Source organism: Natrix helvetica (genome assembly GCF_964273705.1).
Source record: "Natrix helvetica genome assembly, chromosome: 7".
NCBI classification, from domain to species: Eukaryota; Metazoa; Chordata; class Lepidosauria; order Squamata; family Natricidae; genus Natrix; species Natrix helvetica.
Genome location: NC_138558.1, coordinates 66,739,079 through 66,802,266, shown reverse-complemented (window position 1 = coordinate 66,802,266; position 63,188 = coordinate 66,739,079). Strand labels below are relative to the sequence as shown.

The window sequence follows — 63,188 nt, the reverse complement described above, 5'->3', positions numbered from 1 at the left end:
CTGTAGGAAATTCATCCATATTTCTGCTGATTATCTTCTTCTTTCCTCCTAAGAGAGAGAGAGAGAGAGTGTGTGTGTGTGTTAGTTTAATTCCCGAGGAATTCCCATTTCTTTACTCCTAACAGTTGCAGATTCACCTTATAGTTGAAGAATTTTTCAATGTGATATTAGAAAATTGAAATAGCAATAGCACTTAGACTTATGTACTGCTTCATAGTGCTTTTACTCTCTAAGCAGTTTACAGAGTCAGCATAATGCCCCAACATTCTCGGTCTTCATTTTACCCACCTCGGAAGGATGGAAGGCTGAGTCAACCTTGAACTTGGTGAGATTTGAACTGCCGAACTGCAGCTAGCAGTCAGCTGAAGTAGCTTGCAGTACTGCACTCTAGCCACTGCGCCAACTCGGCTGTGAATCTTCTACCTGAATGTTTACCTCCAAGTCCAACCCCCTGTTCAAGCAGGAGACCCTATACCATCTCAGACAAATGGATGTCCAGTCTCTTCTTAAAAACCTCCAGTGCTGGAGCATCCACAACTTCTGGAGGCAAACCTGTTCCATTGATCAATTGTTCCCAAAGTCATGAAATGTATCTTTATAGTTCTAGGTTGGATCTCTCTTTGATGAGTTTCCACCTGTTTGTTTGTTTATTTGTTTATTGGATTTATATGCTGCCCTTCTCCCAAAGGACTCAGGGGGATTCATTCACGATTCATTCATTCATTCACGATAATGAACCAGAATGTATTCAGGTCAGGAGTTCTGACCATATATTTGCCAGAACTTTATCTTGGAATAATTTGGGGGAGTTTTTAATCTGCAGAACACAGTGGAGCAGCATTCTATCTCAAACATCAGTTGAGATATGTAATTGGAAAAAAAATCTGTTGAATAATCAATATGCATTCACATCGTTTTCTTGGTGAAAGGTAAAGGTTCCCCTTGCACACATGTGCTAGTCGTTCCCGACTTTAGAGGGCGGGGCTCAACTCCGTTTCAAAGCTGAAGAGCCAGCGCTGTCCGAAGACGTCTCCGTGGTCATGTGGCTGGCATGACTAAACACTGAAGACACACGGAACGCTGTTACCCTCCCACCAAAGGTGGTTCCTATTTTTATACTTGCATTTTTACATGCTTTTGAACTGCTAGATTGGCAGAAACTGGGACAAGTAATGGGAGCTCACTCCGTTATGCGGCGCTAGGGATTCAAACTGCCAACCTTTTTGATCAACAAGCTCAGCATCTTAAGTACTGAGCCACCACATCGCTATTTCTTGGTGAAACTACAATATAAATTGAAGATACCATGGTCATCGTCCAAGTTTCATTTTACTTCCCAGAAAAGCCACATATTCTCCATCTAGCTATCATACTAACATCATACTAACCAAACCAAAGCTTTCTTTGCTCCAACCTGATCAAACATTAAACAAGACCTCTTGATTTTCCCAGACGAAATCAATCAGATTTCACTTTTAATAGCACATTTTTAAAATTCATTTCTACAAACAGGAAAAAAAAATTGATAGAGGGAACACGAGAAGAATTCCAACCCATTCACACCAAAGGTGGGTTCCTTCAGCCAAACCAGTAGTAACTTGGCGGTCTAGGTTGCTGGAACCGGCAGTGACCCAGGCCTGCCATACCCCCAAACCAGTTCTCTTGGCGGCACCATAGGTGGTGCCATCTTGTTTTTGCCTTCTGCGCATGCGCAGAACATTTTTGTTGCACTGCGCATGCGCGCACAGCACAAATCAAGCATGCACGGGGTGCCCCTGAGTGAACTGGCAGGAGCGCCAGCCGGAACCTACCCCTGATTCACACTACCAGTGCTTTTCTCTTTAATGCAACCTCCCAACAGAAAGAAGAAAGAGGTAAGGAGCGGAGGATGGAAGGGAGAGAAAGAGAAGGAGAGAGGGTAGGAAGGGGAAGAGCAGGAGTAGGAGAAAGGTAAGGGAAGAAGGAAGGGGAAGGAAGGAAGTAGAGAAGGGAGGGAGGGAGAAAAGAAAGGGGTGTTACAAAAGGAGGAAGGGATGGTAAATAAAGCAATCCAAAATGTACATTATAACCCATCAAATGAAATAATAAATGTTTAAGAATGATAAATGTAAAGAAGAATAACAATTATGTGAATGTATACTTAAAATGGTAAGTAAGAGAATAAAAAATGAATAAAAAATTCTTTAGAAAAAAAAATGCAACCTCCCAACCTTGGTTTTTGAGTGAAGAAAATAGAAAATAGAACTCTCTGGGAAATCAACACAGTCCCCGTGTCACATTCCTTGTGGTCCTTAGCAAAAGAGCAGTAGATGTCAGGCTGAGAACAAGCTGAGTGATGTCAAAAGAGCCAAGGGCTTGGAACATTTCCTCTAGAAACACATTTCTCAAGAATTATATACCAACTGCCTTCTAAAAACTAGATAGATTTATGGATCTTTCTTTGTAAATCATGGGCAAGATGCAGAGAAGTTGTGTAAGGGCAGACATCTTAAATGTTGTCCTGGAAGCAGACATCTTAAATATTGTCCTGAGTTGCTGTTGCTTTGTCTGATAATACAGCATACTTATTTATTTTTCTTTGGTATTTTGCATTAGATCACTAATAACTGTTTGGTTACAGCATATCAAATTCACCATCCCTCTTTTGGCCTGCCTAAAAACAGAGGGGGGGGGGGGTTGAGAAAGTAGGCCTGCAGTTTTTAATCTGATAAAATAACAATAGTTTTTGTTCACTGCTGGCATTTCAGTCAAATGCTCATATTCACCCAGAGGTGCTTTATCAAAAGGCAACTGGATTTTGTTTTTCCTTGAAGACGTTTCGGTTCTCATCCAAGAAACTTCTTCAGTTCTGAAGAAGCTTCTGAGAACTGAAGAAACTCCTTGGATAAGAAGCGAAACATCTTCAAGGAAAAACAAAATCCAGTTGCCTTTTGATAAAGGACCTTTGAGACAACCATGAGCTGGATGATTGAGAATCTCCAAAAACATTGATTACTGTTAAGCTATAGAAAACCATAATTAAAAATTAAGTCATTTTCTCCTAATTATATAGTGCCTTTCCTGCATTATCTTTTACCGTATTTTTCAGAGCATAAGACACACTGGAGTATAAGATGCACCTTAGTTTTGGGGGAGGAAACTAGGGGGGAAGAAATTCTGCCTACCAGGTATTCATCTAGCTACTAGCATCCTTAGTTTGGTCAGTTTCAGTACATAAGTTTGCTGGTTTTGAGTGAGTGTGTGTGCGCACACTTTTTATCCCTTGGTTGGGGATAAAAAAACAGTTTCCAAAGCACAGCTGATCATTGGAGAGAGAAGCAATAAGAAAGCCAGGGGAAGCATGGAAGATCGCTTCACTCGCTAGCGCCTCATTAGGGCTGAAAAACAGCTTCTAAAGCACGGCTGATAGTCGGAGGGAGCAGCAATGAGAAAAACAGGGGAAGCATGGAAGATCGCTTCACTCGCTAGCACCTCGTTAGGGCTGAAAAAAGCTTCAGAAAAGCTACATTCAGAGTATAAGAGCATCCAAATTTTCAGCCTCTTTTTGGAGGGGGGAGTGCATCCTATACTCTGAAAAATATGGTAATTTTTTGGTGTTACTCACAGCAATTCCATCAAGCCCTTTTGGCATTATGCAAATCTATTTAAATATAATAAGCTAGATCAGCAAATCAAGTTGGTGCTGCAGTTTATATGCAGTAATAAGGAGCATATAAGAAATGTGCCCACCAGGCTACCGAGTGTTCCACCAGCCACGGGCCCAGGGTAGGGGTGGTGGGGTAGCGGTAATTATACGGGAGAATCTGGAACCGAGAGAGTTCACTGTGCCGCAGATATCCGGGTGTGAGTCTCTGGGCGTGAGATGGGGCCCAGGGAGGCAGCTGGGCCTGCTGATTGTATACTTGGCTCCTCGCTATACATCAGCGGCCCTGCCTGAACAACTCGAGCGGATTGCAGAGATGGCGGTTGAGACCCCCAAACTTCTAGTTATGGGGGATTTCAACCTGCCATCGATGGGAGAAGCATCTGAGGTGGTTCGGGAGTTCATGGCTTCCATGACAGCCATGGGCCTGACTCAATTAATTCAGGGCCCCACGCACGAGGGAGGCCACACACTGGATCTTGTTTTTGTCTCCGAACAGTGGATGAGGGATCTAGGAGTAGGGGATCTAGTCATTACGCCCCTGTCATGGTCGGATCACTCACTTCTCCGGCTCGATTTCCCGGGCGTTACCCCCCTCCGCGGGGAGGCGGAACCAGATTGTCCTAGATGGTTCCGCCCCAGGTGCCTGATGGAACTGGATCAGTTCCAGACGGAGCTTGGGCCACTTCCTGTAGACCTGACCCGCTCCCGGATGGAGGACCTGGTAGCCGCATGGAATAGTGCGGCCGCCGGGGCCTTAGACCGGGTTGTGCCTCTGCGGCCTCTCCGGTGGCAACGAACCGCCCTGGCTCCTTGGTTTAACGAGGAGCTAAGGGCGATGAAACGCCACAAGAGACTCCTAGAGAGCAGATGGAGATCCTCCCGTTCCGAATTTGACCGAACACAGGTAAGAACCTACTTAAGGACCTACCTTGTGGCATTAAGAGTGGCCAAACGCCGACATTGCGCCACTCTTATTGCATCCGCAGAGAACCACCCTGCCGCCCTGTTTCAGGTGACCCGCTCCCTCTTGTCACAGAGGCCGCGGGAAGCCCCTCTGCAGGGCAGGGCAGAGGAATTTGGGGAATATCTGCAGGATAAAATCGCTCAAATCCGGAGGGAATGGGTCCCCCTCAGTGTTCCAGAGGGGACGTCCAAGGTGAGTCTTGAGAGACCATTCTGGGAGGAGTTTGACTCTGTTGCCACCGAGGATTTGGACAGGCTGCGTGGGCGACTGCGAGCCACCACATGTTTATTAGACCCGTGTCCCTCCTGGCTTGTACTGGCATACTGGGAGGTCACACGAGGCTGGCTACTGGGACTAGTGAACGCTTCATTGAGTGAGGGGTTCCTGCCAGCCGTCTTGAAAGAGGCGGTTGTGAGGCCCTTGCTCAAGAAGCCTTCGCTGGACCCAACTGAGCTAGCTAATTATCGTCCCGTCTCTAACCTTCCCTTTTTAACGAAGGTTGTAGAGAGTGTGGTGGCTCAACAGTTCCCACGTCACCTGGAGGAATCTGATTATCTAGACCCGCGCCAATCCGGCTTCCGACCCGGGCACAGCACAGAGACGGCCTTGGTCGCGTTGGTGGATGAGCTCTGGAGGGCCAGAGATAGGGGTTGTTCCTCTATCCTGGTCCTATTAGATCTCTCAGCGGCTTTTGATACCATCGACCATGGTATCCTATTGCGCCGGCTGGAGGGGTTGGGGGTAGGGGGCACCGTGTTGCGGTGGTTCTGCTCCTACCTCTCTGACCGGACGCAATGTGTGTTGGCAGGGGAGCAGAGGTTGACCCTGAGGCCACTCACTTGTGGGGTGCCACAGGGGTCGGTCCTCTCGCCCCTCCTGTTCAACACATATATGAAGCCGCTGGGTGAGATCATCCGTGGTTTTGGGGTGGGATACCATCTGTACGCTGACGATACGCAGCTGTACATCTCCACCCCGAACCACCCCAACGAGGCCGTCGAAGTGATGTCCCGGTGTTTGGAAGCCGTACGGGTCTGGATGGGAGACAACAGACTCAGACTCAACCCCTCCAAGACGGAGTGGCTGTGGTTACCGGCCCCCCGGTTCAACCAGTGTATTCCATCGCTGGCCATCGGGGGCGAGCAGCTGGCCCCCGTGGAGCGGGCACGCAATTTGGGCGTCCTCCTAGATGCCCGGCTGTCTATGGATGACCATGTGGCAGCCGTGGCGAGGGGGGCGTTCCACCAGGTTCGCCTGGTGCGCCAATTGCGCCCCCTATTGGACCGGGATGCCCTTCGCACAGTCACTCACGCGCTGGTGACGTCCCGTCTGGACTACTGCAATGCTCTCTACATGGGGCTCCCCTTGAGATGCACCCAGAGACTACAGCTGGTCCAGAATGCGGCCGCGCGGGCAATTATGGGGAGAACGAGGTTCACCCATGTAACACCTCTCCTGCGCGAGCTGCACTGGCTCCCTGTGGTCTACCAGGTGCGCTTCAAGGTGTTAATCACCATCTTTAAAGCGCTCCATGGCACAGTTCCTGGTTATTTGCGGGATCGTATCCTGCCCCATACATCCCTGCGACCAATCCGCTCTCACAGAGAGGGACTCCTCCGGGTGCCGTCCACTAGGCAGTGCCAGAGGGCAGCGCCCAGGAGTAGGGCCTTCTCTGTGATGGGCCCAGCCCTCTGGAACGACCTCCCCCAGATATTAGGACAACGACTGATCTCTGCTCCTTCCGCACGAAACTCAAGACCCACCTGTTCCAACTAGCCGGCCTGGCTTAATTAGAACTCTCTAACACCCCTGGCAATTTTAAACTGTAATTTAAATCTTTTGGGTATTTTAACTGTTTTAATTGTTGTAATTTTACTGTTATTTATCTTAACTTCGTGGCTTTTATTTCTATTTGAATTGTTAAATGTTGATGTATTTACCTCCTCCATGCCACACGCCTATATATTTGATTGTACGTCGCCCCGAGTCCCTTCGCAGAGAGGGCGCGACTGATAAATCGAATACAAATAAATAAACAAATAAATAAAGTAAAAAAAAGAATCCATTCTACTTACTCAAAGAACTTAACAAATCAAAACCGCTATCAAAAAGTTTTTTTAAAATGGATCTCACATAACTTAATTTTCCCTAGAATTGGAAATTAAACAGAACCTATAGGAGATGACCAGGCTGAGGGAGGGGTCAAAGCAGTAGTGTAATTCATTTTTTTTTACTACCGGTGGTTGTTTAGGCAAGAAACTAAACAACCCTGTTCTGTTCAGTTTTGGGTCACTGCGTATGTCTAGTCCAGGTGTGTCAAACTCAATTTCATTAACGGACGCAGAGGTGGGTTCCTACTGGTTGGGACCAGTTTGGCCGAATAGGTAGTAACCTGGCCTGCCACGCCCCCAAACTGGTTCTCTTGTTTTTTTGCTTCTGCTCATGTACAGAAGCATTTTTTTAGTACTGTGCATGTGCATGTAGCATGCATCAAGTGCAGCACCGGCAGAAGCAGCAGCCAGACCCGCCCCTGGATGGATGCATCGGGATTGTGTTTGACCCAGTGGTGGGATTCAAATTTATTTACTACTGGTTCTGTGGGCGTGGCTTTATAGACATGGTGTGGCTTTATGGGCATGGCTTTGTGGGCATGGCAGGGGAAGCATACTGCAAAATCACCATTCTCTCCGCACCCCACTAATCTGCTTTCCACCTCCATTCTCCTGTTCAGGGCAACAAAAGAAGATTAGCTGGGAGGCTAGGAGGCAGCAGGGGTGGGGCCAGCCTATTTGCCACTTCTCCAAACTACTCAAAACTTCCGCTACTGGTTCTCCAGAACCTGTCAGAACTGGCTGAATACCACCTCTGGTCCACGGGTATCAAACTCGATTTCATTGACGGCCACATTAGGGTTGTGTTTGACCTCAGGAGGATGGGGTGGATGTGGCCAGGGTGGACGTGGCCAGCTCAATGTCACTTGTGTCAGGGGCACCTGTGGCAGCCTGAGTGCTCTGCCAGCGAAAACAGTCTCCCAAGCTTTTTGGCTGAGGCAGTTTTCTGCCGCCCTCTGCCAGCGAAAATGGAGCTTGGTAGGGCTGCGTGCGGCCCTCCTGAACTCCTTTTTTGATGGCAGAAGGATCACGGGTTGGTCCTTTGCCTTTTCCAAGGCGGCCCCGTGGGCCAGATCTAAGCACCCTGTGGGTCAGATTTGACACCCCTGGTCTAGTCTAACAAAGAGAAGGACTCGGGGTGACATGATAGCAATCTTCCAATATTTGAAGGGCTGAAGAGGGAGTTAATTTATTCTCCAAAGACCTGAGGGCAAGACAAGAAATAACGGATGGAACTTAATCAAGGAGAGATCCGGCCTAGAACTAAGGAGAAATTTCCTGTCAGCGAGAAGAATTAACCTGTCAGCCTCTGCTTCGCTTGCTTGCTATCGGCTGCCATAGATACGGGGAGGCATGGTATTTGGGAAGGGAATTATATGGTACTGGAAGAGTATGTAGAAGGGAGTTTTGTTCTCACCATCTTCTGCACATGCTGATGGCCGATGCTTGGTCTTGGTCAAGGCCAACCATCTAGCATAACAACCTGATGAGGCTTTCTTGCTTTCCTTTTCGCTGCTTTCAATTCATATCTAGTAAAAGTACTTTATCTCTATTGAGATGGAGTTGAGGTTTTCCTTTCTTGGATACTGAAGGAGGCATGCCTGACATAACCCATGGAACCCTAGAAGTTGTGGGTGCTCCATCCCTGAAGGTCTTCAAGAAGAGACTGAACCACCATTTGTCTGGAATGGTATAGGGCTGTGATGGCAAACCTATGGCATGTGTGCCAAAGGTGGCACGCAGAGCCCTCTCTGTGGGCACATGCGCCATTGCTCTTCTTGTTTCCAGCATGTGCATGCATGCCGGAGCACCAGAAATCTGAAGACCTGCATGTGCACCAGCCAGCTGGTCTTCAGTTTTCTGGGGCTCCAGCATGCACGAAGACCAGCTGGCTAGGGCGCATATGCAGAAACCCAAAGACCAGGGTATAGGTATAGGAGTGAGTTAGGCCTGAAGACCTCTAAGATTCCTTCCAACTCTGTTATTCTGTTCTCTTTAATATGGGACAAACCTTTTTGCATTCTGTCCTCTTCATGGCTGAGCTATAATTAGTAAGAAAAAAATGAAAAGCTTTGCTGTTCAAAGAATCTCAAAAGTTTCATTCCCAAATTGGAATCCTACTTCTTTTTTTTTTTTACTGCCCATTCAAGCTGTACCTTCTAATAAGCATTTAGCCTGGTGACAATTTCCTGCAACGCGTGCATATCTTGGAAATGATTCTGGATCCATTTGTTCAGTCAGCTCTCTTTTGTTTATTTAACATTTATTTTAAGATCCATGTTCCGCCAAGGCCCCCCGAGGTGGCTTACTGTCTGAAATATGGGAAGAATTGAATATGGCACAAAATAGAAGCCAGTCAGATTGATCGAAAGGCTTCTGAGGAACTTTCTAATTTGGATTTCTGCTTTTTCCTCGGGTCAAGGAAGACTTACAGACTGCAGTGGGAGAGGGAGGGAGGGAGGGAGGGAGGGAGGGAGGAAGCAAGCAAGCAAGCAAGCAAGCAAGCAAGCAAGCAAGCAAGCAAGCTGTTGTGGCCCACTAGCGGCCAGCAGAGCTGGTAGCAGATTCGGGCAGTGAGGAGCTTGGGAAGGAACATGGGCCAGTCCTGGAGTCTGGGGAAGGCTTTGTGTCGGAGGCAGAGAGGGGGCGAGAGCCATGTGCCAGTTATCAGCTGCCTTCAGAGTCAGACATCTGTGAGGCAGACAAACAGCTGAGGCCTGTTCCCAGTGTGTGCAGGCGCAGAGCTGCCAGACAAAGGGAACAACTAAAGAACAGGAGTCGACTTGAGAGTAAGGCCACAGGTGGACGATGAATGGCCCTTCCCAGAGGAAATAAAAGAAGAGCGAAAGGGGAGGGGAGTTTGCAGGAGACAATTAGTTCACTTAATTGGCTCAAGACTCTCCAAGACTTCTCAAGAATAAATTTCAACACGGACCATAATTGTATTCATCCCTGCTTTCAAGACAGTTCTGCTTTGTTTGATTCTCCTGCAAATGTCTGAGAAATACGGATGCTTTTAGAATATGGAAACAGCATGTTAGAGTGCAGTATTGCAGGCTACTTCACCTGACTGCTAGCTGCAGTTCGGCACATCAAATCTCACCAGGCTCAAAGTTGACTCAGCCTTTCATCCTTCCAAGGTGGGTAAAATGAGGATTATTAGGGGCATATAAGCTGATTCTTCTTAGAGAGGGCTGTAAAAGCACTGTGAAGCGGTATCTAAGTCAAAGTACTATTGTTATTACTATTATTTTCCCAGAGGCAGCAGGGCATTCCCTAAGTCAGGAGTGTCAAACTCGATTTCATTGAGGGCCGCATCCAGGTTGCGTTTGACCTGGGGGGGTGGGTCTTGGATCGCCAGCTTGACGTCACTCATGTTGGGGTCGTCTATGGCAGCCCAAGTGCTCTGCCAAGCAAAAATGCGCTCCCAAGTTCCATTTTCAGCTGCACAAGCCTCCTGCAACCCTCTGCCAGTGAAAACAGAGCTCGGGAGGGCTGTGTGCCGCCTTCCCAAGCTCCATTTTCACTGGCAGGGGCACCATGGACTGGTCCTTCACTCTTTCCAGGGTGACTCCTGGGTCAGATCTAAGCACCCCGAGAGCCAGATCTGACCTTGAGTTTGACATCCGGCCCTAAGTGAATCAGAGGTGACTTTTTTTTTCAGAGAAAAGGTTTTTTTTTGGTTTTTTTAACATACATATAATATAATCCAAAACATACCTATACATCTTAACAAAAAAAATTTGAGTATTCAATAGTATATCGATTCTTTTTGCCATTAAGCCTCTTCGATTTTTATTTGCTCTTCTGCTTTCCATACACCATATTGTAGTCTATTTCGTCTTCTGTAGCGATTATGTTTAAAGTTGCTAGCTGCATCACATTCTTGTTGAGCCGGCACAAAGCCTGCTCAACGTTTTGCTTTGCAACATTTCTATGCAACATTCTTCTGTAACATCTTTTTGTAACAAGTGAACAAGCTTGCCCAGTAACAAGTATACGTAACAAGTGAACAAAGCTTGCCCAGTAACAAGTATTTTAACCAATCATGCAATAACATGCTGTAAGACAGAAACCTTTTGTATGTTTTCAATAAATACCGTCTCAATCAGCCGGTCGAGGTCTTTTGATCTCGCTGAGCTGGTTGGTGCGTTGCAACACACCATGGAGTCCGTTCTTCCTTGGCAGTATCAGACCCGCCTAACCTAGGCGCACCCCAGCTGGGGTCCCATAGCCAAGCTCAGTCAGGCTCACCTCTGCAGGGGTTTCGATGTCTAGCTCCGGCTCACCTTTGCAAGGGTCCACACTCAAAGCAGACGAGGTCGCCGCGTGGCAGCCAGCCACACATTCACCCACAACTGGTGACCCCGACGTGCCGAATTGCCTTTCGGACGTCCCACGCCGAGTCCCGTGTCTACGTGTTCGGCGCCTTGATTCCCATCTTACGCACCTGACGGGCAAGCGCATCGTAAGTTATGGGCTCCTCACATTCAAAGTCTCATTCAGGTCATAGGGATGAACTTTCACTTTTAATCAAGAAGGCCAATAATTTGCAAAAAATTAATGGCACCACTGTCTATCCTCTTTCTAAATCTGATATTGATCAACTCCTTTTTTATGTCTATTAACACTGCCCGGGTTATCCCGACACTGGAACTCTCAAACGTTCCACATGGGAACGCCTCGGCTCTTACTTTCACTCTCCTCCTCGTGCTCCCTTTGGTGTTATGTCTTCTTGGCATGCCGTTATGGCAGCCCTCAATACTGTCTATCCCAAGGATTCATTTCCTTCTCCCACACACACCCCTTCTGTTTCTTCTTCTGAAAAACACTCTTTGTATGCTCCTGTAACTGTTGATTCTCCCCCTCCCTATCCCCCACCTACGGCTCCCGATTACCCTCCTCCTCCCCCTTCTCCTTCTTCTGCCCCTTGCCTCCCCTCTCCCTCCCAGGGCGGTCACGTTTCCTCCCTTCTCCGTTCCCGTTCCTTTTCCCTTGACTCCTCCGATCTCCCTGCCGCCTATCCTCTTACCTTTGTGCCGGGCGCCCCCGGCCCCCCTGTCCATTCCAACATTGAACTGCGTGTTTTAAAAGAATCTACGAGCATGTGCACTTCATCCTGCCTGAAACACGGTTGGATAATCGTGAGTATAGGTGGAAAACTCTCTCAGTATCTGGTCTCGCACCTAACGGAAATGAGAGAGTTAACCGCCTCCTGCCTTAAAATCTCTTCTAATGGCGGAAAAACACTTCCCCATTTGAAAAACAAGGAATTAATTGACCTTCTGTCTTAATCATGGCAAACTCACCAATAAACAAAAACAATTGGCTGATTTTAAAAATAATGGGAAAGTCCTGCCCGTGATATCAAAAAAGAATTTGATTTACCTTTTAAAATATATTTGGTAGATATGATTAAAGTGTGTCAGGACATAAGAATATCTTTTTATAAAACTAATTTGTTAGTAGCTGCTTTATTACAAGGCAGCAAACCTCAAGGAAAGTGTTATTTTAAAAGGGAGTGTAAAAATCCAAGGAGGGTCATGTCTGTAACATCTCGCCCTCTCTTTCATCAGGGATCAAAACCCTAGTACAAAATGATTTATGTGTCTATGGATTGTAAATTGCCTTGGAAAAAAGATACAACTCTCGCTTCCCCTTTCCTGACTTTTGCTTTTGCAATCCTCCCCCGCTGTGCATTCAATTTCCTTTGACTTACCGTTCTTTGCATCTATAATGATAGTGTGTAAAATTAATGTGATTTAATTAATTAATTGCTGGCCAGCAAAATGGATGTGCTTTCGCCTTGAGGCAGTCTGACACAGACAGTAGTCGTTAAGGGCCCTATTTCACTTTTGTGATTAAAACTACTGCCTGAGTTTTCACTGCTTTGGGGGTAAGCTAGTTCATTGACATAAATTTAATGACTGATTTATTGCAAAAGAAATGTAACTATAGGTGTGAATGAGTGTGTATGTAGTCAGTATTGGATGCTTGAAATGTAAGGTTTGTTGGCTGAAAAAGCAGAGCGTGTTGTGTTAAAAGAGGTGTTTTTGAAACATTTTTTCCTTTCCTCTCACCCCCCTCTTTGCCTCTGGTGAGAAGGCAGGAGGAGGGGGGCTGTGTTCTTTTCACCATTTTTTTTTCTCTCCTCTCCCTGCCAGCCTCAGAAAGGCGGGGTTAAGGGTGATATTTGATGCCTGCATTTGTAGTTTCAATGCAACGTTGCCTTCTATTTCAGAGTATACTCAAACTATCTTAATTGTTTGTTTTATTTTTGAAGCTGTGTTTTTTCTCTTTTATGTTTTTATGTTTGCGCGCACTTTGTATGCTTAACAGATGTCACGTCTGTTTGTTTAATTGTTTGTTGGTCTGTTATTTGTTTGTTTGTCTGTTTGCTTGTCGGCAGCACTGGTCGCTGTCCCCTTTAGAATTTTAACAGAGATGACCTAAAAAATACAAAATGCAGTCAGAAAGAATGAGTAACATTTTTGCTAGAATCCAGATCAGTTTCACACAGACATTTAGAGGGACGATCAGATATTGGAGCCAGAAAAAGGTTACTTTGTATATAGATGGGAAGAGAATGTGGTAAAAGGCATCTGACCTAAATTGGAAGTCAGGATGGACGTGGGAAAAAGATGTGCTTTGTTGAATGGAAGGTACTGGAGATGTTGCAGAAACAAAAGAGAGGAAAAAAGCAAGTCGCTAAGGACAGTTGAAGCTTGGCAGTTGATGAGGTCATTTTGGGACCAAATCAATGTGCATTTTGTACAGCAACTGGTCATTGCAAGAAAGGATTTCAGAAAGTGAAAGAAAGTTAGAGATATGTTTTTTCAGAGATATGTTTTTGAAGACGGAACATGAAGAGGACTTGTGTAAGTGAGGACTTGTGAACTCTGGCATATGGATGATTCAATACCTTTTCTTTGCCCCATGGAAATATTTCCATGGATATTTATTCAGTTTTTCACTTTCTAATTTGACCACTTATCAGAGGCATTTTCAACAAAAAACAAGTTTGCCTCTCCCTCTGGTATATTTTTACCAGACAAAACACCGATTCCTTTAATTACTTGGGGATATATATGGAGAATTTGCTTTTTACATGTTTAATCCCAAAACCTAAACTTTACATTTTAGAATGGTTACATCTAGCACATACACCTCGTAACTCACTTACACCCAGAGCAGCCCAAATGGCTTTGCTCATTGAAAAGGCACGAAGAAGAACCCGTGCCTTAATGGGAATGGATTTTGTTACGCTTTACCTCCCTTTCAAGTTATCTCAATGGGAACCTCTTTTTCAAAATTCTACTCTTCTCCAAGATGCACTCACGGAATGGCCTGGTCAAATTTCATGTCATCTGCCAGCTGACCCAAGGCTACAAGTTATTAAGACCATTCCGATACAATTTTCTACACCAATAACATCACAACCCATTAAAGATGCGTTAACCGTATTCACAGATGGGTCCAAAAATCATGGTGCATGTACTTGGAATACACAACAGATATGGCATAAGAAATTGACTAATACACAAACATCTGCGCAACAGGCTGAGCTGGCAGCTTTTATTCTAGCTTTGGAATTATTTTCTTCCGAACCTCTAAATATCATCACAGACAGTCTGTATGTTGCTCAATTAACTTTACACATTTTTGATGCCTATATCTCACCCTCTTTAACACCTTCCCTTTTGATGTTGTTTACACAATTGCAAACAGCACTACACGCAAGGACTAAACCTTTGTTTGTAGCACACATTCGTAGTCATCAGCATCTGCCTGGGTTCCTATCTGAAGGAAATCACATGGCAGACGAGGCCTGTAAAATGATGCCTCTAACTATTGTTTCACCTCAGCCTGCCCCATTGACAGCAGGTGAAAGTCACACCTTTTTTCATCAAAACAAAAAAGCCTTGATGAAGCAATTTGGCATATCAATGGCAGAAGCAACTGCCATTATTCAACAATGCCCCACGTGTAGTCTCCAAGCCAATAGTTTCCCGCAAGGAGTAAATCCAAGGGGTACTGAGGCTTGTGAAACTTGGCAAATGGATGTCACTCAGTATTCTCCCTTTGCCCCATGGAAATACCTTCACGTTTCTGTGGACACCTTTTCGGGTTTTATTATGGTAACCCCGCAAAGGGGTGAAAATACCAAACAAACAATTAATCACTGTATTCGATCTTTTGCAACATTGGGGTGTCCAAAAATTTTAAAAACTGATAATGGTCCTGCCTATACCTCCTCTGCTTTTGCTGAATTTTGTTATAGGTGGTCCATTATTCACAAATTTGGAATTCCTTTTAATTCAAAAGGACAAGCAATTGTAGAACGAGCAAATAAAACCTTGAAAATAGCTCTTGATCGGCATATGGGGTCAAAAGGGTTACACCCCCCCAATCTCCCGATGTTGCAAAACATTCTAAATACTTGTCTTTATACTATCAACTTTCTTAACCTTACTGGCACACCTGCCTCCTCTGCAGCCTCTCGTCACTTTTCTAAACCTCCTCTCCCTGCCTCCCGACCTCTTGTTTACTACAGGCAATTGCCGGATCCACAGTGGAAAGGTCCGGCACAATTGATCACTTGGGGAAAAGGCTACGCAGCGGTACAAATTGATGACAAGACTCTCTGGGTTCCTGCTCGTTGTGTTCGTCCGTATCACCGCATACCAGAAGAAGATCAAGATGACCCTGCCTTTTCTTCTCCCCCTGACATATCACTCCTTTTTCTCTAAACTCTTTCTCTCATTGTTATCTTATGCCTCTGCTCAATTTGTTGCTCACCCTCAGGTGATTTTTGCACCTCTTGACACTCATGTGACTTTTGTGTTCAAAGACACTCTTCTCACTGCTTGCCCCTATGCCTTGCAGCATCAGGGCCAATTTCTTTTCCCTTCTTTAAAACGTTTGATATTAATTCAATACTTATATCATGACTCTTGTCAAGTTCATCTTTCCTTACAAGTAACTCCTCAAACTATTGGCTCCTATTCGTGCATCAGATTTTTGTCCAATAACACCTATTTTAACCAAACTGTTTATCTCTACTCAACACCCTCTGTGGCTTATCCTCCATTATCTTCAATTTTTCTTTCTTGGATGACTCTTGTCCGCACCTCTCCTCACCCCTCTTCAAGAACTTTGCTTCGCCATTTTTCATGCTGTTTTCCAGAGCCATGCGAGGTGAATACTTGTATGAGGAAAGCCAAAGAAATTCCAGACTATGCACCAGGAGTAAGCGAGCCTCTCCCAGGAGCAAGGATTCGCCGAAATGCACCGGACTTTCCAAAACACAATTTCCTCATACAAACACACCAGGTACGCTACACCTTCATACAAGGAGTGCCATACGCTCCCACCTTGTCTTGTCGACAACGATCTCCTATCAAGAAAAAAGGTACTTTTTGGCGATGGTTTTTTAACAACACATGGCTTCCTGAAGATTCAGAACATTATTTAGAAACATTTCATTTCCGTACTACTCAATTGACTGTCAAAAACCCTAAGGTGGTAGATTTAGGACTATATCAGTGTGAAATTACCAAGATGGCTAAAGGACTTGCCACTTCTGCCAGATTGACTTTATTGTTGTTCCAGAAACAATCCTCTCATTCCCCACGAATTCGGTGTGCTGCATCACTTACGTCTAACAATCACAGTTGTAGTGATTGCATCACCACCACAATACACAGTGGCAAGGTCTCTAAGACATTGATATATCATACCATCAAACCTGAACATTGTCAAATTACTAGTCCATCAACTTGTAGAGTTAATAATACTGTTTATCACATGTGTACCCTTAACAACAAGATTCAATGTTACAACCCAAAAGAAGCAAAAACCATTACTACATATGTAATGTCCATTTACACCATTGAATGCGGTAGACAAGAATTACTCAACAAAACTGAGTTTAAATCCCTCAACACGCAAGTCCGCCTCAGTTTTGACGCTTGTTTAGCAATCAATCGCAACTGTTGGAAATCAACTTGTGGGACATTACAATGGGAAAGGAGTCTTATGCTCGAACGAAAATACATGTGCTACAATAACAAAGGGACTTGCTCCGACCGGGACACTTACAGCTTTTGTCCATATTGGTCCTGTGTCAGCATGTGGTCAGGGGATCCACCTGGTGGAAACCATAAATGCAAATTGGAAACGGGCATAGCCAACAGCAAGTGTCCAAGAAATTCGTGCAACCCAATTACCATAACCTGCACACCTACCAAAACATGGGAAGTAGAATATGGCTTGGCCATAGAAGCAAGTGGTAGAGACCCACACATTGCGTTACGCTGGACAGTAACCAAGCAAACTAAGCAACTGCGAACAACTAAAGGACTTTTTTGGTCATTTTATCAGGAAATTGAGAAATTGAATATCCCCGAAATACCGCAACATGTTACTAACACTTTTGTCCAACTAGCAGAGGACATTGCTAACACATTGAATGTTACTAATTGTTTTGTATGTGGGGGAACCAACATGGGGGGAAAATGGCCCTGGGAAGCCCAAGAACTGAATTATTCTAAAATATTGGAGATGGACAAGCTAGGTAATTTGTCATACACACAAGGGAAAGATGGGGACTGGATTCTTACAACAAATCTTGTGGGAAATGCTTGCTTCTCCAGACCTGTTGGTTCCAAATGTACAAAAGTAGGGAACTTAATTTGTACTGGGAAATGGGAAAATGGGATATGGTGGTCAGGAAAAAATAGCTCAGCTGGACAAGACGAAACTGCTTTGTTTAAAGTTATAAACATGAAAAAGTTCTTGACAAACCCAAACAATCAATCACTCACATGGTTAGCACCCGATGGGCTGTATTGGATATGTAGAAAAATGGCCTATGGACACCTCCCAGCTAATTGGTGCGGAACATGTGTCTTGGGCATTATTAGACCTGGGTTTTTTCTCCTCCCACTAAACACACGACAAGTCTTAGGGGTCCCCGTTTACGACGAAATAGGGAACCACCGCAGGAAGCGCAAGGACGTTGTTTCCTCAATAAGTAAAGTTGTCGTGGGAGGGAACCAAGGCACATGGGGAAATGATGAATGGCCAGCTGAACGTATCATACAAGTATACGGCCCTGCCACATGGGCCGAAGATGGTATGTATGGATACCGCACACCCATCTACTTATTAAACCGACTTATTCGTTTACAAGCTGTAGTAGAAATAATAACAAATGAGACTGTCAAAGGCTTGACACAATTAGCCAAAGAAAGTGTAAAATCTAGAACATATATAATGCAAAATAGACTTTCACTAGACTACTTGCTTGCTAAAGAAGGAGGAGTATGTGGAAAATTCAATTTAACTAATTGTTGTATTGAAATTGATGAAAGTGGTAAAGTAATTATAAATAAATAAATAAATAAATATTTATTTCTTAGCCGCACCCTCTCCCGAAGGACTCGGGGCGGCGTACAATGAAACATATGAAATAAATATGTGGACAAAACAAACATATAACAGAGACATATACCGAGACATACACAAGGAGGAGGTCGGCTGATGAATAAAAAACAATTAGAATACAGTGATTAAAAAACCCCTAAATAATTAAATATAATTAAAATACCCAATTAAAAACCCATCAGGAGCGATATGGTTAGATCAAAGTTGAGCCAGGCCAGCTACTTGGAATAGGTGGGTCTTAAGCTTAATACGAAAGGAGCGGAGGTCAGAGGTATTCCTAATATCTGGAGGGAGGTCATTCCACAGGGCTGGGCCCGCCACAGAGAAGGCTCTACTCCTAGGCGCCGCCCCCCGACACTGTCTAGTGGACGGCACCTGGAGGAGGCCCTCTCTGTGCGAGCGGATTGGTCGCAGGGATGTATGGGGCAGAATACGATCCCGCAAGTAACTAGGTCCTGAGCCATGGAGCGCTTTAAAGATTGTTATCAAAACCTTGAAACGCACCCGATAGACCACAGGAAGCCAGTGCAGCTCGCGCAGGAACGGTGTCACATGGGAGTACCTAGTACTCCCCGTAATTACCCGCGCGGCTGCGTTCTGGACCAACTGTAGCCTCCGGGTGCATTTCAAGGGAAGCCCCATGTAGAGAGCGTTACAGTAGTCCAAGCGAGACGTCACCAGCGCATGAGTGACTGTGCGTAAGGCGTCCCGGTCCAGTAGGGGGCGCAATTGGCGCACCAGGCGAACCTGGTGGAACGCCCCCCTTGCCACGGCTGTCACATGGTCATCCATGGACAGCCGGGCATCCAGGAGGACGCCCAAATTGCGCACCCGCTCCACGGGGGCAAGTTGAATGCCCCCAATGGCCAATGATGGAGTTAATTGGCTGAACCGGGGAGCTGGTACCCACAGCCACTCCGTCTTGGAGGGGTTGAGCTTGAGTCGGTTGTCATCCATCCAGATCCGTACGGCTTCCACACACCGGGACATCACTTCGATGGCCTCGTTGGGGTGGTTCGGGGTGGAAAAGTACAGCTGAGTATCATCAGCGTACAGGTGGTATCCCACCCCGAAACCACGGATGATCTCACCCAGCGGCTTCATATATGTGTTGAACAGGAGTGGCGAGAGGACCGACCCCTGTGGCACCCCACAAGTAAGGGGGCGTAGGGTCGACCTCTCTTCTCCTGCCAACACACGCTGCGTCCGGCCAGAAAGGTAGGAGCCGAACCACCGCAAAACGGTGCCCCGGACCCCCAACCCCTCCAGCCGGCGCAGCAGGATACCATGGTCGATGGTATCAAAAGCCGCCAAGAGGTCTAATAGGACCAGGATAGAGGAACAACCTCTATCTCTGGCCCTCCAGAGATCATCCACCAACGCGACCAAGGCCGTCTCCGTGCTGTGACCGGGGCGGAAGCCGGACTGGCGTGGGTCTAGATAATCATTTTCCTCCAGATGACGTGGAAACTGGTAGGCCACCACACTCTCTACAACCTTCGCCAAAAAGGGAAGGTTGGAGACAGGACGATAATTGGCCAGCTCCAAAGGGTCCAGGGAAGGCTTCTTGAGCAAGGGTCTCACCACCGCCTCTTTCAAGGCAGCCGGGAGAGACCCCTCGCTCAATGAAGCATTCACTAGGCCCAGGAGCCAGTCTCGTGTAACCTCCCAGGATGCCAGTACAAGCCAGGAGGGGCACGGGTCCAATAAACATGTGGTGGGTCGCAGTCGTCCACGCATTCTGTCCAAATCCTCGATGGCAACCAAGTCAAACTCCTCCCAGATCGATTCCTCAAGACTCGCCATGGACGTCTCCATTGGACCACTGACAGGGACCCAATCCCTCCGGATTTGAGCGATTTTATCCTGCAGATATTTACCAAATTCCTCTGCCCTGCCCTGTAGAGGGGCCTCCCGCGGCCTCTGAAACAAGAGGGAGCGGGACATCCAAAACAGGGCGGCAGGGCGGTTCTCCACGGATGCAATGAGAGTGGCACAATATTGGCGTTTGGCCACTCCCAATGCCACAAGGTACGTCCTTAAATGGGCTCGTGCCTGTGTTCGATCAAATTCGGAGCGAGAGGATCTCCAACGACTCTCTAGACGTCTCTTGCAGCATTTCATCACCCTTAGTTCCTCGGTAAACCAAGGGGCCAGGGTGGATCGTTGCTGCCGGAGAGGCCGCAAAGGCGCCACCCGGTTCAAGGCCCCGGTAGTCGCATTATTCCACGCGACCACCAGGTCCTCTACCCGGGGGCGGGTCAAGGTTACAGGAGGTGGCCCAAGCTCCGTCTGGAACCTATCAGGTTCCATCAGGCGCCTGGGGCGGAACCATCTGGTACTTTCCGGTTCCGCCTCCCCGCAGCGGGAGGTAGCACCAGGGAAGTCAAGACGAAGGAGTGAGTGATCTGACCATGACAGGGGAGTAATGGTTAAGTCCCCTCCTCCCAGATCACTCAGCCACTGGCCAGAGACAAAAACAAGGTCCAGAGTGTGTCCTCCCTCATGTGTCGGGCCCTGAATCATTTGAGTCAGGTCCATGGCTGTCATGGAAGCCATGAACTCCCGAACCCCCTCTGATGCTTCTCCCATCAATGGCAGGTTAAAATCCCCCATCACTAAAAGTTTGGGGGTCTCAACCGTCACCGATGCGATCAGCTCGAGGAGTTCGGGCAGGGCCGCTGATGTATAGCGAGGAGCCAGGTATACTATCAGCAGGCCCAACTGTCTCCCAGGGCCCCATTTCACAACAAGGGATTCACATCCGGACGTCTGTGGCACAGTAGACTCCCTCGGCTCTAAGTCCTCCCGAATAATTACTGCCACCCCACCGCCCCTTCCCTGGGCCCGGGGCTGGTGAAATGCTCGGTAGCCTGGTGGGCACATTTCCACGAGGGGAAGACCTCCCTCGTGGCCCAACCAGGTCTCCGTTATTCCTGCGAGGTCCGACTCCCCCTCTAAAATTAGATCGTGAATGAGGGGGGCCTTGTTAACAACGGACCTCGCATTGCATAACAACAGCCTCAGGCCTTGGGTCTGTAACTCTTGACCACCTAGAACGCGGGGGTTGGTACAAGCGACCGGGTGTAACCAGCAACCACGGTCTCCCAACCGACTGTAAGTTCTTAATCTGTCCTCGTATCTGCCCCTCCCTGCGACCGTTGGAATTAAAGAGCCCTGTATAGGAATGATATCCTCCCCCTCCTCCTCCCTTCCGCTCCTTCTGCTCACGACCACACCTGGAGGCCCGGCTCTCACATCGCTCCTGATCTGACCCACCCACCCCACAACCCCTGAGCCCCCACCCCTACAAATTTTTAAAAAACAACTAACTAAAAACCCCCTAAGTCTCCGCTTCCTCCACCTCTCGGGATTAATAAATCCGTCATCAAGGTGGGCCCTCGAAAGGGCGGAGGGCCACACCTGCGAGAGGGGGGACTCTCGCAGTAGGATCAGGTCTGACCTTAAATACATAGAGTGTTAAAAGAGTTCGTCGTCGGGGCTTAGGTTCTATGCTGAAGATGTCATAATCCAGTAAAAATTTGAAAAGCATGGTTGCAGCAAAACAGAATAGTCCAGTCATTAGTCTTAGATGGGGGGGGGGGTGATGGTGATAGGTTGGTTAGATGACAATCAAGAGGTGGGGGCGGTGGGTGGTAGGTGGCGGATGGCAAGGGGTAGTTGGACTGTAGTTGGAATAGGCAGGGGGCAGATGGTCAATCAGCAGTAAATCATATAGGGTAGGAAGAAGTCCTCTAGGGCTCACGCAGATGGAATCCGGGGCAGTTGTTAATAAATAGTCAGCAGGGGGGGGTAGGTGGGGTGCAGTCAGAGTGCACGATGATAAGGGCCTCCTGGCAATCCACCAACAAAGCTCCCCCCCCCCGGTCTCTATACAGCCTCCTGAATCGTAGTCCTATTCCTACCAGGTCCTCGGCTTTTAATCCTGCCTTGGCCTGCAGCTGCGAATTTGGCCCCCAAACCACCATTCCAGGCCCCAACGCCGCTCCCACCGGCCTCCCATCGGCCTCCAGCTTCCTTCTCGGCCTACCCATCCAGTCTTTGCCGGCCTCAAAGGTTCCGGCCGGTCTCCAATCCTCTCAAATTCGGCCAACATGGTTTTTAAGCCTTTTCAAACCTCCCACAGCTACCTTTCACAACAAGCTGCAAGCCAAGGGATTTGGCGTCTGGCGCTTCCAGCCTTCGCCACCTCAATCCACGGTCCCAGATGGTCCTAGGTCACCAGCCTAATTAAGGAAATTACTGACAAAATGATGAAAATTGCCCATGTTCCTGTACAAACATGGAATGGATTTGATTTTGGAGGTATGTTCGATGGTATTTTACCCAAATTCCCAGGTTTAAAAGCTGTTTTTATATTTGTTGCAATGATTGCTATGGGATGTATACTATTACCCTGCTTATTGCCTATTTTTGTATTCATGATTAAGCGTAGTTTGAATGCCATTGCTGAAGCAAAAACTACTGCACAAATTAATATGATGCTTGAGAATAATGCGTATATGTTGGTACCAACAGATGAAAGTAAGCAACCCTTGCTACATTTCTCCCCGGATAATGATTCGGAAGATGACGCTGAAAGAATGGTAGGTGCGGACACAGGAAGCCTGGGGTCGGAGGGCAACACACGACCTGAAATAGCACTCACCTCCATGGACGTAAAAGCTCCATGTTTTCAGCTTTAATAAAGTAAAAACAGAGGAGATGTAGCGATTATGTTTAAAGTTGCTAGCTGCATCACATTCTTGTTGAGCCGGCACAAAGCCTGCTCAACGTTTTGCTTTGCAACATTTCTATGCAACATTCTTCTGTAACATCTTTTTGTAACAAGTGAACAAGCTTGCCCAGTAACAAGTATACGTAACAAGTGAACAAAGCTTGCCCAGTAACAAGTATTTTAACCAATCATGCAATAACACGCTGTAAGACAGAAACCTTTTGTATGTTTTCAATAAATACCGTCTCAATCAGCCGGTCGAGGTCTTTTGATCTCGCTGAGCTGGTTGGTGCATTGCAACACACCATGGAGTCCGTTCTTCCTTGGCAGTATCAGACCCGCCTAACCTAGGCGCACCCCAGCTGGGGTCCCATAGCCGAGCTCAGTCAGGTTCACCTCTGCAGGGGTTTCGATGCCTAGCTCCGGCTCACCTTTGCAAGGGTCCACACTCAAAGCAGACGAGGTCGCCGCGTGGCAGCCAGCCACACATTCACCCACAGTCTTCAGCTCTCCTCCTCTCCTCTTTTCCTCCCTACCTTCTTCTTCCCTCTACCCTCTCTCTCTTCTCTACTTTCTCTTGCTCTCTCCCTCTCCTCTCCTCTCTTCCCACTCTCCTGCTCTTTCCCTCCCTTCTATTTCCGTCTCTCCCGTCCAATTGTTAGGAATGACATTGAATAGATTTTCTGCCCCTGTAAATTTCTGTTTATAAACTGGGCCCTCTCGTCTTGCCCTTTCTCCCCATAATCTATCAGGGTTAGGTGAATGGCAGAGCCAAGAATGTAAATACTCCACTGGCTCCATCAGATGTTTGGCAAGAACCTGGGAAACTGGCGTTTTGACACAGGGGAAAGTTGTAGAAACATTTACGGAAGATTTCAATCAGCATTGCAGGTCAGTTCAGTCCCATCTCTCATGCCTACTCAGAGGCTGTCCATGTGTTATAAAAATCTTCCTTTTCAGACTTGCAATAAATATTATCTCTCTAACTCTCTGGAGAGTTTTCAGCCTGCATCCTCGCTCCTATCAGCATGACATAGCACATTCAGAATGCAGAATAACAGAGTTGGAAGGGACCTTGGAGGTCATCTAGTCCAGCTCAAGCAGACCCTACACCATTTTGACAGATGGCAGTCCAGTCTCTTCTTGAAAGCTTCCAGTGATGAAGCTCCCACAATCTCTTGATTAGTTTTTCTCCATTGCTTCTTGTGTGGCCTTCTGGTGCTTTGGAGGAGGTTGACCTCCTCTTCTTTGTAGCAACCCCTCAACTATTAGAACACTGCTTTCATGTCACCTCTAGTCCTTCTTTTCACTAGAACAGACATATCCAATTCCTGAAATCCTTCTTTATATGTTTTAGCCCTCAGCCCTCTAATCGTCTTCATTGCTCTTCTCTGCATTCTTTCTAGAATCTCAATATCTTTTTTTCTATCTTAGTGACCAAAACTGGATCCAGTATTCCAAGTTTGGTCTTACCAAGGCAGTTTTCGGCGGTCCTAAATTTCATGTGATCTTGATTCTGTCCCTCTATTAATGCAGCTCAGGACTGTATTGCCTTCCTTCATTGTTATTTGACTTTTTAATCTTGCAGTAGGCACTCTACTGCATTTTGCTAATATTACTGAAAACTCTCTTATTAGGATTTAATCCGGATTCTCTAAAGCCAAGACATCTTTGATGAACAGGTGAAGAACAAAATCTTTGTATCTTATAGGGGCCATGGTGTCGCAGTGGTTAGAATGCAGTGTTTCAGGCTGACTTTGCCCACTGCCAGGAGTTCGATCCTCACCAGTTCAAGGTTGACTCAGCCTTCCATCCTTCCAAGTTGGATACAATGAGGACCCAGATTGTTGGGGGCAATAGGCTGACTCTGTAAACTGCTTAGAGAGGGTTGTAAAGCACTGTGAAGTGGTATATAAGTCTAGGAGCTACTACTAGTGCTAATAACCATTTTGTAAAGCAGGGGTCACCAACATTTTGGACCTCAGGGACCACTAAATTCATAATTTTAAATCCCGCGGACCACTAATATGATCTGCCTAATGACCAGGTGGGAGGGGGTGGCTAGGTGGTCATGTGACTGGGTGGGTGTGGCCAACTCAATGTCACCCACATCAAGGGGCGCCTCGCCAGCCTCTGTTTGCCCCTCCACTCCCAGCCACTCCCCTCCCCATCCGGGCTCCTTAGGGCCCCAACAGGAAGCAGTTGTTGGAGCTAAGCAGCCACCATGAGAAAGAGTTGGCAAAACAATTCAGTTCAAATTGGATCTGACCGAGAAGGAGGCTCGGCAGAAGTACCTCACTGAGGACTACAAGCATAGGCTTTCCAAGCAGAGGGAAGACCTGAGGGACTGCAAGGCTAAGTACCGGTGCCTGGAGGCTCAGTGGGCTGAGATGGTCAGCTAGTTCCAGGCCATGATTCAGTCCTACTGGAACGAGGCCCTCTGGCTCTTTGCCACCAGCGGCACTTCCCTCCAACCATTGCCCAAAGCCCCACGCCAGGAGGCTGAAGCAGATCCCAAGTTGGAACTTCTGCCCCCCTCTGTCCCATACAAAAAGACCCCAAGGGGGAGACTCTCTGCAGCAACACAAATGTTCATTGCACGTATCTGGTCCAGGAGTCGTAGTTTGAGGGAAACTGTCTAAATATAAAGGAAATATGACAAACGAGAAGGAATATAGCCTGTGTATCTTTCCAGTCCCGTTTATTCTCTGCATGATATAGTGCTCTATAAACAGAGGAGATTGTCCAGATTACTTTGCGCCATTCCCCTCCAAAATGCATTTTCTTAAGGGTAATGTAGACAAAGCGTTGCGGAGAAATCTGATAGCCTAATCTACAATATTCATCCTTAGTGAGACTGGAAACTTTTATTTTCGACAGCTGGCGGATAAGCCTCCTTGATGAAGTTATATGGAAATAATTTAGACTAATTTCATTTTTGTTTTATTCCTAATCATAGAAACATGCAAGCTTAGAACTAACAAGATGTCCAGGAAATGGATAAAAATGGGGGAAATAGCCAAATTTTGAATAAACAAGTTGGAAAGGACCTCGGAGGTCTTCTAGTCCAACCCCCTGCTCAAACAGGAGATCTTACACCACTCCAGACAAATGGCTGTTCTTCTTTGAAAATCTCCAATGATGGACCACCCACAACTTCTGGAAGCAAGTTGGGCCACTGATTAATTGTTCTGATTGTTACAAAATTTCTCCTTAGTTCCAGCTTGGATCACTTCTTTATAGGTTTACATTCATTGCTTTTTATCCTGCCCTCTAGTGCTATGGAGAATAGATTGACCCCCCCTCATCTCTGTGACACCTCCTCAAATATTGGAAGAGTGCTATCTTGTCACCCATAATCCTATCTTTGTCACTACCGAGAACACTCCCACCAAAACCGAGCTCGAGAGGGCTGCGGGTGGCCCTCCCGAGCTCCGTTTTCAGTGGCAAAGGCACCACGAGCCGGCCCTTCACTGTTTTCAAGGTGGCCTCACAGGCCAAATCTAAGCACCCCGAGGGCTGAATCCCACCCCCGGGCCTTGAGCTTGACACCCCTGCTTTAAGTCATTAAGCCAATGTTGTCCAAAGACGTTTCCACAGTCATGTGGCCAGCAAGACATCATGCTGCAGTGCAGAGTGTGTGGCAAAACACAAAGTGCCGTTACTTTCCCACTGAAATGGTACCTATTGATCTACTCGCATTTGTACGCTCTCAAACTGCTAGGTGGGCAGGAGCTGAGGCAAGTGATGGGAACTCACTCCATCACACAGTGCTCAGGTCTTAAACCTGGGCTGTCGGCTTTCCAGCTGACAAGCTTGGCGTCCTAACCACTGAGCCATCATTCCCCTTGCACCGAGTAAAGTGGAAGGAAGAAACTGATTGATAACTAGTGAATTCCAACCTCGATAAAACGCTCCAAGGGAGAAGTGAAGATAAGTAGCTTATGAAGAAGCCAAAATGGGATAGACTAACCAAGAGATGAGATCAATTTGCCAGATATGATTCTGGCCATCTGGTGTGATCAACTATGGAGGGCTTGTTCTATGGGACCTCATCTGAGATGCAGGGTATGGGAGCTGGGGGGTCACAGTTTCTGGGAAACACTTTGGCTGCACTGTTCTTCAGATGTACAGCTTTCCTGCAATTCCAGCAGGCCCAAAAACCAATTTTAAATTCAATTAACCTCTGGTCAATAGCAAGACCATTGGTTTAATTTAGAATTACAGCTGGGAATATTATATCTCTCCTCTTTTTAAAAAAGAAAAAAATTGTCCTGTAGTTTCCATGTTGAAGGCGCCAGACTCTGCCAAATATTTAAATCTGATATTTAAAATAAAAAATGGAAAGCAAACAAATGAAACGGTGCCTAACTTCTCTAATAATGGTTACAAATTACAACCACCATCAACCCTCTTCAGTACTGGAAAAACAGTATTGTGGTATTTAGAAACCAAATCTGCAGCAGAGGTGGCAAATCTCACTTTTTTCTCGGTTTATGATTTGTCTGTTTGTTTTTGCATTGCAAGAGAACTTTCTATAGTCAAGCCAAAACATCCAGCAACCGAAAAGACAAATATTTACCTCACTTTACCTTTAGGTGCCAATAAGATGGCACTTATATTTAAGAGGACCTGCATACTGCACGAGTCAAAAAGAGGGCGGTGAAGATATCTACAGACCCCTCACGTCCTGGACATAAATTGTTTCAAATATAAAGCACCACACTCCAGAACAACTAGACACAAGGACAGTTATTTCCCGAACGCCATCACTCTGCTAAACAAATAATTCCCTCAACACTGTCAAACTATTTACAAATTCTGCATTACACTTACTATTAATCTGCTCATCGTTCCTATCACCCCTCCCCTCCCACTTAATGACTGTATGACTGTAACTTGTTGCTTATATCCTTACAATTTATATTGATAGTTTCCTAGTATGATTTGATTGCTTATTTGTACCCTAGGACTATCATTAAGTGTTGAACCTTATGATTCGTGATGAATGTAACTTTTATGTACCCTGAGAGCATATGCACCAAAAACAAATTCCTTGTGTGTCCAATCACACTTGGCCAATAAAGCATTCTCTTCTATTCTATTCCCATTCTTTTTATTCTATATTCTATATTCTATTCTATTCTATTCTATTCTATTCTATTCCCATCCCATTCTATTCTATTCTATTCTATTCTGGCAATAAGGCATCTTAGCTTATGACCACAGCACACAGGAAGCAGAAAAGAGAAAAAAAGTTTTTCTTTTAAAAACCGTGAATGGATAAAGACAGCTTTAAACTACCTTAGCACTTGGGTTGGGATCAGAGGAAGACATCTATGAAGATTCTCAGTCATCCAGGTCATGGTTGTCCCAAAGGTGCTTTTTTCAAGAGGCAACTGGACTTTCTGGTTTTTCTCTGAAGACATTTCGTTTCTCATCCAAGAAGCTTCTTCAGCTCTACTGAATGCTCTTTCCCACCATCCAGTCAGAGCCTAAGAAGCTTCTTGGATGAGAAGCAAAACATCTCCAAAGAAAAAACAGAAAGTCCAGTTGCCTCTTGAAAAAAAACCACCTTTGGGACATCAGAGGAAGACATTACGAGAGCATATCACAGAAGCATGATTTCCAGGCCATATTTGTGCCCGGTTAGGGAGTTATGAGAATGAACCGTAACATTGCTATCTAAATGAAAATTTTGCTGTCACTTATGGGACAGTCTGGCCTGGACCAAATTACAGGTAGTCCTCGACTTACAACAGTTCATTTAGTGACCGTTCAAAGTTACTGTCAGGCCTGCAGCCATCTCTTCTTTTGGATCTTTGGCCTGCCACACTTTCTATTATTCTACTATGCATTTTCTATTGTGGGAAAATGCAAGGGGAGATTGCAAGGAGTTAGATGCTATGTAGCCATAGCAAAATTCTTTCAAGAAAGCCAAGATCATCCTTTGTCTTTGTACCTCTGCACCTGACCGGAATTGGATGGGTGGAACTGCCAGCACGACAGTGGGAGATTGGACCATGTGATGGACTTGTGGGTGTGGGGGCAAGATCTTGAACTTTCAACTGGGTGGGGAAAACCGGGAAGCTTTCATATTCGGGTTTTCCCAGATGTGCCAACATGACTCTCTTCATAAATTGGAACTTTGAGGAATCTTTTGCCTCGGACTCTGATTTACTTTTGGATGCTATTTGGAATGCTGACGGTTACAATGGCACTGAAAAATGTGATGCTACAACCATTACAACCAGCATCCCCAGTTGCTTGGCAACTGGCTCATATTTATGACAGGTTGCCATGTTCCAAGGTCATGCCATCCCCTTTTGTGACTTTCTGACAAGCAATGTCAATGGGGAAGCCAGATTCGTTTAACAACCAGGTTACTACAACACAACACAAGACAACACAATACAATACAATATCAGAGTTGGAAGGGACCTTGGAGGTCTTCTAGTCCAACCCCCTGCCCAGGGAGGAAACCCTACACCACTTCAGACGAATGGCTATTCAACATCTTCTTAAAAACTTCCAGTGTTGAGGCATTCACAACTTCTGGAGGCAAGCTGTTCCACTGATTAATTGTTCTAACGGTCAGGAAATTCTAAGCTGCCTCTCTTCTTGATTAGTTTCCACCCATTGCTTCTTGTTCTGCCCTCAGGTGCTTTGGAGAATAATTTGACTCCCTTGTCTTTGTGGCAGCCCCTGAGATATTGGAACACTGCTATCATGTCTCCCCTAGTCCTTCTTTTCATTAAACTAGACATACCCAGTTCCTGCAACCGTTCTTCATATGTTTTCGCCTCCAGTCCCCTAATCATCTTTGTTGCTCTTCTCTGCACTCTTTCTAGAGTCTCCACATCTTTTTTACATCGTGGCGACCAAAACTGAATGCAGTATTCCAAGTGTGGCCTTACCAAGGCATTATAAAGTGGCATTAACACTTCACGTGATCTTGATTCTATCCCTCTGTTTATGCAGCCTAGGACTGTGTTGGCTTTTTTTGGCAGCTGCTGCACACTGCTGGCTCATATTTAAATGGTTGTCCACTAGGATTCCAAGATCCCTTTCACAGTTACTGCTATTCAGCAAGGTACCACCTATACGTACCTGTACTAACTTATCAACCAGAGTGATTCACTTAACAACGGTGGCAAGAAAGGTCATAACATGTCTCACAACCACAGAAAATTTGGGCTCAACTGTAGATGTATAAACCATGGACCTTCTCAAGAAGTTCTCCTCACACCATCACTCACCATAGAATCCCTCAACCACTCAAGAGAAGGTAGGCTGCTGGTGCAAACTGCCTTGTTTGTTTTCCTTCTTCTTTCTCTTATCCAGCAGTGAGAAAGAGGAGTTGGGAGAAGACTATAGTTGGTTTGTCGCCCTGAATGATGGGGTAAACCTATCCCTAGTTCTCCAAGAAGACTAAATTAACAATTTGCTGATTGTTCCTATTGGGGGTCAGAAGTTAAGAAGAGCCATATTTGCTTAAAAGGAACTGAGACATCTAAGAAATTCCACGGCTGTAGGAAAATTTATGGTTTTTCCAGTTGCAATGTATTTGTTTCATTGGCTGTGAAAGTTGGACCATAAGGAAGGCTGAGTGCTAAAGAATGGAGGCCTTTGAACTATGGTGCTGGAGAAGACTCCTGCGAGTCCCTTGGACTGTAAGATGATCCAACCAGTTAGTCCTAGAGGAGATCAACCCTGACTGCTCTTTAGAAGGCCAGATCCTGAAGATGAAACTTAAATACTTTGGCCACCTAATGGGAAGGAAATACTCACTGGAGAAGAGCCTAATGCAGGAAAAGATTGAGGGCAAAAGAAGAAGGGGACGAAAGAAAATAATGTGGCTGGATGGAGTCACTAAAACAGTAAGCATGACCTTAAATGGACTCCGGGGGATGGTAGAGGACAGGAAGGCCTGGAGGAACAATGTCCATGGGGTTGTGATGGGTCATATACAACTTCGCAACTAACAACAAATTTTCGGACGCAACAGCACCAAATCAATTCCATGCAGTTTCCAATGGTGTATCTATAAAGTCACCAGGAAATCAAGAACAATTTGAAGGAAAAGATTTCCCTTTATCCACTAGTAACCGTGGGATGGATCTGCATTCAATACAAGCTCTTGTAAATTTAGATGGATGTAAAACAGAACAAGATAAAGGAGTTGTTATTCATATATAATACATTCTCACTTATTTTACACTTGGCTATTCTTGCCAAGCCGGTATGATTTATTACTTCAATGTGGCAAAGTTTCGTTGTATTATTCATAAAATTCAGTCCACTTTGATTACCTCAATGATCTATTTGTATTTTATATTACCTGAAACAGAAATTGTTCAATTGTTTTGTTGACTTGCTGAATTCTCGCCTGAGACCATAATAAAGAACTATTACTACTACTAGACTATTTAATGATTCTGTTAGACAAGGACAACCAAATTCAAGTTCCCCCCACTGAGCTAGAGAAGTTTGTGAGAAGGCCAGTCACTCTTTCTCAGTCCAAATTACCTCAGAGAATGGTCATGGGGAGAAATGGATGGAACGCTATCTAACCACTTCTTTGGATTCCCGAAGGAAGGTCTGGCTCTAAATCAGATCAATGTAGCTGCCAGAATCCCAGAATCTGATGGAAAGTTAAGATCATATCTTCAAGGATTCCCAAGTAGAACCCTATTCAAGAAATGAAACATAGTCAATTTATGAGTAAATAGCACCTGGCTCAGTTTTTCACAGACAAAGAACTTTCTACAGAAAAAGATGTCTATAAAAAATTAATTTCCCCCCTTGCCTAGCTTCATGGTCTGTATGAACTGTGAAGAGCATCTCCAAGGAATAAATTAGAGGAGGAGCAGGAGGTGGTGGAAAAGAAGAAGAATATAATTCATTATTGGCCAAGTGTGATTGGACACACAAGGAATTTGTCTTTGGTGCATATGTTCTCAGTATACATAAAGAGAATAAAATACATTCACCAAGAATAAAAAGATACAACACTATAGTCAAGGTTACTAATAAGCTATCAAATCATACTGGTAAACAAATAAAACAATATAAATTGAAAGATACAAGTAACATGGTTGTGGTCATAAGCGGGAAGAGATAGATACTAGGAAGGAAGAGAATAATAATAGTAATAATAATAATAATAATAATAATAATAATAATAATAATAATAATAATAATAATAATAATAATAATAATAATCGCCGAGAAGGAATATGAAAAAATCGTGAAATACCAGGACTTAAAAATCGAAATTCAACGATTATGGCACAAACCCGCAGTGGTAATTCCAGTGGTAATCGGCACACTGGGTGCTATTCCAAAAGCACTGGAATTACATTTAAAACAGTTAAAAATTGACAAAATCACCATCAGTCAAATGCAAAAGGCCGCACTGCTTGGATCAGCACACATATTACGAAAATACGTTACGACGTCCTAGGACCCTGGGTGGGGCCCGACTAGTAATTAATGCCAAATCCAGCGAAACAACTGGCCGCTGTGATACAATTCTGATGATAATAATAATAATAATAATAATAATAATAATAATAATAATAATAATAATAATAATAATAATAATACTGTTGATGCAATAATAATAATAATAATACAGTCTTAGTAAATTAGTTGACAGTGTTATGGGAATTTAGTTAAGGAGGAGGAGGAGGAGAAGAGGAGGAGGAGGAGGAGGAGGAGGAAGAAGAACAAGAACAACAAGAAGAAGCACCTCCTTTGTGTGATTTCACTCCTGAAGTGCAGAAGAGAGGGTGGACTGATAGTGAGGAAAGAATGCTCCCACTCACCACCACCAAGAAGATACAAGGAACTTGAGAAGAAAATGACAGGAAGTTAAAAAGATGCAACACATCTCATTTCCTTGCTTCCAATGAGAACCTCCCTCACCTTGTCAATTTCTACTTAGATCACAGATCCAATGATTTCAGTCTCATTAGAAGGATCCTTGCCCTAAAATTGCTCAAAGTTCATTCTCTATCAAAATCCAAAGTGTAATTGGAGGGTCCTACAACTAATGCTTCAAAATGGTTATAATGTCTGGAACTGTTCTTCTTAACAGCTTGATCTATGTATAGCCTCACATTGCAATGAACAAGGACACACATTACATTTTGCAGCTACTGTGATTGTTGGCCAAGCAGGGACAAAACTAGACAGAGAAATTTTTAAAGCCTGGGAAATGGGCCCTTCCTCAGTGATTAGGAGTGCTGATTTATTACCAGTCTTATCAGGTACTTAGGAGCCAAGGGCATGGTGGCACAAGGGAACTTTAATAGCCAGCCATTAACACCCTAATTAACAACTAGAACAACAACTCCTATAGAAATAGTGCAGAGAAGAGCAACCAGGATGATTAGGGGACTGGAGACTAAAACATATGAAGAATAGTTGCAGGAACTGGGCATGGCTAGTCTAGTGAAGAAAAAGACCAGGGGAGACATGATAGCAGTTTTCCAATATTTGAGAGGCTGCCACAGAGAAGAGGGGCATCAAGCTACTTTCCAAGGCACCCGAAGACGAGACAGGGAATAATGGATAGAAACTGATCAAGGAGAGATTCGATATAGAAATAAGGAGAAATTTTCTGACACTGAGAATAATCAACCCATGGAATATCACTGGAGGCTTTCAGGAAGAGATTGGACTGCCATTTGTCAGAAATGGTGTAGTTTCCTGCTTAGGTGGGGGCTTGGACTAGATGACCTACAAGGTTCCTTCCAACTCTGTTAATCTAATCTAATCTACTCTACAGATGGTTTGGGGTTCTTTTCCCTGCAATGGGCCTCAGTTCTGGATGCTTTCTTTGAAAAGGCAGAACTGGCGCTCGTATTATACTCTTTCCAGTGTCAGGAATTTGTCTCAGTGCTGTCATTTTAAAAGACTGACTCTGTCTCTGTCCGCCTGCAATTTGCACAGAGAACTATGACACTTACAAAAATTGTTTCTATTGTACTTCCATGTACTATCACCCAGATAAAAGGGAATTTAGACACTTTTTTTTAAAAGAAAGGTTTTCACATTTATTTGGACTCTTTTTATGTGTTTATGGCTACGTTTTGCTTATTTATATCCATTTATTTGTGCCATTTTTCATGTGTTTTCATACTTGCTTCCTTGTATTTGTTGACAAATAAAAAATAAATAAAATAAATTGAGAAGCCAAAAAGAGGTGTGCATTTTTGCGTGTGTCAGAGAAAGGGGCAGCAGACAAGGAGATACTTTTTAAATATATTTTTTAAAATCCCCTTAGGTAACACAATTGCCTCAAGCTGTCATATTCTGCGTCTCTGAAACTCCAGAGCTGAACTCCAGGGAGCACTTCCAACAAAAGGAGCTGTCAAAAATCTGACCTGTGGTAGTTCCTTCCACAATTGACTGGGAGATGGAAGAGGCTAGAGAAAATGCCAGCCTGGCGGAAGGAGTTAATTCTGTAATCATTCTCCAGGAGGGTTGTGATCCCCACAGCGGCCACAGTCAATTACAGGGAAGGGGTGGATCTAGCGGAGAGACGGGGGGGGGGGAGATGTGTGGTGTGCACACATGCGTTTTTCTGCGGTATCCAGCTTTCTCATGCCTTGCTAGAAGCCATCGTCCCTCATGCTCCTTAGACTACTTTGGACTTACCATTCCATAGGGACGGCTGTAGGACAGCTCTCTGGGATAACTGACAGTCTGTTTGGCAAGGCTCACTTCCCTTTATCCAAGGATGGATGCGTAGTGGGAAAATTATGCCGCTTGTTGTAGAGCCCCACTTCGGGAGAATAAAGCATGGATTTCTTTAACGACAGTCTGATTGACCTCAGCGCCAATATCTCTGCCCTCCTCTGCGAACTTGACTTGGAAAATTTCACCATTTTCTGCTTGAACCACCCTCCCCAGACTTTTAAAGGTGAGTGCCCTTCGGAAAAATAAGAAGGAATCTACCGGCAGCTAATCTAAAGTAAACAATTTGTGAAGGTTTTCCAAGTCAGGCCGTGTGAAAAGTGACATTTGGGGATCAGAGAAAGAGGAAAAGCAGAAACAAGTTCATTAATGTTCGGTTTAAACCACTAGAAATGTTAAAAGTTGCAGGGCAGGATGGAAAAGATCTGAGAGAATTAAGTTCAAATATTCAAATGAACTCTTCAAGTGCTGCTCTAAAAGGTATGTGGGAGGAACTGGCCACTCCTGTTAAAACACGCAATTATCTATTAGTCTCCTGCTGTCTTAATAGAATCACAACACTAGAAAAATGGTAAAACTTCAAAGTTTAGCTGAATCATGGTGCAATAAGCAGGAATAATGGTTTTTCCAAGCCTAACAAATCAACACCTTAAAAAAACATAAGAGGATAGAGTTACAAAAATAAAATGAAAAGCAATCAAAGGAGCACGTAGGCTGATAAACTGTATTTTTAGAGGGTAACGAAAGCAACCAGAGATACACTGGAGGTTGCACTGGACTCTGTATAACAGAATAACAGAGTTGGACGGGAGCTTGGAGGTCTTCTAGTCCAACCCCCTGCTCAAGCAGGAGACCCTATACCACTTCAGACAAATGGTTGTCCAATCTCTTCTTAAAAGCTTCCAGTTTTGGAGCGTTCACAACTTCTGGAGGCAAGTTGTTCCACTGATTGATTGTTCTAATCATCAGGAAATTTCTCCTTAGTTCTAGGTGGCTTCTCTTCTTGATTAGTTTCTATCCGTTGCTTCTTATCCTACCTTCAGGTGCTTTGGAGAATAGCTTCACTCCCTGTTCTTTGTGGCAGCCCCTGAGATATCAAAACACTGCTATCATGTCTCCCCTAGTCCTTCTTTTCATCAGATTAAACATACCCAGTTCCAGCAACTGTTCTTTATAAATTCAAGCGTATCTCAGTTTAACTGGTCAGATGCTAGTCTAACTTTCACACCAAGGCAAGAACCTTTCTGAGGCTTCCTTTAAAATTCAGTGTACCCCACCAACCTAGCTTGATTAGTTTCCATTCATTGCTTCTTGTCCTATCCTTAGGTGCTTTGGACAATAGCTTGACCCCCCCTTCTTTGTGGTGGCCCTCTGTATAAGATTACTGCCCCTTCTTTTGTTAACTTTACCAGCATTATCCTCCTTAGAACATCATAGTTTCTCAATTCTTTGGGGCTGAGACAGAAAACTGAGAGCGAATATAAAATTTCCAATCAGGCAGGCAGGCAGGCAGGCAGGAAGGATGGTATAGGAGAGCAGCATCAAGCAAGACACATGATTAGCCCTTTTAGAGGGCTAATCGGGAAGTATGATAAATAGAGTATTTATCATACTTCCCTGTCTTGAGCTAACTGGCATTTCCCAGGAACTAACTGGAGAGAAATCAGTTGGACTGATTGTTCCTCCTGCTTATGGCTTCTTCTCTCCAAATGCCATCTGCTCCCTTTGCATCATTCTATTTTGAACCACTGGTAAACCTCACGCTTGGTACTCCATAACTGCTAACAATGATTCCCAGACTGATTGTAGTGAAAGGGGACATTGCTTATGGGTTTGGCAATGGAAAGAAACGGTGAGTGGGAGCAAAGATTTTTTCCTTCAAGTAATTTGTTCTGACCGAGGCTTCCCAAGAGCATGAAGCAAACTCCTTGTCCCAACAAAAAACCCTTTTATTAATTGACTGTGAATTCTGCTCATTTACATCCAGCAAAGTCTTTCAAGGGAGGATTTACAGTCACGACCTTATCTGGCTTGGAGAGCTGCCAGGTCGATATCTGCAAAATTTGGCAAGGAGTCTCTGAGAGTCACGAACCAATTAAGTGAACTAATTGTCTCCTGCAAACTCCCCTCCCCTTTCACTCCTCTTTCATTTCCTCTGGGGGGGGCATTCATCATCCACCTGTGGCCTTACTCCCAAGTCGACCCCTGTTCTTTAGCTGTTCCCTTCGTCTGGCAACTCTGCACTTGCGCACACTGGGAACAGGCTCCAGCTGTTCGTCTGCCTCACTGATGTCTGACTCTGAAGGCAGCTGATAACCTTCGGACGGCCCTGGCCCCCTCTCTGCCTCCGACACAGAGCCCTCATCAGAGCCTTCCCCAGACTCCAGGACTGGCCCATCTTCCTCCCCAACCTCCTCAATGTCCAAATCTGCTGCCAGCTCCGATGGCTGCTGGTGGCCCACAACATATTTGTAGAAGCCCCACTCTTAAAGAGGACTCAGAGCAAGCTACTCATGGTGGAGGTATTGCTTGCCACACTGCTTCCTTTCTAGCTTTCAAGTCTCAGTGGGAAAAATTACACCTTTTTTTTAGGATAACACCCAGAAATCTTGGATCCTTATTCTCCACGCATATCATTTCCCATGTAGTGCAACCTTTAGGAGGTTTATAGAGTGTTCCTAGGGGCTGGGGGGAGGGTAAAAAAGGAGCAAAACCTGGCCCTTTTCCCACTCATTTTTGCCCTCCCCAGCCCCGAGCAATCTGGAAGCCTCCTAAAGTCTATGCATGGCCATTTTTGTAAAGGGTGCGGGGTATCAGGATGCCAAAAATGCTGTATTCAGTGTATAAGACGCACCCAGATTTTTATCCTCTTTTTGGAGGGAAAAAGGTGTATCTTATACTCCGAAAAATACGGTAGGCTAGAAACAACACCAGAGTGTTTGCTTCCTGCCTTCCTTACAGGATTAGCCCTGTAAAGTGTAAAAAACGAAATGAAATTTCTTCCAACAACCAGTTCTCCAAACTGCTCAGAAAGTTAACAACCGGTTCTCCCCAATAGGTGCAAATTGACTGAACCCCACCACTGGGCGTGGGGTGGGGCACTCACAGCCCCCCCCATTTTCAGCCTGGATGGCCTCCTGCAGCACCCTGCCAGCCAAAACGGGACATGGAAGTACCCTGTTTTGGCCGGCAGGGTGCTGCAGGAGGTGTTTCTCCCCTCCAGCCAACCTGCGGAGGAGAACTAAATGCTGATCCAGCCCTCGAGTTTGACACCTCTGATGTAGAAAGGTGTCCACCCATTAGCATGACCTTAGCATGTGATTTTCCACACCACGCTTCTTTCCATTCTGATTATTGTTCTCTTTACCTTGCAGAATTGGACCAGACAGTACGGATCTTCCTCTATTCCTTGATTTTTTTACTCAGCGTCCTGGGGAATACCCTGGTGATCACAGTGCTGATCAGAAACAAAAGGATAAGGACAGTCACCAACTTATTCCTGCTGTCGCTGGCCATCAGCGACCTCATGCTGTGCTTCTTCTGCATGCCTTTCACCCTTATCCCCAATCTCCTACAGGATTTCATTTTTGGCAGCCCCCTCTGCAAAATTACCAGCTATTTCATGGGTGAGCCTGCAGAATTGTCTTTGTTTTGCTAGGGGTGTGTGTGTGTGTTAAACTCAAGGCCCGGGGGCGGATCTGGCCAGAAGGGTGCTTAGATCTGGCCTGCAGGGCCACCCTGGAAACAGTGAACGATCAACCCCCAGTGCCTCTGCCAGTGAAAACGGAGCTAAGGAGGGCTGTGTGTGGTGCTCTTAAGCTCCATTTTCACTGCAGGAGTTCATCGCAGCTGAAAACGGAGCTTGAAAGGATCCTAGGCAGAACTCCTAAGCTCCATTTTCGCTGGCAGAGTTGCAGGAGGCTGTCACAGCTGAAATGGAGCTCAGGAGCCCGTTTTTGCTGGCAGAGAACTCGGGCCACCACAAGTGCCCCTGACACAAGTGAAGTTAAGCTGGCCATACCCACCCTGGCCATACTCACCTAAGGCCATACCCACCTAAGGCCATACCCACCTAGGGTTCAAGGTCAAACACAACCCTGATGCGGCCCTCAATGAAATGTACACCCCTGTGCTAGGGAGTTATTGTCGGCTCCCCAATTATCCATCTTGAGTTGTTGGCTAAATAAACATGAAAAACAGCCTGAAAATGGCCGAAAACCAGCCTGAAAACAGCTAAAAAAACCACCCTGAAAAACAGCCTGAAAAATGGCCTGAAAATGCCCCCCAAAATGGCCATTTCCCAGGCTTTGGGGGCCTTTTTAGGGCTGTTTTTGGAGCCGTTTTCAGGCTGTTTTCCTGGCCTGAAAAATGACCTGAAAACAGCCTGAAAAAGAGCCCCCCAAAACGCCCTGAGAACAGCCTGAAAAATGGCCTGAAAACAGGCAAAAAAAAACTGGCCCAAAAGCAAAGCATTCATGTACCGGCCAGCTAGTCTTTGGGTTTCTGGTGCTCCTGTGCTCACACACGCACGCACCTTGCAGTTTGGGCACTCGGGGCCTAAAAGTTTCACTATCACTGTAGTACAGTGTTTCTCAAACTTGGCGACTTTAAGTCCTGTGGACTTCAACTCCCAGAATCCCCCAGCCAGCATAGCTGGCTGGGGAATTCTGGGAGTTGAAGTCCACAGGACTTAAAGTCGCCAAGTTTGAGAAACACTGCTGTAGTAGATCATATTTACAAGCATACATGTGTAAAATCAGGCTGCCCCACTGGGCATATCTGTTGCTGTTTTTTTCTTATTCTAAGCCTTGTGCACACCTTTAGGTAGAGTTGTCAATTATATAAAACCTAGAAAGGGAAAACTATGAAAACCATTTCCAACTGACATGTTTCTGGAGCATTTGTGAGTTTTCCAATACACTGAGACACTTTTCTTCAGGAAAAAAAACCTGCTCTTCTTTAAGGCAAGAAGATCTGGGCTAGAAATATTGGATAATCCTTAGAATTAGTTTTCTGATTGTTTTCTCCCCAACCATCTAAGTCACTGGTGCTCAACCTTGGCAACTCTGGACTTCAACTCCCAGAATTCCCCTGTCAGTTGTCTCTGAGTAAATTTGCCTATTCTATGAGGACTGGTTTCAAAGGGGCCAGAAATATTGGCCATGCCCGTGTAATTATCCCTTATTAATGTGAGTTGCACCAGGGGATACATGATAGCAGTGTTCCAATATCTCAGGGGCTGCCCCAAAGAAGAGGGAGTCAAGCTATTTTCCAAGGCACCTGAGGGTAGAACAGGAAGCAATGGGTGGAAACTAATCAAGGAGAGAAGCAACTTAGAACTGAGGAGAAATTTCCTGACAGTTAGAACAATTAATCAGTGGAACAGCTTGCCTCAAGAAGTTGTGAATGCCCCAACACTGGAGTGTTTTTAAGAAGAGATTAGATAACTATTTGTCTGAAGTGGTGTAGGGTTTCCTATCTAAGCAGGGGTTGGACTAGAAGACCTCCAAGGTCCCTTCCAACTCTGTTAATTTATTCTATTCTGTTCCATTTGTTGAGTAAGTTATGCTTCATTTTACGACCTTTCTTGTCACAGATGTACTTGCAATGTGCAGGAAGATCATCCTATGTTCCTGAAAAACCCAAAGGCAAAGTCCTTTTTCAGGAAAAAGGGAAACACTTTTTGATGAGACAATAAATGAATCAGTAGGGTATAAAAATGACAGTCAACAGCTCAGAGGTAATTGCAGATCTAAAATCCTCAAAAGGACAAAATAACTTTTTCCTCTTGGTGATTGCCATCCAAAAGGCAATGTGAGGAAACATATCAACATGACATTTACAGCAACATCAACCTTTTGGTATGTATAATATAGGAGAAGACACAATTTGTAAGACTTATAGCCACAAATCAGTCGTTCTCTGTCTCAGCACTTTGACTGTTGTTTAAATTTTATGTCTTCAAACTGCGGTACATCAACATGGAACATTATACTTTTTCCTACATCTATGTTTGCTGGACAAAACTGGTTTTCTTTCATTAATGATGCTGGAAAGAAAAATGATATCTCTTACGAGAGTAAAAAGGGACACAGTGGCTCAGTAGCTAAGACGCTGAGCTTGTCAATCAGAAAGGTTGGCAGTTCAGCAGTTCGAAACCCTAGTGCCGTGTAACGGAGTGAGCTCCCGTTACATAGTCCCAGCTTCTGCCAACCTAGCAGTTCGAAAGCATGTAAAAATGCAAGTAGAAAAATAGGAACCACCTTTGGTGGGAAGGTAACAGCATTCTGTGCACCTTTGGCATTTAGTCATGCCGGCCATGTGACCACAGAGATGTCTTCGGACAACGCTGGCTCTTTGGCTTTGTAATGGAGATGAGCCCTGCTCCTTAGAGTCGGGAATTATTAGCACTGTGATGGTGAACCAATGGCATGCGTACCACAGGTGGCACATGGAGCCATATTTGCTGGCATGGCAGATCTCAGCTCCGGTGCGCATGCTCACACCAGCCAGCTGATTTTCTGCCTCCCGAAGGGCCAGGGGAGGCCGTATTCACCCTTCCCAGGCTTCAAGAAAGCCTCCGGAGCCTGGAGTGAGCAAAAAAAGGAGGGGGTGGCGGCGTGTGCATGCACAAGTGCGTGGGGCGAATTCCATTGTGGGTCTGGGCGTGCACACACAATTTTGGCACGCCTTTACAAAAAGGTTAGCCATCACTGGACTAGCACATATGTGAAAGGGGAACCTTTACCTTTACTTATGTCAGCAAATGTCATAAACCGAAGAGTTTATTTAGGAGGAATTTCTGTCAACTTTTTTTCCTCACATTTGCGTGTGAGAAAAATGGCTCGTGTCAAAATGTTTCAGGCATCTGTCACTGGGTCCTGGACATCTGGATCGTGTAATATTTGATTTGATCATGGCTGTCTAATTTTATGAAGCCTTTGAATAAATATTGCTGATTTATGCTGCTAGATAACTCATTTTAGGAGATCCCTACATAAACAAAAATCAGGATATGATACAGAGATGTTGTCTTAACCTCAAAGAGAAGGAGGTGTTTTTTTAAAGGTTCCAAAATATACCAGTCTGTCAATTTCAGTGATGATTGCTGGTTATAAACCTGGAACAATCCTAACAAATCTCTGTGAGATTCCTTCTTTAAAGGGCATGCTAATGAAATAGAACAGAATAGAATAGAATAGAATTCTTTATTGGCCAAGTGTGATTGGACACCCAAGGAATTTGTCTTTGGTGCATACAATATGCTCTCAGTGTACATAAAGAAAAATAGAATACATTCATCATGAATCATAAGCTACAACACTTGGTGATAGTCATAGGTTACTAATAAGCCATCATATCATACTAGGAAACAAATAAAACAATATCAATTCAATTTCAATTTCAATTTATTAGCGCTTATAGACCGCCCCCTCCCAAAAGGGACTCGGGGCGGTGTACAGTCCATGTCAAAGAACACAATTAAAACAGTTAAAATTACTACATGGGGAATATATATATACAAATATAAAATGCATGGATGGATAAGAGGAGGATAAAAGATGTGCAGGACTGTATTGCTAATAAATAATTAAAAGAAACAGACATTAAGATCCCAATACCCAATAAAATTAAGACTATAGAATAATACCCTTAAAAACCAGTAAAATATAAATGCCAGGAGATAGGTGTTGAAATTATGCCAGGCCAGCCAGTCGAAACAGGTGAGTCTTTAGTTTCTGCCGGAAGGAGCAGAAGTCGGTGGTGGTTCTAATGTCGGGGGGGAGGTCATTCCAGAGGGTTGGGCCCATCACAGAGAAGGCCCTACTCCTTGGCGTCGCCCGCTGGCATTGCCTGGCGGACGGCACCAGGAGAAGCCCCTCTCTGTGAGAGCGAATTGGCCGCAGGGATGTATGTGGGAGGACGCGATCCCGCAGGTAACTGGGCCCTATGCCATGGAGCGCTTTAAAGATGGTGGTCAAAACCTTGAAACGCACCCGAAAGACCACAGGCAGCCAGTGCAGCTCACGCAGGAGCGGTGTCACATGGGAGTACCTGGTACTCCCCATGACCGCCCGTGCGGCTGCGTTCTGGACTAGCTGCAGTCTTCGGGCGCGTCCCAAGGGAAGCCCCATGTAGAGAGCGTTACAGTAGTCCAGGCGAGACGTCACCAGTGCATGAGTGACCGTGCGTAGGGCATCCCGGTCCAGGAGGGGGCGCAATTGGCGCACCAGGCGAACCTGGTGGAACGCCCCCCTTGCCACGGCTGCCACATGATCATCCATTGACAGCCGGACATCTAGGAGGACGCCCAAATTGCGCGCCCGTTCCACAGGGGGCAGCTGCTCGCCCCCTATGGCCAGCGTTGGAATTAGCTGACTGAACCGAGGTGCCGGTAGCCACAGCCACTCAGTCTTGGAGGGGTTGAGTTTGAGTCTGTTGTCCCCCATCCAGACCCCGACGGCTTCCAAACACCGGGACATCACTTCGATCAATTTTAAAGATACAAGCAACATGGTTTTAGTCATAAGTGGAAAGAGATAGGTACTAGGAAGGAAGAGAAGAAGAATAGTAATAAAGTCTTAGTGGATAATTTGATAGTTTTGTGGTTGTTTAGTTGTTTAGCAGAGTGATTGCATTCCGGAAAAAGCTGTCCTTGTGTCTAGTTGTTCTGGTGTGCAGTGCTCTGTAGCATCGTTTTGAGGGTAGGAGTTGAAACAATTTATGCCCAGGATGTGAGGGATCTGTAAATATTTTCACAGCCCTCATTTTGACTTGTGCAATATACAGGTCCTCAATGGAAGACAGGTTGGTAGCCATTATTTTTTCCCTATATCCCTCCCTATATCCCTCTGCATTTCCCTTTCCTCCTGGACTCAGTGCTGTATGCAGCACCTATTTTAACATCTTTGTAAAGTAATTTTAATATCTGTAGCACCCTCAATTCGATCTGAGGCCATGCTGAACCATGGTTTATTTTTACTCTAGGGTAGACCTGATTTTATTGCGGGAGTCCTCCTTCTCGCAAATATGGCCCTCTGCCCTTTCAAGGGCCCACCTTGATGACGGATGTATTAATCCAGAGAGGTGGAAGAAGAGGAGGCTCCGGGGGTTTTTGTGTAAATGTTTTTTAAATGTTTTAAAGGGATCCAGGGCGGGGGGTGGGTCTAGCCAGACCAGGAATAGGAGTAGAGCCAGACGAACAGGTGGGGCTGAGGAGGAAGGGAGCGGAGCGGGGGAGGGGAGTCAGTATAACGTTCCTTTAGAGGGTTCCTATATTCCAACGGTCGCAGGAAGGGGTAGATGCGAGGACAGAAGAAGATCCTGCAGTCGGTTGGGAGACCGGGGTCGTTGGTTACGCCCGGTCGTTTGTACCAACCCCCGCATCCTAGGTGGTCAGGGTTTACAGAGCCGTGGCATGAGACTGATGTTATGTAACGCAAGGTCCGTTGTTAATAAGGCCCCCCTCATCCATGATCTGGTTTCTGAGGGGGAGCCGGACCTTGCAGGGATCACGGAAACCTGGTTGGGCCACGAGGGGGGTGTGCCCCTCGTGGAAATGTGCCCATCAGGATACCGTGTATTCCATCAGCCTCGTGCCCGGGGTAGGGGTGGTGGGGTAGCAGTCATTATACGGGAAGCCTTGACACCGAGAGAATTCATCGTACCTCAGATATCCGGATGTGAGACTCTAGGTGTGAGATGGGGCCCAGGGAGTCAGTTGGGCCTGCTGATTGCATACTTGGCTCCTCGCTATGCTTCAGCGGCCCTGCCTGAGCTCCTCGAGGTGATTGCGGAGGTGGCAGTTGAGACCCCTAGACTATTAGTCATGGGGGACTTCAACTTGCCATCGACGGGTGAATCATCCGAGGTCGCTCAGGAGTTCATGGCTTCCATGACAGCCTTGGACCTGACCCAAATAATTCAGGGCCCCACACACGAGGGAGGACACATGCTGGACCTTGTTTTTATCTCTGGTCGATGGAAGAGTGATCTGGGAATAGGGGATCAGGTGATCACTCCCCTGTCATGGTCAGATCACTCGCTTCTCCGGCTGGACTTCCCTGACGCCACCCCCCATCGTGGGGAGGCGGAACCAGAGGATCTTAGATGGTTCCGCCCCAGGCGACTGATGGAACCAGATAGGTTCCAGACGGAGCTTGGGCCACCTCCTGTTGCCCTGACCCGCTCCCGGACGGAGGACCTGGTGGCTGCATGGAACAGTGCGGCGGCTGGGGCCTTGGACCGGGTAGCGCCCTTGCGGCCTCTCCGGTGGCAGCGAACCACCCTGGCCCCTTGGTTTTCCAAGGAGCTGAGGGTGATGAAGCGCCACAAGAGACGCCTAGAGAGCAGATGGAGATCCTCTCGTGCCGAATCTGACCGAACACAGGTAAGAGCCCATTTACGGACCTACCTTGTGGCACTAAGGGTGGCTAAACGTCGATATTATGCCACCCTTATTGCGTCTGCAGAAAACCGCCCTGCCGCCCTGTTTCGGGTGACCCACTCCCTCCTATCACAGAGGTCGCGGGAAGCCCCTTTACAGGGGAGGGCAGAGGAATTTGGGGAATATCTGCAGGACAAAATCGCTCAGATCCGGAGCGAATGGGTCCCCTTCAGTGATCGTGAGGAGACACCGGAGGCGAGTCTTGAGGTACCTATCTGGGAGGAGTTTGACTCTGTTGCCGCCGAGGATATGGACAGGCTACGCGGGCGACTGCGGGCCACCACATGTTTATTGGACCCGTGTCCCTCCTGGCTTGTACTGGCAGCCTGGGAGGTTACACGAGACTGGCTCCTGGGTCTGGTGAACGCCTCGCTGGAGGAGGGGTTCCTGCCAGCCGCCTTGAAGGAGGCGGTGGTGAGGCCCCTACTTAAGAGGCCTTCCCTAGACCCAGTTGAGTTAGCCAATTATCGTCCTGTCTCCAACCTTCCCTTCTTAGCGAAGGTTGTCGAGAGTGTGGTGGCGCAGCAGTTCCCTCGACACCTGGAGGAAATTACTTATCTAGACCCGCGCCAGTCCGGTTTCCGACCAGGCCACAGCACAGAGACGGCTTTGGTCGCGTTGGTGGATGATCTCTGGAGGGCGAAAGATGGGGGCTGTTCCTCCATCTTAGTCCTGTTAGACCTCTCAGCGGCTTTCGATACCATCGACCATGGTATCCTGTTGCGTCGGCTGGAGGGGATGGGGGTGAGGGGCACCGTTTTGCGGTGGTTCTCCTCCTTCCTCTCCGGTCGGACGCAATGTGTGTTGGCGGGAGAGCAGAGATCGACCCTGAGGCCGCTCACGTGTGGAGTGCCACAGGGGTCGGTCCTCTCCCCTCTCCTGTTCAACACATACATGAAACCGCTGGGTGAGATCATTCGAGGATTCGGGGTTGAGTGCCATCTGTATGCAGATGACACTCAGCTATACATTTCTACCCCGAACCACCCCAACGAAGCCGTCGAGGTGATGTCCCGGTGTCTGGAAGCCGTGCGGGTCTGGATGGGCGACAACAGACTCAAACTCAACCCTTCCAAGACGGAGTGGCTGTGGCTACTGGCGCCCCGCTTTAGCCAATGTGTTCCATCTCTGGCCATTGGGGGGGTACAACTGCCCCCGGTGGATAGGGTACGCAATTTGGGCGTCCTCCTAGATTCCCGGCTGTCGCTAGATGATCATGTGACGGCCGTGGCTAGGGGGGCGTTCCATCAGGTTCGCCTGATGCGCCAATTGCGTCCCTTACTGGAGCGGGACGCCCTTTGCACAGTCACTCATGCCCTAGTGACTTCTCGCCTTGATTACTGTAACGCTCTCTACATGGGGCTCCCCTTGAGATGCACCCGAAGGCTCCAGCTGGTCCAGAATGCAGCCGCGCGGGTTATTATGGGGAGTACTAAGTACTCCCATGTAACACCTCTCCTGCGCGAGCTGCACTGGCTACCTGTGGCCTTTCGGGTGCGTTTCAAGGTGTTGATCGTCATCTTCAAAGCGCTCCATGGCTCAGGACCTAGTTATTTGCGGGATCACATTCTACCCCATACATCCCTGCGACCAATCCGCTCTCACAGAGAGGGCCTCCTCCGGGTACCATCCGCTAAACAGTGTGGGCGGGCGGTGCCTAGGAGTAGGGCCTTCTCTGTGATGGGCCCAACCCTCTGGAACGACCTCCCCCCCGATATTAGAACCACCTCTGATCTCCGCTCCTTCCGCAAGAAACTCAAGACCCACCTGTTTCGAGTAGCAGGTCTGGCCTAATTACAACCATAATCGTAACTGTATTTAACATCTATTCAAACCTTCCTGGATGGCTTTTTAAATTTTATATTGGGGTTTTAACGGGTTTTAAAATTGTTCTTAATATTTAAATTGGTTTTGGGATTTTATAACAGACCGTGTGTGTGAGTTGTTTATGTTTCATGTCTTATGCCTTATGTCATTTTTATTGTTTTGATTATGAATGGTCTGTACACCGCCCCGAGTCCCTACGGGGAGAGGGGGCGGTCTATAAATTAAATAAACTATAAACTAAACTATAAACTAATTATCTGTTGAAGTCTGTGTTTGGTTGCAGAGCCAAACCAGACAGTTATAGAGGTGCAGATGACAGACTCAATGATTCCTCTGTCGAACAGAATCAGCAGCTCTTCTAATCTTCTAGATAGAGAATTTTGCAAAAATGCATCAGAAAGTGACAGTGGGCAACCAGGCCACCTATGACAGGCATCAGCAGGCAGGGAAAGGGATGCCACGCTTATCATCATATCAATACCACACCATTGCACCATTTGCATGGCGAATAACGGAATAACAGATTTGGGGGGTACCTTGTAGGTCCTGCTACCAACCGCTGCACAAGCAGGAGATCCTATACTATTCTGGACAAATGGCCCATCCAGTTATGCAAAACTTCATGATTTCTTATAAAATTCATTGAATGAATTTACTAACTTTTTTATTAACATTTACTAACTTTTCCAGAGCATTCCTATGAAAGAGAGTTAGCATTTTCTATATTGTAAATCAGGAATAATGTCACCTTTATGAAGCAGGTGATCAGAAATTTTCGTAACACATTTGTTGTTTGGAGTTCTCTCTCTCTCTCTCTCTCTCTCTCACACACACACACACACACACACACACACACCTGTCTAAATTTATTTATCATCTACCAATCAACCAATCCATCTATCCATCTATCCATCCATCCAGCTAACCATCCATCCATCCACCCACCCACCCACCCATCCAAATGGATGGAGGTATTGATGGATGGAAAATATCCGTCTGTCTGTCTGTCTGTCTGTCTGTCTGTCTGTCTGTCTGTCTAGATAGCTAGATAGTTTTCTCCTAACAGTGAAAGTCTATGCTTTCACCATTCACTTACTTTGTTCCCACAAACTGCATTTTCAAAATCTGTGCAAGTTCTGTAACTGTAGCATTCTAAGCCTTCCTTCTTTACTCCACTACAACAAGAGTTAAACAATGGTTTAGCTAAACTACAGTTCTTGATTGTCTCAATTGGCCACATCCATGAACATATTCATTCCAAAACATTCCAGGGATGCAATCAGAGAGAATAAAAGCAGATTCTTTGATTCTGCATGATCAAAGCCCCACACCTTTTAAACAAGCATCACATATACATAAAAAGGAGGGTGGGGCATTGCTTAGTTGGGTGAGTTGCATTTATTCTTTTATTGACCTGCCGCTTCAACAGGATCTATGACAATTCACCGTGGCCAGCTCACCACAGCCAACTTGCCACGGCCAATTCGCTGCAGGACAACTTGCTACAGGACAAGGGTTACACAAGTATCAAAGAAACGGTGGAATAGAATCATTAAAGAAGGGATGCAAAAACAGGGACAGAATGAGATGCGAATGACAAGACTTTAAATAATTGTGTATTTATTTTTAATAATTAAGTTGAATTGTTAATTTGTGGCAAGTTGGCCATGGAGAATTATCCTGTTGGCCAAGGTGAGTTGACCATGACATGTTGACAGTGGGTTGACTGTAGTGACTTGTCCCATCCCGCCTTCAATTTGCCTCTTCCCAAGTTCAACTTATGTAGGATAGAATAGTGCATAGTGTCCAATGGTATTCAGAATTGCCTCCTTGGCGGGTTGATGTCCTTCCGCCTGAATTTCATATTGGATGTGGTGATGAAATTTTTGAATTGAATTGGGACACATAAATAGGGACACATAGATAGGGACGCATAAATAGGGAGGCATAAATAGGGATGCAAACAGTGGTTAAAACGCTGAGCTTGTCCATCAGAAAGGTCAGCAGTTCGTCAGTTTGAATCCCTAGCACCGCATAACGGAGTGAGCTCCCGTTACTTGTCTCAGCTTCTGCCAATCTAGCAGTTCGAAAGCATGTAAAAATGCAAGTAGAAAAATAGGGACCACCTTTGGTGGGAAGGTAACAGAGTTCCGTGTGCCTTTGGCGTTTAGTCATGCTGGTCACATGACCATGGAGACATCTTCAGACAGCGCTGGCTCTTCGGCTTTGAAACGGAGATGAGCACCACCCCCTAGAGTCGGGAACGACTAGCACATTTGGCCATGGGGAACCTTTACCTTTATTTATACAACATCTTAACAACAGTAAACCTAACTATTGTTGTCTATGACCCATAATTGCAGCCCTAAATTAATCTGGTTGATATTACCCAATTGACATCTTTCTGATTGATTTGGGGGTAGTAAAACTGTATGTCATTCTCCTTTGACGTGATACTACCTAGAAAAAAAATATTCCTCATCATGAAATAAGAAACAAGATAAAATATCTAAGTGATACATCAATTTGATTGAGGCAGTAGTAAAATATATAGTCGGGTTTAGTCTGATTTATTTAATCTTAGTTTCCTGTTTTAACTTGGAGCCTTCTTTCTTAACCTCTGTTTCTGTAAGAATCTTTCCTGTTGCACAGGGAATGTAACAATTGTAATTATTAAAAGAATTGTAAGAATGTAAGAATGTCATTATGTAAGAATGTGTATCAATCATCTCCATACGTAGTGTCCCCCCCCCCTCCGGTTCTTTGCTTATTTGCTTCAGGGAAGAGATTTGCTGGAATAGTCTTTGCATTAACCTTTTACTTTCAAAAGCCATTATTGCTTCCTTTGACTTTTGAATTACTTTCCACAAATTCTGGAAATGTAATTTGGTATTATCGTCAATTAGCTGATCTGCCTTACTGTGAAAGACCTGATGAAAATTCAATCTCTGCTTGCCCAAAATCTTCTATTTTTCAGAGTATAAGACTTTTTCCCTCCTAAAAGAGGCTGGAAATTTGGGTGCGTCTTATACTCCGAATGTAGCCCCTACCGTTTGGCCTCCGCATGTCCTCTTCCTGGCTGCAGAGATTGCCACCGACAAGGGCTTGTGTTTTTGGGCTCTGCGTATCACGTTTTCAGCCTCCAAATGCTCGACGCGGAGTCCCCAAAATAGCTATCCGGAACAGCTGCTGCCTTCCCGTACCCATTCCCTCCTTTGCCTGCTTTAGTCACTGGAGCTCCTTCCGACGATCAGCTGTGCTTTTGAAGCTGTTTTTTCAGCCCAAACAGGAGCCAAGCTTTGCCTGCTTTTCTAATTGCTGCTCCCTCTGACGATCAGCTGTGCTTTTGAATCACAGCCCTCATCATCCCCAACCTCAAAACCCACGAGCGAACTAATGTGCTGAAGCTTATGCGCCATCATCCCCAACCTCAAAACCAGCGAGTGAACTAATGTGCTGATGCTGACCAGTCTAAGGACTAGCCAGATGAATACCTGGTAGGCAGAAATTCCCCCCCCCCCTATTTTCCTCCCCAAAAACTAAGGTGCGTCTTATACTCTGAAAAATACGGTATATAGCATTACTGAAATCACTAATCTCTGATTTGTTTCAATCTTATTTTCACCAAGGGGGCTAAAAAAAAAAACCTAATTTGAGAGGGGCGGGGGGAAGAAATTGCATTAGGTTGTAAATTGGACGTTGTATCCAACCTATCCTTCCTTGCTTTTGTGTGGCACAAGGTGCCAATTTTTAAAACATTGGTGGGAGTTGTAATCCAAAACACCAAGTTTTCAACCTCTGTTTAAGCCCTTCCTTGTCAGGTGTGAAGAATCAGGACTACATGTTAAGTTAAAAAGATTTATTGCTCAAGCTATAGATGAGAACAAAGTCAACTAACGGGCCAGCATAAAATTAGCGCTAGATAAGAGTTAAATAAATTCAAGATTTCTGGATTGCTTATGGCAGGGGTGTCAAACTCAAGGCCCACAGGCTGGATCCGGCCAGTGGGATGCTTAGATCTGGCCCACGAGGCCCCCCTGGAAACCTGCAGTGCCTCTGCCAGAGAAAATGGAGTTCAGGAAAGCTGTGCGCGGCCCCTCCCCAGACTTTGTTTCCGCTAATTTTAAACAAAATTAAAACAAAACAAAAAAGGAAAATGTTTCTTTCCCCTTTTGCATTTGAGCATGCAAGAAGGGACAGGAAAGGAGAAAGGGAAAGAGGAAAGATGAAGAAAAAGATGGAGAGAAGTCCAAGAGCTTCTTGAAAAAGCACCTTTGGGACAACCATGATCTGGATGACTTGAGAATCTCCATAGATGTTGAGAATTGTAGTGCAGCAGAACCTGGCGCTCTACCACAGGTTCCCATCTGTGGTGTAAAACCAGAGTTAGAACTTCAGTTGGCTGTTACTAGACACATCAGCTGCCACATTGCCTTCTTCTGTCTTGGTTTTGTGGGAAGAAACGTCCTTCTGGGTTCAGCTCCAAGTGGGGAAAAAGACGCTGGAAACAGGGAGGCTGCTTGGAAAGATGGTTTAATGGTGGACAGGATGACATGGCTTGAGCTCCTGAACAGAAAAGGGGGATCCCATGCTTCCAGATGTTGGGTGAAGAAGAAAAAAGACCGAGATGCTGAAAGTTCCTGGCTTTGTGCCCTCTCTGGCCTTTGATCTTGATCTTGTGTTCTGATTGGTTTTCAGACTCCCATGAGGCCATTCAGGGGCAACTCTTAGGCTGTGAGTCCATGTTTGGTTGAACATTGCTTCTTCCCAGGTGCCCTGTGGTGAGATGGGTAAAAGGCTAACACTATCATGCCTTAATCCCATCACTCTGGACCTGAAGGGGGGATATTTGTTATGTAGAATAGATTGGCTCAGGTCTTTTAAGGGCCCATTGACAAAGGTGGAGGCTATTAAGAGTGAGTCTCCTTCCTGCCTAAAAACACGTTTCTCCATTTCTGATCCAGGGAAATATAATGTTCTGCCTTTTCAATATTTCCCAGGATATTTCACTTTTCTAGCAGAGAGGGGTGGTGGTTTAACTTCCTACAGTTTTAAGATGGTAAAAATGAGGCCAGTAATTTTCTTCCTTTATTTCTGCTTTCCTACCCACCTAGGTGTCTCAGTGAGCGTGTCAACGTTTAGCCTGGTGGCTATCTCTCTTGAGAGATACAGCGCCATCTGCAAACCCCTCCAGTCTCGTGTCTGGCAGACTAAATCCCATGCCTTGAAGGTAATTGCAGCCACATGGTGCCTGTCCTTTGTCATCATGACACCATACCCAATTTACAGCACACTGGTACCTTCAGCGCTCCCTAACAGCACGATATCCAAGTGTCGCATTAATTGGCCAAGCACAGTGATCGAGCAATCCTGGTAAGAGTGGACCATATAGGTCCTTGGTTTTTTTGAAGCCATTTGTCTTAATCTATCAAACTGTGCAAAGCGGAATGATTTGTGATTTTGGTGGAGTCAAAATAAGCCTAATAGCATTGCAACTCATTGCAATAACAGTTGGTGTTGAAGGATCAGGTGATGGAATGTATGTACAGATGAGGCCCTGGGAATCAGAGGAGGTAGGACCTAGGTGTGGATGGAATGGGCATGAGAGTGAGGAATATGAATGCTGATGAAACATTTTCTCTTGCCTTCATTTCTTTGCCTTGATAATTAAGAGCTTTGCTCCTTTCCTGTCTCTCTCACTGAAAAGGGAGTTGGGGGAGGGAGTTGGGGGGGGGGGGTTGGTTGCTGCCTCAGACAAAAGTTTTAAACTGCTTTTACTTTCCTCTGCAGAAGGAGAGGGGGGGTCGCAGGGGAGCTGCCTCAGATAAAACTGTTTGTTCTTTTATTCTGCTCTGCAATAGGAAGGAGGAAGGGGATGCACATTAACAGCGAGACAGAAGTTAGCACCTTAAAACCACTAGCCAGGATATTAGGAACAAGAATAGCTCACTTATAAGAAAAACCCCAAAACCCACATAGCTGGCACATTTTGCAAGATACCCGTGACCTGGGGTGAAAAACAGGTTACGGGACATTTAGCTATTTAACATAACAAGCGTAAAGGTTTGGGGGGGGGTGAAATCCAAATAACCAATCAATATTATCTGTTATGCATGCATTATTAGGGGAAGGGCAAAGGGTTGAGTGCGACCACCCCTTGACTATAAAAACTGCTGTAAGGTTCTAATCTTGGCCCTTGGTTAGCTTTTCAAATCGGGGTCCTTATATCTTGGTACCAAAATAAAAGTATAATTCTGTATCACACCTGGTGTCCAGTGACTTATCGGCTTCGACACCAAGCAAGAGCCCAGGTTTGGGGACAAGAATGTCTCGATTACAACATTAACTGTATAACTATAGCACAATATTGTACATAAGTAGTGATCAATTATTCTCTCTCTCTCTCTCTCTCTCTCTCTCTCGTTCTCACACACGCACACCACACAAAGACACACATACACCCACTCATTACCATATTCCTTGTCAAATTAGACAGCCACCTAGACAAATTATTGGATGCCCTCACCTTCTTTTCAGATAAATAGCACAGCTGCTTTGCAGACACTAGTATCTTTCCAGATTTACAGCAAAGTTTACAAGCCTGCTCACTGAAGTCTTCAACAAATAAATATATTTTTTAAAAAAATAGGCCCATATTTCTTCAGCAGTTCCTATAATAACAACTCAAAATTATCATCTACCCTGTTTTGGACTATGTGTGATATTAAATCAAACCTGTAGCCGAATATCAGTCAAAAGTATGTTTATTTGTTATTTAGTACTAGCCGATAACCTGCCGTTGCCCGGGTATTTATTTATATGGGGAAAATGTCTGGACTAAATGTAATTTCTAATGTTGGATTTTCCCCCTTGCCAGAGGGAGCCCCCCCTTGTAGAGTACTGTGAAGCCGTTACCATGGCAACTCCACTGCACTGTACAGTAGAAGCCATTTTATAGCAGTACAGTAGGAGCCATTTTAAGGCACAACAGGCTGTACCTTAACAGAACATATACACCAAGGGGTGTTAGGGGTGTCTTATCCTCACAGTATTTGTTTCTGGAGAGTAAGTCATCTATGTACCAAGTTTGGTTGAAATTGCTCAAGGCGTTACAGAGTTATGCTGGAACATACACACCCACAGCCATTTTTATATCTGTAGATTTAGAACTGGTGAGCTGATCAAAGATGCCCGACTAATCGTCTATAATTGTAACTGAAGCTCAAGTGAAAGATGTTTTGTTTAATATGCCTCCTTTCTTCAGATGATATCCTGATTGTTAATCATGACAGTGCTGGAATGCAAAATAATTATGTCATAATTATTATGTATCCACCACGGGGGGGGGGGGGGACGGACGACAGATAGCTGGATGAGATGCACAAACCAGGGCCGTCTGGGCCAATATGGGGCCAGCATAATGATGTGTGCCCTCTCTGACATTTCAAGTCAGAAATAGCCCTATAATAATAAACTTTCCAGAAATTCCTCTGCTGATCTTATTTAGAAAAACAGATAATTATAGGAAAGAAGGAAGCATTTGTTCTGGAATAAATGTTCATGGACTAAATCCTGGAGGGATTGTGGGGGTGGGGGATTGTCCTTTCTTTTGAAATAACAGGTGCTGACTGATCCATTTATTAATTAAATTTACACACCATCCTTCTTGCTACACAGAGCAGTTCTGATCAATGGTGTGATTCAACCAGTGTAACAACTGGTTCGTTTCATGCGTGCATGCTCTCTTCGCTTGTGCATGCACCAAACACATGTTCCGTGTGGACGCAGTTCATTTCAAAACAGCTCTAAAACTTACCTTCTACTTCAGCCACTGTGAATAAAACAGCTGAGGTGCGGCAATCCACCCTGCTGTGCCTATCGGCTGGGCTTCAAACAATGGAAATATAGGACAGACTAGCGCAGGGGTGGGTGGGCGGGGCCAACTAATTGCTGAAATTACCGGTTCACCCAAACCGGTCCAAACCAGCTGAATCCCACCCCTGGTTGTAGGTGGCTTACAATGCAATAAAACAAGACGTATAAAAGCAATGGTCAATGTAGCAATAATTAAAACTACAGCCATCACCTGGCACCAACAAGGTTAGCTAAAATCCCAACAAATACCTCCCCAAAATTCTGGAAATGTGAATCAATACATGGAACATACTACCACTTATGGTGGACCTATGAAGAGGCTAAAAATTTTTGGAAAAGGATCAAAAAGTGGCTAGAGGTAATAGGTGTTAAAATAGAATGGAAACCTGAGGTTTTTTTTATTAGGAATAATGACTGCGAAATATAAAAAAGAAATTCAATATTTAATATTACATATATATTATGGCAGTGAGGATTACCTTTGCCCAGAATGGAAAAACAAATTAATTCAAAGCGAAGATGAAATAATAAGAAAGGTTATGGACTATGCTGAAATGGACAAATTAACAAAAGAAATCCAGGGAAAAGAAGAAACAGAATACTACCAGATATGGGATAAATGGTATAGGTGGATGGAGGAAAGAAACAAGGATCAATGAAGGAAGACAACAAAGCCCAAAAATAGTAGTTAAGGAGAATTAACACATATATATGTATCCAAGTGGTTTAAATTTACTAGAGGAAATCAGCCAATATAGCAGATAGATGAGTAAGATAAGAGGGTTAAGAATGGTGAAATGCAAATGAAATATAATAGAAGGGGAAACAATATAAGGTGAGCGATATCGATTGGCAATTGCTATTAGAAAGAACAGGAAACTCCTGTTCATATTGTATTGTGCAAATGTACGTCTAAGTTTTGTGTGTGTGTATTTTACATGTTTGTAAATAAAATTTTAAAATAATAATAATAAAACTACAGGCCATCATGCGGCCCTCCCGAGCACTGTTTTTGCTGGCAGAGACGCTGTGGGCCAGTCCTTCAATGTTTTCTGGGCAACAGATCTGGCCCATGGGCCAGGTTTGACACCCCTGGAGTAAATAAGTCTGAGAGTGGAGTGAAGGAATCCATTAAAGATAGCAAAGCCTTGTCTCTGTGGCGGTGGCAGGGGCAGTTTCCTGCTGGCATTACTATCGGTTCGGCGCCTGAAAATTTTTGCTCCCGCATGTGTGCGCATTTGCACTTTAAAAGGTCTGCGCATACGCATATTAAAAATGGGAGGGGATTACATTTTTCAAATGATGATTGTTTTGTGCAGAAGAGAAAATCAAGATGGCGGCGCTGAGGATAGAACTGGTTCGGTCACGTGTCCGGCCGAGTTACTACCTATTGGGCTGAACCAGTAGGAACCCACCTCTGGGCGGTGGACATATCTGGGGAATCTCTACTCAACTGGCAAAGACCAAAGAAGCTGCTTGGATAAGCAGCAAAAACTTTTCAAAACAAAAAACAAAACAAAAATATCCTGTATTTATGATCATTAATTTATAATCATTTTAAAAAATCACGTGTATTCTAGTATTCATTCGACTGCATTCTGATTTATTTCTCCCTAAAAGTAAGTCCATGGAGATCTCCCATCTCAAAGAGGAATATCCGCACCTAAAATTGCTACTCTCATTTTTAAAACACAGTCTAGTGGTGGTAGAGAGGCATGTTGGGAATCAGGTTGGCTGAGAGGCGGGGTAGGAAAATGGTGACCTAAACCTTGCTTGTGGCTTTCCCAGGTATATTTTCCAACTCCTCATCCTTTTCCTTATCCCGGGGATCGTAATGATGATAGCCTATGGATTAATCTCCTTGGAGCTCTATAGAGGAATAAAATTTGATGCGAGCAACAGAAAATCTTCTCGAGGTAATCTTGATGACTGAACTGATCCATTTGCTTTTTGTCTTCATAGCTTGGCATCTACAAGCAGAAACAGTGATATGTCTATGTCTCTCTCTCCCCCCCACTCTATATATCATATCATATCATATCTATCTATCTATCTATCTATCTATCTATCTATCTATCTATCTATCTATCTATCTATCTATCATCTATCTATCATCTATCTATCATCTATCTATCTATCTGTCTATCTATCTATCTATCTATCTATCTATCTATCTATCTATCATCTATCTATCTCTGTCTCAATTGTCTGTCTGTCTGTCTCTCTATATGTATGTGCCTGCCTGCCTGCCTGCCTGCCTGCCTGCCCGCCTGCCCTCCTGGCTGCTTATCTATCTATCTATCTATCTATCTATCTATCTATCATCTATCTATCTATCTATCTATCTATCTATCTATCTATCTATCATCTATCTATCATCTATCTATCATCTATCTATCATCTATCTGTCTGTCTGTCTGTCTGTCTGTCTGCCTATCTATCTACCTACCTACCTACCTATCTACCTATCATCTACCTACTTATCTACCTACCTACCTACCTACCTACCTACCTACCTACCTACCTACCTACCTATCTATCTATCTATCTATCTATCTATCTATCTATCTATCTATCATCTATCTACCATAGTGACTTTGGGCCACTCACCACGAGACTGGGAGTTCTAGTCCAGCCTTAGGCACGAAAGCCAGCTGGGTGACTTTGGGCAAGCCACTCACTCTCAACTCACAGGAATGTTGTGGTGGGGAAAATAGGAGGAGGAAAGAGTATTGTGTATCTTTGCCACCTTGAGTGATTTGTAAAAATAATGAAGGTGGAATGCAAATAAGTCAAAATAAAATAAAATTTAAGTTTATCCCAAGAGAATGACATTTTAGGGAACTACATTGGTGCAGTGGTTAGAATGCAGTTCTGCAGGCTACTTCTGCTGATCACCAGCTGCCAGCGGTTTGGCAGATTGAATCTCACCAGGCTCAAGGTTGACTCAGCCTTCCATCCTTTTGAGATCGGTAAGACGAGGACCCAGATTCTAAAATGTAACAAAGCTGAATCAACAAACCAGCCAAGTGCTTGCCTGAAAGAAAGCATTGATAAAAATCAGATAGCCGATAGGAAAAATTCCTGCCTTGCCCTTAAAGAGATTATTCCCAAAAGAATAGAAATCGTGTAGCTACAGGAACGCTCTGCCTTGCCCTTGAGAGGACTATCTCCCAAAAATAGAAACTGGACAAAAGAAGTACCTCTTAAGGCAGTCTTCAAATCTTTCGTAGTTGGCTTCTCTCAGGTGGAAGGAATCGGGAAATTTTTCCAACAGGATGCTGCAGTAAAAATATGCAAAGCTTTTTTTCAGCCCTAATGATGTGCTAAGAGTGAAGCAATCTTCTGATCTTCCGTGCTTTGCCTGAAATGGGGAAGATCGCTTCACTCGTCAGCACCTCGTTATGGCTGAAAAAAGTTTCCAAAAAGCTACATTCAGCATATAAGATGCACCCAAATTTCCACCCTCTTTTTGGGGGGGAAAGGTGTGTCTTATACTCTGAAAAATATGTTAAGTGCTATTGCTATTGCTAACCCCTGATTGTGAGGGAGAGGGGAGACTCCATGGGAAGGATTAGGGTTGAAAGAGGCCAAGAGGCCAAATTGCTTTGAATGCTAATGAGTGTTGGTCTCATCAATCCCGCTTTCCACCTGCAGAAAGGAAAGCTAGGGACAGCAGCAGAGGCAAATACGATGATGGGGATGGTTGCTACTTGAAGAAGAACAAGAAGAAGCATCAGCATCAGATCCCCCTCCGTCAACTTTCGTCCCTCAGCTCCTGCAGCAACAGCCAGAGGATTGAGCGTCCAAGGAGCAGCTCTTCCTCCGTGAACCTGATGGCCAAGAAGCTAGTTATCCGGATGCTGATTGTGATCGTCATCTTGTTCTTCATCTGTTGGACGCCCATCTTCAGCGTCAACACCTGGAGGGCCTTTGACCCCACCTCTGCTCAGCTCCTCCTCTCGGGAGCTCCCATCTCCTTCATCCATTTGCTGTCCTACACCTCCGCCTGCGTGAATCCAATCGTCTATTGCTTCATGAACAAGCGCTTCCGCCTGGGTTTTCTCGCGACCTTCACTTGCTGCACCAAGCCACGCCTCCCGGCGGTCCGAGCAGAAATGGGAGAGGATGAGGAAGGGAAGACAACCAGAGCATCCCTCTCCAGGTATTCTTACACCCACATGAACATGGCTGTCCCTCCGTGATTAGCAGATGAGGAGAACATTGTAAGCATGACAACTCCGACCGTCACCTGCATGCATCAAGCCCATCTAAAAATGGTTTGGCGCTTTTGGATTTCCTGCTCGAGCAGGGGGTTGGACTAGAAGACCTCTAAGGTCCCTTCCAACTCTGTTATTCTGTTAATTATTTATACAAATACAGTTGGGAGATAGGCCTGGGAGATGAACAGCATACTCATTCATCCTACAAATCCCCGTAGAATTCTTCAAAGGCCAGTTCAATAAATCCAGAGCCACATTGCCATAATCTGTGATAAAATACCCATCAGAGGGAAGGTAAAATTTATCCATATTTTTCTTTCCTAATTAATTTTGTCGCTTAGCTTCAGTGCCTCCAAATTAACTGCGTGAAGATAATGGAAGGCAAACATTTTAAAAAATGTAATAGCTATTTGGGAAAGTAAAGAGTTTAATGTTTGGGGAATAAACTATGAAGTCCCCAGGTGCCTCGCCGTAGCTCCATTTTTCGATGACAAATTTAATGTAGGTTCGAATCCGAGCGGTGGTGGAACAAGGAACTGATTTGATTGTAATGTTTTATTCTTCTCTAGCCAACACCACCATGCAAGATCTTCTAGGTCAGATCAAGAGAACCCACCATCAATACCCAAGAATAATGCCCTCACCTTTGGCATTGATGCACCAAGAACCAGTGTTCATACATACAGAGAGTCCTCGACTTACAACCATAATGGAGCCTAACATTTCCATTGTTAAGTGAGCCATTTGTAAGTGAGTTATGCCCCATGTTATAACTTTTCTTGCCACACTGGCTAAATGAATCAATGCAGTGGATAAGTCAGTAACCCGGTTGTTAAGTGAATCAGGCTTCCCCCTTGATTTCACTTGCCAGAAGGTCGCAAAAGAGGATCGCATGACCCCCCCCCCAATGGTCATAAATACGAACCAATTGCCAAGCATCTGACTTTTGATCACATGACTATGGGGATGCTGCTAAGGTCGTAACCAGGGATGGATTTCTGCTGGCGTTACTGCCGGTTCGGTTTGCTTCGCTAGTGTGCACATGCGCTGTTACCTATAAATAGGTCTGCGCATGTGCAGAACATTAAAAATGTGAAAGAATCATGCTGCGGTGACCAGGGAACTGATTTGGGGGTGTGGAGAGCCTGCCGTCCTTACCGGTTCAGTGACCCAGTTGCAATTTTCACTACCGGTTCGCCCCAACCGGCAAACCAGTAGCAATTCACCTTTGTTCGTTGTCAGGTTTCCAAAAGATGCCCTAATTAATTTACGAGCCTTGAGCCAAAGTTCTGTGAAAACTGTGAAAAATGGTCAAAAGTCACTTTTTCAGTGATGTTGTAACTTTGAACGGTCACTAAATGAACTGGTGTAAGTCGAGGACAACCTGTACTGCTTGTGGATAGGAAAGCTTTATTAGCTCGCCTAGCTGAGAGCTGTTGATATTCCTTTCTTCTGATATGTGGCTGATTGCAACTTTCATGGCCTTTAGGGCCTACTTGGAGGGTGGAGAGAGAAATGCTAACCTTGGTTGATGCCTACCGTGTTTCCCCGAAAATACGACATGTCCTGAAACTAAGGCCATGCCACATTTTTCAGGTGGGCAAAAATATAAGCCCCCCTGAAAATAAGCCCCCTAGACAATCCCCCCCTCCGGCCAGGCAGAGCACCGCTCACCAACGTGGCGCCAAGCCACAGGAACCGGGGGGGCAAAGGCGCTTGCGTTGCCTGGTCCCTTCGGGATACCATTAGGTCGGTGAGTGGCGTTATGCCCAGCTAGAGAGGGGGTTTGCCAGGCGGCTGTTCCGCTCCCCGATCGCGTGCTTCCCAGCCTCATGATGCCCTGGCCCAGCTCTCCCTGCAGAGCCCGGGCACCTCCGCTGCCGCCGCCCGCCTTCCCAGCATGGCTTTTTCTGCAGTAGGCTGCTGGATCTTCTGGCAGTGCCGCTCTGAGCGTACACTCTATGGTTGTACGCTCTGCCAGCAGCCGGCCCACAATTTCTCTCTCTTTCCTCTGCCTTCGTTTCCCTCCCCCCATTCTCTCATTTGTTTGGAGTCTCACAAAGACTCATTTCTAGCAACTTTTACCGATGTAGAGGGTGGCAGGTTGTGGGGGGAACGTGAGGCGCGCATCCTAGCGCTACCGTAGACTGACAGCTCCGCTGTGTTCCTTGCCGTTTCGTCCAGGGAAGCCCCTTGTAAAAAAAACCTTGCAAGTTGAATTCATGAGGTTTTTTTTTACAAGAGGCTTCCCTGGACGAAAGGGCAAGGAATGCAGCAGAGCTGTCAGTCTCTGGTAGCGCTAGGACATGAGTCTTGCTTCCCCCCCCCAACCTGCCACCCCTCGCTATTCTATCATTCATTGGTTTTATTGTCCACATTGTATTCTATTTTTTTTTATTCAACCCCTTGTGGAGGCATGTGTCTGTGATAATTATGGGTATCATTTTAATTTCATTCCATAATTTATCTGGCAAAAAATCATGATGGGGCATATTAAATACAGAATTAAAAAAAACAAGAGAAAGATGACAATGGGAATAATTATAGATGTCAAAGAAGGACATGAGAAATGTAAGGAACCAGCTGACTGTTTAGGAGACCTGATGGGAGCTGAGCAAATTCAGGTCATCATAAGTTGGCCAACGTAGAATGAAGGCACAATGAAGGCCCAACGTAGGTTGATGAAGGAAAGGAAGAAGGATTAGGGGGTGGGGAAAGAATGGCAGTGGGAGACATCTGAAAACATCTAACTTAGCTGGAGAAAATTATTCCCTGGGGGCTTTTGTTGATTTGATAATTCATTCCACAAAACTGAAACCCAGCAGAAAATGCATCTTCCTTGCAGGACAGGTGCTTTAGTTCAGCACTACGAAATATCAATAAGAATCAAAGGTGGATTTTTTAAAGGTACCTAAAAATAAACAACAGCCCTTTTTGGTTCCCTGAGTGTGGGGGGAATCTATACCTAAGCGATATCTTTATTAGTAGTGTAGGTATTCCACTGAGTTCAACCTTTGGCAATGAGATAGAGGTCTACTTAGAATGATGCAGATTTCAGTTTTCACATTCCGGCAGAAATATTAACATGGGAAGATGAATTCCAAATAGATGGAATTTGCCAATAAAACCAAGGAAAACAACATTCACGCAGATAGAAGGGAGTGCTTTCTCTGCACGAGTTAATGAAGTTATTGAGTTCCCTACCACAAGGTGAATCAGGATACCTTGGATGTCTTTAGGCCAACCCCCTGTTCAAGAAGGAGACCCACTGATGGCTCACCTTTTTCTCCTCAAGTGCTGAAGTCGCTGAAATAATGCAATGTGCCCCGCCCCCTGCGCATGTACACATGACCCCCCATGCTCCTCCCACCCCCGCACAAACGTTCCCCTCCTGTGCCCCCTTTTGGGCCTAGCAGGGTGTACCAGTCGTATCCCACCACTGAGATAAGCCCTATCCCTACGGTAGACCTGGGAAAATCTAAAATATTGGAAGGAAGGAAGAGATGATGTCTGGCCGCCAAGAAGGGAAGAAATAAGCTAGCTTCCTTAATTAGACCCAAGAAAACATAGCTTTGATTATGTGAAGGAACTCAAATAAGAGTTACACACAGAGGTGGTATTCAGCAAGTTCACGCAAATTGGTAGTGGAAATCGCGGGTGAGCCTGCCCATCTGTCCCAGCTCTATGCCGTCCTATTTAGGCACATTTTCAAGCCGTGAGCATGCATTCAAGCCACGTGTGCGATCAAATTGTATGTGTGGAAGGCAGAGCACATGCGTGGACAGGCGCGTACTCCCATTTGTGAACAGATAGGGAACATAAGTGAATGCCACCCCTGGTTATACAACAGAGGCTGTGAAAAGTTGAAACTAAGATCTGGAAAGCAGTGGCTATCATAGAAATATCAGGATAACCACTCCTGTAGTTGATTGACACATATCAATATGCATGTAAAGCAGAGCATGGTCTGTTTTCCTGTTCTCTTACACGATTGTTTTCATTTATACTCCTTCTCCAGTGCTGTCTTGGGACATTTAGATAATTTTATTTCCTTTTGTGAGCAAGAAGAAAAGGGCATTAAGTGATTTACACTAAATTTGTCTGTGTGTCCTGTGTCTCCCTGCTATTGGACATCCCACGTATAACTGTATATTTTTAACGTGTACCTTTACTACGGTATGATATGCTACAAATACATTTATT

General features: G+C 45.3%; 1 protein-coding gene across 1 annotated transcript; it reads left to right on the top strand.

Moving 5' to 3' along the window:
- Positions 1 to 34,461: 34,461 nt before the first annotated feature.
- On the top strand, positions 34,462 to 61,152 carry CCKAR (cholecystokinin A receptor). The gene is made up of 6 exons (XM_081958920.1): positions 34,462 to 34,839; positions 37,988 to 38,239; positions 52,002 to 52,260; positions 56,551 to 56,678; positions 58,420 to 58,927; positions 59,555 to 61,152. Exons 1-6 carry the CDS (start codon positions 34,719 to 34,721, stop codon positions 59,703 to 59,705), a joined length of 1,419 nt encoding a protein of 472 aa, XP_081815046.1. The 5' UTR covers positions 34,462 to 34,718; the 3' UTR covers positions 59,706 to 61,152.
- Positions 61,153 to 63,188: the final 2,036 nt, after the last annotated feature.

What these genes read in the sequence shown, in the direction of transcription:
- CCKAR (XM_081958920.1), top strand. Translation starts at nt 34,719, where the DNA reads ATGGATTTCTTTAACGACAGTCTGATTGACCTCAGCGCCAATATCTCT. An exon ending in ACAGTGATCGAGCAATCCTG is followed by an intron (nt 52,261 to 56,550) that starts GTAAGAGTGGAC and finishes TGGCTTTCCCAG; the next exon opens with GTATATTTTCCAACTCCTCA. An exon ending in CAACAGAAAATCTTCTCGAG is followed by an intron (nt 56,679 to 58,419) that starts GTAATCTTGATG and finishes TTCCACCTGCAG; the next exon opens with AAAGGAAAGCTAGGGACAGC.